The 66385-nt window shown below is 39.2% G+C and overlaps 1 long non-coding RNA gene across 1 annotated transcript; it reads left to right on the forward strand.

Moving 5' to 3' along the window:
• The first annotated feature begins 8604 nt into the window (after positions 1-8604).
• Positions 8605-40331, forward strand: LOC140598677 (uncharacterized). The gene is made up of 2 exons (XR_012001257.1): positions 8605-8973; positions 39783-40331. It is a non-coding gene; the product is annotated as an uncharacterized lncRNA (long non-coding RNA).
• The last annotated feature ends 26054 nt before the right edge of the window (positions 40332-66385 follow it).

Here is a 66385-nt window from a genome sequence, read left to right on the forward strand (position 1 = left end):
CATTATTGCATACAGACATGGCCTTTGTGTCTCAGAACGCTCTCCCAGAAGTCATTGAAAGTATGTTAATAAATTGCCATGCTATTTTAGGAAAAATTTATACATAATTCATTTCCTAAACAATGGAGTATGAAAAATTACACTTATGCTTTACCTTCCTTTGGAAGTAGTCAGTGAAGTTCGTATTATAGGCGTTCATACTTGTTCTTTAATTAAACATACTTATCTCTGAAATAAATTTATCACTTTCTCTACACCGTTCGTTTAAGCATCAGCTCAATCTCACTTGCCCTTCCAGGGTCCAATCCTACCAAAAACCGAAAGCCAGACTTCAGCAAAAGTAGGTATTTTGAAACCGTAGGGGGAGGGGCTGAGTTTTGAAGGCAGGGGAGAGAATGTGAGTAGGAGTGGGTTCTGGTTCCTGTTGGGTTTCCAACCCACCAACTCCGCGTGATTCTGAGTAATTCACTTTCCTGTCTCTGAGTCCAGCTTCCTCATCTCTGAAACCAGAGTTGCCAACAGAACATGCTATCCTGTACTGGCCAAATAAAATCATTGTTGGGAAAGGCAATATATTACCATTTGTAGAGAACAGAATGGCATGCGTGACAATAAAAATAGATGTGCTGAAGAACGACCAGGAAGACGGACCAAAATGTACCCATTTTTTAAAAAAAGAAAAATGATTTGCTACTGACTCATTGCTTTTATTATTCAGATCTATATTTCTGGAAAAGAAAAATATCTCAGAATTTTTTTAAAAAGCAGGATTTTCTCCACTCTAAGCAGTTATTTTTCTGTAGTGCTGCAATGATAGGACATGGTTTCTATTTGCTAAATAGTGAATCACAAGCTCAAACACAACAATGACCTCACTCTGGCATACCTCCACCTGCTGACAGCCATGAAGCATATTAAAAATAGGGTTTCTTGACAAGGGAGCCTGTCGTTTTTCTAATAACTACATTTCGAGTGAGTGTTTTCTCTTCCCCTAGTTATAGTGGCCCTATTCTAAGCAATCCTTTACGAAATCAAATATTTAAACAAGAAATGAGACATATGGAACTTTGCCTGCCAAGCTAAGCTTATTGTCAAGATTACTATCTCAGCTTGGGAACACTTCAGCAAACCTAGAAAATTTTGAACTTATTCACTGATTTATATTTTCAGTTTACAAGTGCATGACCAATCATACAAACCAAATGAGGAGACTTAAGCTGGATCTAAGTATTCCTTAAATAAATATGTTTAACAGAGCTTTCCATCTCTGAAGTAGTTGTGAACAAAACCATGTGAAGAAAATGAGAATTCTTATCAATCAAGATGCCCCACTAATTTTGGAGCTATGGAATGGCAATCTGCCTTCCATGAAAGGGTCAAGATAGTGAAATTTTAACCACAGTGTAAATTTTGAAAGTTATTTTGGAATTAGCATGCAAACTCCAAATAGACTGATAAAATGCAAAATAACAAATCCAAAGGTATTCCCGAGCAACTTGTTTCTTAAGCTTTCCACATTTCTCTCATTGAAACTTTATATAGACTATTATTCTAATTTGCACTGTCTACTAATAGTTAACTCAGAAAAGCTCCTGTTTGAATTATTACAAATTCCAAGATCCGATTTCTATAATGGGAATTTGCTATATATTATTTCCTATATAAAACTCCTGGAAATTGATTAGATTGTCAATATGAAGGGTGTGGAGTAATTCTACTAGAAGTTCTGAGAGGTACTAAAGAGATCCTTTGCCTCGTGGTACTTTGGAGCAAAGGGTTCTGTGCAAGGACCAGATTTTGTCAGCTTCATCAGTTTGACCATCTGCCTTAACTCGGGGTGAATCAGGTTTATGTGTCCACACCCCTGACCAAATGTGCACAGTCTGTGTGTGTGTTGACCAATAGTTAGTTTGATTGAAATTTTTAATCAGTTATTTTATGTCATGTAGATATCACCTCATTTGACCTTCCTTTAACAGCTTAATTGGCAGAAGCAGATAAACGTGGCTAAAAAATTCTTTTGCTTTTCCTATGGGTAGTGCTAGCTAATTGAGGAAATAGAGAAAGGAAAGTGATAGCGTGTGTTAAGGATCGAATGTTTGTGTCCTCTCCAAATTCATATGTTGAAAAGTTACTCCCCAATTTGATGGCAATTGGTGGTGGGTCTTTTGGGAGGTAACTAGGTTCTGAGGCTAAAGGCCCCATGATATTAGTGCCCTTACAAGAAGAGACAGGAGAGCTTACTTCCTCTCTACGGTGTGAGAACATAACAAGAAGGCCGCTGGTTGTCAACCAGGAAGGGCTTTCTTCCCAGGCACCAGATCTTCTTGTGCCTTAATCTTGGACTTTCCAGGCTCTAGAACCATAAGAAACAAATGTTTGTTGCCATCCAGTCTGTGGTGGTCTGTTACACCTGCCTGAGATGATGAAGACAGAAGGATTATTTTTTCTCTCTTGGTGATGAAGAGAAAACTTCAGTGCCGTCCCTAGTATGAAAGGGACAGTATTCTTACTAAAAAGTTCAATTCAAAAAAGAGCAATGACTTCATAAAAACTTTAAACTTCCAAACCAGATCATTAACTATGTGTCTAGGTTTATGAGGGCAAAAAAATGCTAGGGATATACGAGAAAAGAAAACACTCCATTTCTTCTGAAATGTGAACAAAAATGAGTATGGAATATATTTATAAGGAAACTACTCTGTCATAGTGATAATAGAAGCAACTGCAACATTCAATGTGGAGATAAAGACCAAATAATTATTTATGTATTTACTTGATTTTAGCACAATCTAAAATAAAATGCAATGATGTAAATAACTGAGAAAATATTTGCTTTAAATAAAATTTTGAGGAAACATAAGGATGTGTAGTTCTGCCCCCCTTGCTGACCAAATAATAATAATAATAATAATAATCTATTCTATACAGAAATATATCTTTGGTAAAGCTGCAAGTATCTCTACGAAAAGAGAAGAAATACTGCAAACTATGATGGAGCAGATAATTTTAAAAATAGACAGCTGAGAAGTAATTAGGGGTGTCCCTTGCAAAATAACAAAGGCAAAGGTTTTTTTTCTTATTTATCTAGACCAAAAAGTTACCTAAAGACTCCACTGTGGTTTATAAGTTAAAAATGGTAAGCTAAACACAAGGCATCACTTCCTCCCACCTGCGTCTCAACCTCCATCATCTCGTCCCATCCCCCAATGAAAATGCTTACTATCCTTGGAGAACTAAGGGCTAATATTGGTAGAACAGAAACTTTTCTGAATTTCTGAAAGACAGAAAGTAGATAGGAAAAGAAACCTGGGGGAACAACAGCTTAGAACTGATGCAAATGTTGACAGCAGTTTCAGGGCTACTCTAGTTTTAGAAAACAGAGACAAGACTTGGGAAATAGTTCTAGGCAGATCATCAGCATAATTGATTGGGAGACCATGATGGAAAATTTAAGACCAGAGGTTCCTAAATCTTTCCTGTTCACACCCCTCTTAGTGTCTCAGTAATTTTTTAATCCTGCTCTCAAGAAATACCTAATAGTTCAATTTATTAAGTAGGTAGGTATAAACAATTGAAGTATTTCTGTCTTAACAATAGCCACTTAAAAAGGTAACACGTACAACTGAAAGAGAAATATATTTTTATTTCGTTCTTAAGCAATCACAAATATTTACTAGTAGGATGTGTATAAACTTATTGGGCACTATACCACTTTTCAAATCTTGGAATCAGATGAGACACTGTCATCCTTCTTTCTTATCCCACATTAATTTTCACATAGCAATTGCTTTTATTCACAGCAAACTCCAAAATACCAGCTTCACAAAAATATGGTATCATCTAAAGGAATGTGGCATGATCTGAATTTGAAACTGACCTGGTAGTTCTCAAGGTGTCTGACAGTGAATATCACTATGTTTCTCTTGAAATTTCAAAATACACCATAGTGCTCCTGTGAATTTGCTGTGATGCTGGGGGCATCTGGGGACCAGGTAGCTAGACAGTCCAAAACCTTTGTGGCAAAGGGGGCAGCAACAACATTTGTCCCCAGTGCCAGAGGATGCTTGAGTCAGAGGAATAGTGCCACATCCTCTTGCAAGGTGCACCCAAAGACAACAGTGATATTTTGAGCTCATGAGATGGACTACTTACACACCACCCTACAACATAGTCTGAACCTTCCTTGCGACCACTGAAGGCAAGATATGTCCACAAAAAAAATAGGAAAATTCAAGTATGAAGACAAGCATACAGCCAAAAATCAACAAACATTTGAGCAAAGTTAAAACTTTTTAAGCAAAGGTCCTAGCTCTAAAATTAGAAGAATTACCATTAAAAAAGTTTCTAGACACAAATATAATAATCATTTCCTACTGGTTACAAGAGAGGCTATCACATCCCCTAAACAAGCATAGGCTATTATGAAAATCAAAGTCAACATATCAGAATCTGACTGGCAACATGGAGCCAGATAGAGAGGAAAGTAGCAAGCTGGACATTTGGATGGAATAATTTCTCAAATATATATTTTATGAAATACTATTGACTGGAATAATTTATTTAGCATGACTAACACAAGATTTGGTCTAGAAAAGGTGGTCAAAAGCAATAGTTTTCTTCTCCTTCCTTGGATCTTTAAGTTATGGTCTAACTTGAGTCTCTCTCTCTCTCTCTCTCTCTCTCTCTCTCTCTCTCTCTCTCTTCCTATGCACTCACATGCACACACACTGCAAAAAAGAAAGTCCTAGTGAGGAAGAAACAATTATTATCACCATTTAACAGATGAAGAAATGAACAAACCTTCGAGGTTTCATTATAGTCACACAGCAAATTGTAATGACAAAGCTTGGTCCAAATCCTCAGATTCCTGTTTTGTGACTTTTTTTATCCTTTCGCATACTTTAAATAATCTGTCAAAATTGCACTTGAGATGAAAGAAAAAAATGATGGTATAACTGAAGAACTTCTTTGCCTGGAAATTTACTGAAATTTTTGGAGAGTGTCAAAGTCATCGTAGTTCTAACAGGATGGAAAAGTAAAGTCTTAATTAAGAGGAAGCTCATAAACAAACCACCTGAATGGAATGATACTCATTCAAATATTTTTAAAAACATAATGCGAATTTGAGATATTTTATGTGACAATATATAATTTCTGATATAAATCCTTATGAGTTGCAGTTCTGAGGGATTGCTAGCACAAATGCCATTTATAAAAATTATCTAGAGAAAACTAGAGAGTTTTGTATTTAAATAGTATCTTAGCAATTAGAGACAATATATTAAAAAGCAGAGGATCAGTTTAAGAAAAAAAAAAAAACAGGCATCAGCTCTTAGAGGAAAGGCAGCATAAAATCCATAAGAAGAAATCATGACCCATTAATAGGAAAACATTTTTTAAGAGGACTGGAAAAGTATGTGAAGAAAAGGAAATTGGGAGATACAATTTAAGTAGATTTTTAAAGGGACTTTTGTAAGAGCGTTTAAAAGAAAATAGCTTAGTTACCATGGATGAATAAAGAATTAGCTTAGATTCTAGGTATCAGATGTATGTAAATTCATACCTGGTTGAAATGCAATGATCCCACAATTCTTTGATCTTCAAGTTTTCTTACAACTCCATAATTCAGAGGAGGGTAAGTAAAACTATCTATGAGCAGAGACGTGTGAAAAATGAGGTCACCAAGAGATCAATGATGGATTATACCTTATTTTAACTTTGTTTAAAATAATTTGTAAAAAGAGTTGCATAGTGCAAGTGCCAATCTCTACCGTTTACATTAAATCCCTGAGCATAAACAACTTTAACAAAATGTATTTATGGAAAAATAACTTCAAATGTATTTATAAGAGGAAGAAAGCTAAGCTCTTAGCTACAAGCAAAGAAAAAGAAACAGGTGTCAATATACTCCATCCTTTAAAAGTTTCAGCCAGAGCATTTCTATGCTAAAAATGGTAGCAACTAATGTATTTCTTAGCACTGAGGGCTAGACATTGTGCCAAATCTTTGACATGCTTTATCTGATTTAATCCCCCAATAACCCTACAGTTAAACTTTTAGAAAATTTAGATGTCTTCATCTCTAAAGTAGTGGATGCAATATTGTCTGCCACACTAGAAAAATCTAACAGAAAATGTTAAGGATGGGAAGGAAGCTTTTACAATCAAGAGATGAAGGTTTTCATGAGGATAGCTAAATAAATGTGGTAGTTTCTTTCACTGAGGAAAGACAAGGGTTAATAAAATAAGGAACAAAGTCTATAAAATAGTAAAATGCATGTGCTCACCACATAGCAGAATTTAACGTCTCAAGAATATTCAATTAAATTGTATTAAAGCATAAAAGGACACAATGCATTACAGTGGTAGATATCAAACTAAATGACTTCCAGATTTGCTGGAGACCAAAGCTATGATTAATTTTGAGAATAGTTTAGATGAATTAATTTTTTATAAAAGTAGGGGGGCTTATGGTATTTTATTTTGTTCATTTAGGAAATAATTCTTAGTCACTGATAGGTCCTAGTCACGGAGGCTAAAGGGGCAAAGTTGCTGTCTGTTGAAATCTGAGTTGACAGCCAATGAGGTGCAATTGTTACCAGGAAGATGTAACAGGCCATTGCCAAAAGGCATGGCTGGCTGCCCTTCTAGGAAAGCTCCTTATAGTCTGAAGCTGATCCTTCTCCCGTCTTGGAGGCTCGGGAATCTTATTTCTCGGCAAATTAAGAGTGACACTCTCTCTCAGAGTAGAATTACTTTGACCAAAGTTATGAAGACCAATGTTAAAACCATAATGTCCAGTGACATAAATATAAATAATAATATCTCGGAGACCTAAATATTCACATTCCCATAACTTAGCATATATATGCATATATACATATTTATATATACACACACATACACATATACAGCAAGCTAAATTATAATCAGAAAGTTCCTTCGTGAACATGGTTTTGTAATAAAGGGAGTTGGACTAGAATTTCCTTGACCGAAATCTCTTCTTACTTAACTAGTGACCGGATAAGGACAAATCATCATTTGTGCGTATCATTCTTTTGCCAGTCCTCCAATCAAAATTAGTTACAATCTCATCTTTGTCAGCTGGAAGGACTTCTCCCTCTCTTTTTTTTTTTTCTTTTCTGAGATCCATTATATACTGATTTGTAGCTTAATATTTGGAGGGCAATCATTTGTTGCTTATTTCAAATTCTGGTTATTAACTCATTTCTGCTTGATTAAGAAAAAAGACAACACTATGGAACATCAAGAGGGTTTTCTATCCATTGTTCTTTTTTACAAAGAAAGAAAAGACATCCCAGGCCACCTGTAGCATTGATCTGCCAGTGTTTATTATAATCTTAGATAAGGGAAATTTGTGTTCACTAATAATGATGAGTAGAAGATACCACCTTGAAGCCAAGGAAACAGCTGTGCTGTGAAGTAAAGTCGTTGCTTCGGGGCTTTGTTTTGTTTATCTGTGAGCAGGCTGCCCTGAGCATCTCAGATGGCATTACCACCTCACCTTACTGTCCCTTGTTACAGCTGAAAGCTGGGTGTAAAAAGACACTGCATTCAAAGTTACCTTTATAAATGATGAAGCAGATCTTAAATTTGTCTCCAAAATATATCTCATGACTACTTTCTATAAATTTCAAATGCCACAGAATCTGATAATTGGTTGAAATAGACAAAACTCTTCATACATTTTGAGATGCCAGTGTTTTGACTGGTGGGTGGACTCTGATTTTCCTCGGAGATGGACAAGTGGTCATCTGGTCCAGTTTGCCATCAGATGGCCTACGGTAGCGTTGCCCGGAAACCTGAAATTGGCAGCCAAGCACTTGCATAGGAATTTTGAGAGTCTCAGGATTTTAAGTTCCAGTGGGAGGATATCAAAGCTAAACTGAATCAGACCAAAAGATCATCATGAGGAAGCCACCATGGCCAAACACCACTTCAAAAAACGTCTTACCTTGGGAACTTTAATTAGGGCAACAATAGGATCATCCACAAACTCCACATCACTCAGCTATATTGCATCGTGATTTAATCTAGTGAAGAAATCGATAAATAAACCAGTGAGACCCAATAAGGAACCTGAGACTTAGTGGAGATCAGAATGCAGGTAGGCATCATATGGCCAGGAGAACTGAAGGGAAGACATATTCTCTGCAGAGCCGCAGAGCCGGGAGGAGTGAAACTGAGAGTATCTCCCACCGCCTAGGGATGGACAGAGGCTAGGAGGACATTAAGCACCCCACCCCTTCTTCAAACTCTATTGGGATTTTTTTTTACCCTTGTTGTTGCTGTGGTTGCTTTTTTAATCCTAGGAAGGCAGAGGGCACTTTGAGCTTCTAAGGCAGAGCCTGCAGAGGGCCGGGTCTGTCACAGCAGCCGCCTGGTAGTGCCCTAATGCGATCTGACCCTCCCTGCATCAGGTGGCTCCGCTGCACGTCCAGTCCTTTGAGTACAGGGCCATCAATTAATCCAGGAATGCAAATCCCGGAGCCTGGGCTATGAAAATACGAACTGATTTGGTAAACAAATGATATGTAAAACCTATACACCGAGAGTGGCAAGTGACAAAGGAAATTGCAAATGCCCCTACACGCTCTTTCCCATCGATTGGCAGAGAGAGTGTAACACAGACACAGAGGAGACGGAGCATAAAATTGGGCGGACTGATTCAGAGGTTTGTTTTGATTTTTAAAATCATTTATTAAAAATAAAATGAGTGTGCGTACGTGTGGGGAGGGGGAACAGGATTCCCGAACGCAAAGGGGCTGTCGGCAGACGGAGTGCAAGGGAAAGCTCGCGCTCTCCATCGCCGAAGCGCGCAGCGCAGAGAAATGCGCGCAGACCCTGGGACCCGCCCGGAGCAGGCAGCCTCGGGGGTCGAAGGCGACCCCGTCCCTGCCACGGGGACGAAAGCCAACGAGCGGACCGGGATTTCCCGCGACTGCCTGAGGTGAGCTTCAGGAGGGCACCGGCCCCGCCAAGTCGGAGACGGTGCCGCACCCGGGAACCAGCGCTTGCCCCCCGCTGGGTCAGGGGCGGGCGTCCCGGGAGGGACACCCCGGCGGGGACGCGGGGGCCCCCGAGTGACTCTGCGGCAGCAACGGGCTGAGCAACAAATGCAAACCCCAGTGAAAATAAGGCAGTGGTCTGCAGAGCCAGCTCTTCAGTGCAGGGGTGCGGGGGCGGTCCCCCCTCCCTCCACGCCCCCGGGACCCGCGACTTCTCCTGCCCAGGCGCATCCTCGGGGCCGTGGGGGGAAACAGAGGCAGAGACCCGGGACCCAGGGATCGGGAATCCGGGGCATCCCTCTCGCCCCTGGAGCCCCCCCTCCCCGCAGGAGTCCCCTTGGCCCCGCGCGCAGGAGCGATGGGTCCCCGCGGGCGGGCGGGCTGCTCCGCGGCGCAGGGTCCCGGGCTCGGCCGCGGCTCCCGCAGCCCCCGGCGCGCTGCCCCCGGCGAGTCGCCCCGCTGCCTCCGATGCTCTCACTCCGACGACATCTCGCCCCCTTTTACCAACCGGCCTTCATTTTTAGGTAGTCATCCTGGGGATGGGGGGCCGGGGGGCGACCATGCTAATAACCAGATCATCTCACGCCTGCCTTTGTAGTCCTGCCTCGGTAACTCGCGCCCCTTCTCGGCCCCTCCTCAGTCTCCCCGCAGCGTGTCCTAAGATGACTCTGGGGCCAGATCGGCTTCTCTGGTGACTCTGAGATTAAGTAAACAGAGACCACTGGGCTTTGGGTTTTGGGTCTGGGAGCCTGGTTGCTTTTGTTTGGGGCATTTGTGTTTGCTCTACGATTATTTTTCTTTTATCAGGCAGTAAAGGAAAACTCGGTGTTTGAAGAAAACTTCTTCTCCCCATCCTCAGGGACGTGAGTTCCAGTCCTAGACCCTTAACTTTCTCTCCCTGCGTTTCCTCTACCCAAGTCCAATTTCTTAACTATTGTTTGCCCTTGATCTCTTTCCAAATTGCCCGGCCCCCGGCCGCCCTAGCCCCTCCTTCCCTTTGCCCCGTTCTTTAATTTGTCTTGTGTGTTAGCGCTGGGTCAGCAAGCCTTTTGTGCTGCGGTCCTGCACCAGTGTGTGTGCGTGTGTGCGTGTGTGTGTAGTGTGTTTCTTTTGTTATTTTCTCCCCCAACACTGCAGAAATGAAACACACATGCAGCTCTGTCGCCTCATATTTTCAGATGTTTTTCACACTATTGTCTGCTCCAGCCCGTTGAAAGTGCAAAGTGAAAACAGATGCATTTGAAAAGTTTTTTTTTTTTTTTTTTTGAAAGGGGACAATCTTCGGACGGGGACTAACCCCTCAAATAAAGATAAGCAATAAATATAATATCAGATTTATAATGTGCATCGAGCACTCTTGATTAGCACCAAGGTGAGTTTGGGTGAGATTTTTATCATTTCCATGTGTCTGGACTACAAGAAGAAATCAATGTGGGAAGAGCTCTATAAATCAGCATTCATGTCAAGACAAATCAAAATAATGCCTCTATTATTTCAATCAATAAACCATTTTTATTCCCAACATCTGATATACACAGTGTGTGTCCGTCTATTTGTATTTGGAATTGGCAGCCTCGAATTATACCAAAACAAACCTTTCAAAGATGTGTCAATAAAATTAAAATTTTAAAAAGCAGAACTCCAGTGGGGCCCTCCTTTTCTTTAGATCCACTCTGTTCTCTCCATTTTGAACCCTGCATACCCTAAGTCAGTAGGAGAGCTTTGCAAACTCCGCAAAGAATAGAACAGCTCAGAGAGGGGATAGTGGAAAAGGGGTGACTCTGGCTGGTTGGTAAGAGAAACCGAAAGTGACAACAGGCAATGACTCACTCAGGCAGAGGAAAGCCTGCCCAGCTCTTGGCTCCAATATATTCCCCAAGAGGAACCCATAGGGGTCATAGTCAGGCTTGATACTGTGCCCTCGTGGATTGCTCAGAACCAACCCACCACCTCCTGCCACCCAAATCCCGATTCCTCCAGCAGGTGTATGGCCGACTTGCTGTTGGAAGGAAGCTAATTGGGGCGAGGCTAGCTGGAAGAAGATGGGAGAGAGAGATTGGGAGGAAAGGAGGGAGGGGGGAGAAAGAGAGAGAGAGAGAGGCGCTCTGGCTGACTGGTGGGCTGGCCGGTGGCTTTGTTAGTTTCAGGCAGATTTCAAGCCTTGTTCCTCAAAAACGTTCTGCAGTTTTGGCTTCCCTGGCAGCTTGTTAGATGGGACTACAATTTTTGATAGATGAAAGAAAGGTAGAGAAGGAAGAGATGGATTCATCTATGAATCAATATTGTGGCTATCTCCCCAGCAGTGGTATATGTATAGCTTCCTTGCTTATTTCCTTTCCGAATTTACACACCCAGAAACCAAATCTCAATTATCCTTTTGTTGCTTAGGGTTCATTCTTTCATTCTTTCCGGTTCCATCTGTCTGACACAAACGCACAATTTTGACCAGGCCACTCCTAATCCCTTCCTTTCCCCTGGAATGGGAAGAAGGAGATGAAAAATCCTCCCAGATGGAACCCCAAACGGCATTGGATCCCACATAGTCTTTGTTTGGATTCAACAGCTGTCTGTCCGCCCCGCCCTCAGTCCCCAAGACCAAAGCGCATTCTCGGGGGTTTCATTTGGGGCAAGTGCGGGGGGGGGGGGGGGGGCGGGGGGAGAAACGTAAAAAAAAAAATCTGTATTTTTACAAGCAGGATTCCACAACCACTGGGAACTTTTGAGACTTTAACAGTTAATCTCTCAGGCGAAATGATCACCCCAACAACTGTTTCCAAATAAGTCAATGCAAATGGAGAAAACATGTTGGTAATCTGGATCCGCAGGTTTATTTTTTACCCTGAAAAGCTTGTTGGTTTTCTCTCCCTGACTCCCTCCTTCCCTCCCCTCTCAGCCGGGGCGCATTGTCTGTGGCAGGGGCGCGGGAGGGAGATGGGGGGAAAGCTTAGGCGACGGGAAGCTCGAGGCCGAGGGATTGCAAGGAAAGCGAATAAGCCGGGCGAGGAGGTGCGGGCTCTCTCCTCGTTTCTCTAATGCGTCTCTGCTCCGGGTCAGAGCGCTAATGAGGGCCTCGTTCCTCCGATTTGGGACGCGGGTGCTCTCAGACAAAGGAGACGGGGCGCTCTCGCCTTTCCTTGTTCGCTCCCCGGCTTCCTTCTACCTTCTCCCGCCCGCCCTCCGAGGCACCCCCAGACACGCGCGCACACACGCGCGCACACACGCGCGCACTCGCCTGGAGCCCTTCCTTCCCCCGCCCTAGGTGGGCTCGGGTCCTGCGGCTTTTGCCTCTGCTCCTCTGCCGCCTACTTGCCACCCGGGATTTCTAATCCCATTATCTTGCTGCCTGAAGGGCACGCTCCGATTTCAGGAGGCCTCTTTTCTGTTCCCAGTCAGCTCTTGAATTCTGGGGTGCGCGAGCCCATCTAGGGCGGGATGGGCACCCTCCCTCGGATGGGAGGCCTCTCGAGGCCCTGCTTAGTTCAGAGCCCTTCTGCGGGTCCTGGTGTCTGGATATTTTCTATTTCCGAACGTGCCCAAGCGCACAAAGGACCCGAGATGCGACGATGGGACGGTTTTGCCGGGAGTAAACGGTGGGGCTGAGCGCGGACGTGGGGGTGCCCTCCTCACTGCGGGGTCTGCAGGGGGCAGAGGCGGCCGCACTGCCGAGGTGACCCCTTCGGCCTGCGGCGACCCGCGGCGACCCGCGGCGTGTCCCCAGTGGAGCGCCGAGGCCCGGCTCGGCCTCGGCCCGCTCCGCCCCTTCCTAAGGCTCCTTCCTGGGTGTTTTTCGGCAACCCAAGCCAGCTATCTCTGGCTCCTCGAGCCCCCCCAAAAAGAGGTTCCGAAAGCCCCCAGGATACCCGATCTCTCTGGTTTTCTACCACGAAAGACCGGAGGAACTGCAGCTCTATCCAGAGAGGAGTTTTAAGGGTCACTTGAAATTGAGCCGCCAAGGGGACGGCCCCTTAGGGAGCACAGTTAAAAGAAAAAAATCCCGAACCACCTCGGCTTTGCTCGGGTGCTAACAGGCTTGCACGACCCCCCGACTGGAGAGAGCCCGGGGCACCCGATCTTGAGAAGCAAGCCTGGTCCCAAGCCCTGAACGCCCGCCTAGGAAAAGTACAAAAAGAAAACTCTGCTCTTGCAAAAACAAAAACTCCTCCCCCCACCCCCCCCCCCCGAAAACGACTTTGGAAAACTCAACTATAAACCCCTTCCCCACAACCACCAAAATTGAGAACTTTTCTAGATTTTTAAGTGGAAAGAAGATACAAAGAATCTATTCCGTTTCTGTTTAAATAGCTGCGTTTTCAAATTGCTCCAGGCAACGATTTCTGGGGAGAAAGGGGAGGGCTGTGATTGAGATGGGGGTGGAGTTAAATTTGTTCTTGATTATTTTATTTTATTTTTGGTTTTAAATATTTGGGAGCTTTCTTTGTTATTTCGAGGTTCATTTGAAAAGCCAAGGACTCCAGTCTGAATGAAGCATTTTTTTTGTTGTTGTTGCTTCAAAATTTCAAACTGGCATTAAGTGTTGGATCATCAGTTTTCCCTTTGTCTGCCCGGGTTGTAAATAATGGCTTTGAGATTAGCTAATTAAGGGACATTAATCACTGATAGAAAGGGAATAAATCAAAGCCTTGTTCTAAATTTCAAACTTGCCTGTATAGATGTGCATAGCTACTCTATCTGGGGCAGATAGGTGCTGTTTGAATTACTGTTCTTCAGAGTAAACCAAATCCACTTCAGTTTTAAAAAATGAATATTGTATTTATATAGCCCCGTTGTGCCGTTAAATTAAGTCCCCCTCCCATTCTTATTCCATTTTATAAACAAAGTGTAGAGACGACAGCTATTACGGGTTGAAAGAGCCAAATCTTAACTTTCGCCTAGCGTGATGCTTACCTTTCGGGGGGAGGGGGGAGAAGAAGTCAGAAAGGGAAGGAATAAACCCTAAGCGGATACAGATGGAAGGAGGACAAATAGATTTGTATTGAGGTTTGTTTTTAATCAGAATACGGTTTCTGTAGAAATTCTTCAGTGCCTGCAGTATTTCAGGTATAATGCTCTAGACTGCATTCCCTTGGCCCTCTGCATAAGACATTAAACAACATTACGTTCTGGTTTGTGAAAAAGAAAAGCAAGTACTGTGTGTGCGTGTGCGTGCGTGTGTGTGTGTGTGTGTGTGTAGGGAAAGACTCGGGCTCGTCTCCCCACCGCATTTTCCCCTCCCCGGTGATGCTCATTGCATTGCGGCATTCCAAGCTCATAGCCCTGCACAGTATTTGGGAGCTTGGACCATTTCAACACCGACAAAAGAGGCTTTAAATACATGCCATAAAACAACAAGCCGGTCCCTGGGAGCGAGTAAAAATTTATTCGTTTCACGTAAAGCCCTCCGAAACAGTAAACACAGAGCAGATAATCCAGAGCCAGGCAGGGGATCTGCGCGCCCTTGGCTGCGTGTCTGTGCCGGCGTGTGCGCCCGGCTGTGCGCGCACCTTGGCCTCGGTGCGCACCGCTCTCCCTCCCCCTCCCCTGCTCCCCCTCCCCCCACACACACATACAAGTGCAAGTAAAGATTTGTGTGTTGAGATTCCCCACACTCTCCTCCTCCTTTGAGGCCCTATTTTCTTTTAGCGGCGACTCTCCGCTGGGACTCAGTCCTAGATGAATGCCTGCGAAAAGTGCGCGTCTGGAGGGCAGAGGGAGTCCTTGGGGTGGCTTCGGAGAGCTGCCCCTTCCTGCAGAAGAACGGCCAAGCATAGGTGCGGGCCCCTACAGCCACTGGTTCGAGAAAAATGCCACCTCCCGGCTCCTAGATCTTCCCACGCGTTGGGGTGGGTCCTGAACTGGACAACCCTGGCTGCCCAAGGCAGGTGCCAATTCCCCCGAGGCTGAATCCCAGTAGCCTCAGCCTGCACACGCCCCTCTCCTCCTTAGGTTGCTGCTGTTTCTCCTTTCTTCACTTTTGCATTTTAAAGAAGAAAAAAAAAAAACTTTACGATTTAAGGTACCCAGTGCGCCCTGTCATTTCAAACAAGGCTCCCGGACGGCGCGGGAACCCGCGATTGGGGAGCGGGGAGGGGGAAGGGCAGCCAGCGAGAAAGGAGGGGTGCAGTCGGGGGAGGGCTATTTGCATAAAGCTTTGTCTTTAACGGTTCTTGGGCTGCTGAGGGTTATAACGCTAATTACGCGAGATTAATACTGAGATTGCTCTCCATTGCTCACCAAGATTTATTTGAACTGTGAACTGCTCAAGATCCAAAGCCGTAAACCATCCCGCCCCGTCCGTCGCCGGGCCCGGATTTTCTCCCTGCAGGAAAGTTTTCCCAGGTCCGGAGGGAGAAGCTGCCACGGAGCCAGAAGCTCTGAAAAGCCAACTTTGGGGGTATTGCTGTTTAAGCAAATACCTGCGGGCCATCGGATATAGGAATACGTAAAGTGCAATTCTCTGTCTTTCCTACCCCACCCCCCTCCCCATCGCCTCCTCCGCGGCGCGGGCTCCGGAGTTGGGGGAGGAGGTGGCCGGGAGGAAATCCGGTGCCCGAGCGCCCCCTAGTGCGACCGGAGGGGAAGACACGCCGTGGAGGCTCGCCGCGGTTTCGTGGTCTGATGCTGTCCCTTAGCGGATTGCAGTGGCATAGGGCAGAGGCTCCTACCGAATCACCTGGCGAGTCGTAATCCTAACCCTGACCGTGCACACGCGCGCGCGCACACACACACTGTCAGGGGTTCTGATATTCTGATTCCTTGGTTTTAGGTGGGACTCGGGCATCTTTTTCTTCCCCCAGATAATATAATGTGCAGTCAGGGAAGAGAACCAATTTTTTTTTTTTTTAATGAATTTTGTTTTAAAGAGTTTAATTATTCATGAAAGACAAAGAGAGAGGCAGAGACACAGGCAGAGGGAGAAGCAGGCTCCATGCAGGGAGCCCGATGGGGGACTCGATCCCGGGACTCCAGGGTCACGCCCTGGGTGGAAGGCGGCGCTAAACCGATGACCCACCCAGGGATCCCTAATGTATATATATATATTTTTTATTGGAGTTTGGCCAACATATAATCTAATACCCAGTGCTCATCCTGTCAAGTGCCCCGCTCAGTGCCTGTCACCCAGTCACCCCATCCTCCCCCCCCCCACCTCCCCTTCCACTACCCCTTGTTCAATAGAACCAACTTTTGAGAATTTCCAGGACTTCCCAAAATAATTACTGGTTGGTTGCAAGTGAAAAAGGTAATTGGCTTAACACTGACTTTATGTATATATATGATTTGATATTTACTAAAGGTGCTTAGAAAACCATGAGCTTGTCATCATTGCAAGGCTACTTGGCAGATGTTACTTCAAAGATTTTTTTTTCAGATTATTGGGAACCTTTGCTCTGCATTTAATTTATTATTATTTTTTGTTTTTTTTTTTTGTTTTTGCTCTGCATTTTAATGTCAGATTGTATCTTGAAATAATTTAAGATATTTGAGACTCAGTTCTTGTTTTCTTCTTTCCTGGGATAAGTGAGAACTTCAGTAAAATGGTGAATATCATATTAATATGAACTTAAAATTATGAAAGGGTTAGAAACAGGAGTTGGTTCAAAGCTAGGACTGGATTATAGTTTCCGATCTGCAGGAAACTGCTATCTCACTTTGGGCAAATCTTTTAATCAAACTGTGTCTCAGTTTCCTCTTTAATAAGTGGAGTATCCCATAGGATAATCTCTTTTAAAGATTTTATTTATTTATTCATGAGAGACACACAGAGAGAGGCAGAGACATAGACAGAGGTACTGGCAGCATCCTGCAGGGAGCTTGACGCCGACCTTGATCCCAGGACCCCGGGGATTAAAGACCTGAGCTATAGGCATAGACACTCAACCACTGAGTCACTCAGGTGCCCCCCCCCCCCCCATAGGATAATCTTAAGGCTCTTTATAGACTTAGTGAATTTGTAAGCCAAAAGCACAACACCAAAAAAACACAGAATAATGTCCCTGGAAAAGTTGCAGATGTATTTGTCATTATTTGTTCTATTCAGTCTCCTAAAGGACAATTACTATTATAAATCTAGATTTTTGAAATGTGTTTTTTTTCTTTTTGTCACAGCATAGAAACTTTTACATTGTCTTAAAAAATTATATGTATATAACCGTACGTATATATAGATGTATGTATGGTAATGTATATACATATCACTAACATAACACATTCAAATAAAATTAGACAACTTATCCCTATTCACCCAATCTAACCCTTAAGCCTACAATCTAGGGATAGTTTTTTTTTTTTTTTTTTTTTTTTTTTTTTTTTTTTTTTTTACGTTTTGTAATAGTCTCCACAAATGAACTGCTATGAAGGAGGGAATAAAGACCTGAATTTTTTTTACCTCTGGCTAAGTAGTGAGCAGAGATTTATGATTGCCTTTTGAGGGACCTCTGCATGAAATCATTGAAACTTTTTCTGGATGTCAGTTCTCAAGAATCAGGTGAGATGGAGAAACTTTAGCAGGGAAGCCTGGCAATTATTAGTATCAGCAGAAGCTTGTGTTTGGAGGATGCAATTATAGATGAAATATCTCAAAGGGAAGCAGAAAAAAATTGTAAACAGCAACAGAATGTAAAGTTTTCACTGTATCCCCATCAAGAATCACAACATAATATTGCATTTAGATGACCTATAGTTACGTTAACATTCATAATTCATATTAAGATTTTTTTAGTAGTAAGGTAAAATATCAACCATATAAGATATATATTTTTTCACCATGAGATATTTTTAAAAGTTGCTTTAAAAACAAACATTTCAAAGGCATAGCACTGAAATTGTTCACACCCCATACCTCATCCATGACAGCAACTTCAGAACTGCCTTATCTGTGTTATGCTTCCCAGCCTCATGAATTTTTCCTAGTAAATAAGTACCAGTTTGATCAAGGGACTTGCTTTGAAGTCTTGCTGATATTTAAGATTTTCACAATATCTTTGGCAACGTGGTTCCAAAAATGCTATTTTTCATAGTTTCTTTTTTAAAGAACTCAACTGTAATAATGTTTAAGCAAAATAACAAGTGTCCATAAATAATTTGCTTTCATCTTGTGGTAACTTACATGGTAATATAAGAGATACAAAGAAAAAATGTGAGTGAGTATGCACGAATGTGTGTGCTGCAATAGTAGTGGTAGTAGTAGACACATTTGAGGGTAATGGTTCACTTCATGACACTCAGTCTGAGAACTCCGTCTCCAGCTATAGACCTGCAACTGGGCAGCCGTGTTTTCAGTCTGGAACCCAGTCTGACTCCAACCACCCCAACCATCCACCTCCCCACAACTGACCAGAAAGGGATAAATCTCTTTTTCAAAGACTGCGAGACGAAGCAAAGGCTCTCTTTCAGAAGTTCACTAGATAGTCTCTGTGGCTGGAAGAGAGAACTGTGACCCAGTGGGAGCTGCAGTGTGGTCATCTTTACTTCATCTGCCATGCTCTATTTGTATCTGCCCTTGGTCATACCGTGGTAATCCTCTGAGGGATTTTGTTCCATCTAAGGGCAAAATGTTACAATTAGATATTTTCCACTCTAAGGCTGTTAGCTAATTTGGAATGTTTTGGAGACATTCCTTAAAATACCTCAATATCTTTGTAAATGTTCTTGCAGAGAGAAAAGAAATAAAATGTATTAAGTAATTTATGAGGGAAGCATTGGGACACATTGTCTTATTTAATTCTCACACAGCCTGGTATTCTTATACACCCACTTTACATTCAAGAAACTGTGACTAGGGGGATCCCTGGGTGGCTAAGGGGTTTAGCGCTGCCTTCGGCTTAGGGCGTGATCCTGGAGACCCAGGATCGAGTCCCGTGTCGGGCTCCCTGCATGGAGCCTGCCTCTCTCTCTCTGCCTGTGTCTGTGCCTCTCTCTCTCTCTCTCTCTCTGTCTCTCATGAATAAATAAATAAAATCTTTTAAAAAAAACTGTGACTAGGAATTTTGTAACTTGGACAACATCAGATAGTTACTCTAGATCTGAAATGACATTGGGAATCCAGTGGGCATGATGGCATAACCTAAAATCATTCTACCATATGCCTTTCCTTTTCTCAATTATGTTAATCTTGGGAAACTCAATTCCACGCATTACTCAAGAGTCTAATTAGGCACCAACTAAAACAAATAATATCAAAGTTGAGACGTAAAGAAATAAAGTGCAGTCTTCCACAAAAACTGATCTACTAGGATCATCACTTTGGTTTTCTTGGGAACCTAGAAACTGGTCTTGATGGCGAAGTACCTCTGGTGTTTGCTTGTAAGTAGGTGCCTTGTGTTACGAATATTTACAAGTTGTCATATTTCTTCCTTTCCCACTAATCTCCACCTCTGTTAAATTAATGTACATTCTTTTCTTCATAAATTTTTCATTATTCCTATTTTTGGATGCTTTAAGAAGATCCGAGACTCTGTGCTCTTTTTTCTCATGCCATTATCACATTCTCAAGAAGCCCATCTACACCTAATGATGCTTTAATGTTTTCTTTACTTATATCATTTCTTTGAAGGATATTAATGCCCTTCCATTAATATTTCTTCTGAGCCAAGAGACAAATCATCTTCCAACTGGCATATTTCCATGCTGGTCTGAATGATAATTTTTATAATAAATATTGCATGTCATGTCTTATTACAAAAATCTCCCTTCAGCATAAATGTCCATTTCCTAAGAGGATTAGTTAGGCTTTGCTGTAGGATACTTGTATTTTCAGTAAGCTTTTGCAATCCTCTCATTTCATCAAAAGGTGATTAAAAGGACAGAAAAGCATTTAAACTTGGTTGTCACGATCAACCTTGCCAATAGCTGCCTTTCTTACATCATACGCTTTATTAGAGGTAGGAAAGCAATCACCTTGGAGTGCCTTTTCTACTTGCAGCCCATCAAAAATGGGAAGTTTTCTCAAATTCCTCCAAATGTGCTTTCGGAAGTCAGTTTCTTACAGTGTCCTTTGCTGCCACCTGCTGTTCAACCTGCATCTATGAAGGCTGTGAATGCTCTACCGGGTGGACTGTGCTTTGCCCACCTAAGGGGTGAGCGCAGGGAAACAGGATGATTCAGAGCTGCACCCTTTCCTGTGATTACACTTCAAGATGATCTATAAACCATTAACTGTATCTAACATCTGTACCAGTTCATTTCCTTTGTCATACCCTCCCTTCCAAAGTAACAACAATATCATGAGAAACACTTTTTTTTTTTTTCCTTTCCAGCATTTTGGGCTGATTATTCAGGCAATCAGTGTGTAAAAAACTTTCTGGGGGCACTTGAGTGGTGCAGTTGGTTAAACATCTGACTCGAGGTTTCGGCCCAGGTCATGACTTCAGGGTCTTGAGATCATGCCCCTCCATGGGCTCCAGGCTCAGGGAAGAGTCGACTTGGACCCTGTCTCCTTCTTCTCCCTCTGACCCTCTGCAACCCCCTAACCCCCTCCCCACTCTCTCTCTTTCTCTCTCAAACAAATAAATAAATCTTCAAAAAGATTTTTGGAATATCTACTATGTGCAAGGCACGAGCTGCAAGCTGGGACCACCATTTCTAACTGCAACACTAATTAATTGGTAGTATTTATTTCGTATCCCCTGCATCCACTGCCCTACCTCCGCTTGGTGTCCAGTGCTTGCTCCCACAACTAATTGTCATCTCTCAGACAGGAGATGGTGGGCCACAGCACGTGTGCTCTCTTCCTGTCCCTTTTGCTCCATTTGTGCTACTTTACTACTTAAGTAGTCTCCATTCTTTAGAGTTCCAAAATGGGTTGATAATAGAGACTAAATATACATCATTACCAGGTCCTTTGTGTGAATGCTAGGTGCTTAACTGTATAAAATGCTACCTTTGTCTTAAAACTATGCCCACCTAAGAGAGTCAATTTAGCAGGGAGGTCGCATCCTAACATTGTTGGAGCAACTGCTAACATTTTTAGTGCATCTTCTAGAGGTAAACAAAGCATTAGAGACAGAAGTTGCTTGGGCCGGATGACTCTCGCTCGTGACACTTTACACTTTTAACTAGAAAGAAATTTAACATGGCACTGGATTTAAAAAAAAATCGCAGCGAATGATCCCTTGTTTTCTTCTTAGACCCACCATCTGCTTTAGTCCATTCAGGCTGCTATAAAAAGTACTATAGACTGAGTGGCTTATAAACAACAGACATTTATTTCTCATAGTTCTGGAGGCTGGCAAGTAGAAGATCAAGATGCCCCATCGATTTGCTGACTAGGACTAGCTTCCCAGTCCGCAGGCGGCTGTCTTTCATGGTAAACTTGTGAAGCAAAAGGGGCAGCAGAGCTCTCTGGAATCTCTTTCATAAAGGCATTAATCTTAGGGGCACCTGAGTGGCTCAGTGTTGAGCGTCTGTCTTTGGCTCAGGTCGTGATCCTGGGTTCCTGGGATCGAGTCCCATATTGGGCTCCCCACAGGGAGCCTGCTTCTCCCTCTGCCTATGTCTCTGCCTCTCTCTGTGTCTCTCATGAATAAATAAATAAAATCCTAAAAAAAAAAAAAGGCATTAATCCCATTGGCGATGACTCTACCCTCCTGACCTAATCACCTCCAAAGGCCCACTTCCTAAAACCTTTACCTTGGAGGCTAGAATTTCAACACAAGTTTGACAGGGACACAAACATTCAGTCCATAGCACCATCCTTTTCCATCAAATTTGTTAGGAGCAGCAGGAGTATTATAGGAACTTCTGAGAACACTGGCTGATCCAGTTTGAATAAATGTTCACTTTCTTCATGGAAGAATTATTATTATTTTTTTCAAATATTAAGTTCAGGCCTAGATAAGTCACCCAGCTCAACCAAGCATTTCAAAACCACCTGGTATCCTTAAATGTTTCTGTGACCAGGCTTCCAGAATCCTGTAGGGCAAAAATTGCTAACAGAGAGAAGTCATCCGCAAAGGTCACTGCTCCCAAGCTCATCTTTGGCAGCAGACAGCTATGTGCTGACATTGAAAAATGTTCCTAAGGTACAAGATATAGTTCTCTTTCATACAAAATTTCCAAATCTGATTTGCCTTTCAAATTTATTGCAGCCTTTTAAGGAGTGGTTTTGGCAATGTTTGGGAAGTGATAACAGTCGGAAAGCTGTGGAAATGATTTAATGGTCCAGAACTTTGAAGTACCTATTAAAGACATTTAACTAACTTCATATTTCTCCCTACATTTTCCCCAAAATGTGTATGCATGGAAATTTTCCAAATGGCTTTCCTTTAAAGCACTGGGGCCATCATTTTTATGTTAGAGGGAGGAAATTTATTACCTTACAGGCTCCTTGCTTCCACGTGTTTTTCTTCAGAGCTCACTGAAGTTACTCATTTTCATCTCTTGCTAACAAATTAAAAGACTTTGTTTTCTTAATTTCTTTTTTGATACAGTATGAAGGTGACACCCCACCCCATCCCCCCGCCACCTTCTATAAATCTTCTAGTTCCTTCAAGTTCAACAGCAAGCTGTATGAATCCAATTCAGGGAGGTGGGGAAGAAGGGAGAAAGGAAGAACTAACATTTGAATCACTGATGCTAAGCACTGAGCAGGACCCTTTATCTCATCTAGATTTGCTCGTTGCAGGTATGCATTCATGCACTTGCGGGCATAAAAGCTGGACATTATTCTTGGGACTGAGCTCTATCTGTCAATTTCTTCACGGTCTTGTAGGAAAAAAAAACCAAAAACCATGCAAGTAAACGGTCAGCGTCAATGCAATACCCAGTGCTTTTTGAGAGACTGTTATAACAGAGTGGCTGAGAACATGAGCTTTTAAAGGCAGGTTGTCTGGGTTTGAATCCAAGCTCTACCACTTACAAGCTCTGTAATCACGTGTTAGTTACTTGGGCTTTCTACCTTGGTCTTCCCATGTAAAAAGTGGGAATAAGAAGAGTATCTACCTCGAGAAGTTATGAGAATAAAGTGAGTTAATACACAGAGTGTTCATAAGAGCCTGGTAAGTTTACATGGTTGGCTACTTCTCCATATTAAGATTTCAACTCAAATGTCATGTCCTTGACTAGAATATTTCCAGTATTTGTCTCCTCAAGCGTCTCTTGTTCCTCCCCTGTTCTTTGCTGCCTTAGAACCCTTATCACGGTGTGAAGTTATTTTTCCTCTTATGTGCTTGCTTGTTTATTGTCTCTTTTTGCTCCACTAGAGTGTACAAAATACAGAGATCATTCTGGCTTTATTCATTGCTGAATTTCCAGAACCTCATGAAGTACCTGGCACATAATCATTTTTCAGTTAGACTTTGTGAAGTGAATTGTTGAATGTTAAGAGCTCTGACAGAGGTACGCCCAGGGCTCTCTTTGGGAGTACCTAGGAGACATAGTGGACCTGGTTCTCCGATGTCATCACAGACAGTTTCCAAATGAACTGACATCCTCTGGGGACCTGCAGACTGTCCGGAATTAGGGGCAGAGGCAGGGGTAGGGCAGTTCAGGGAGGCAAGAGTGTTGTGGGAAGAATATGCATTTCATCATCACAGTGATGGCTGAAGATGGGCATTTTTATCTCCATTTCCTGAGATAAGTAAAAGGAGCTGAGCGAGAGCTTCAGAAACTTGCCCCAAGTCCCAGAGTTACTAAGAGCCAGAGCCGGGATTCAATCATTCCACTGTACTTTGTACTTACCTGCAGAAAAATACTACTATAAGAACTTTGAAACCAGAAATGGTATATAATGCCTGAAATTGTTCTTCATGGATCTAATTTACTCAGAAACGTTGTTGATACTTTTCCTGCTCTATAAAGAACATAACAACATGCCACTCTTCACTTCAGATAAAGAGGAGGCTTCTTTGGTTCCACTTCACTGTTTTTTCAATAATCTAACCTTTATCTGGCTGCCTTCATACAAATACAGGTCGTACATTCCAAACCGCATGGAAAATAGAAAAGCGATTTTCTACACTCAGAATTCACACACAGACAACTCCCTGCAGTACTTTACAGGAGAGCCATTTCATGTGAAGATGGGGTTGCCTAATTACATGGTCACATCACTCCTGGCCATGCTGGCTGATCAGACTCCACAGCAAAGGAGCCCCATCTCTGGGTGCTCTCTCTTGCCTAGGAGGTTAAACAGCCCATCATCCTTCAGAAATGCTGTAGAGGGACTTTCTCCTAATAGATTTAACACTGCCTTCTCTCCGTATGCAATAGGAATGGAAAAGACGGAAAAGAAAGTTGAAGAGAAGCCATTCTTAGACAATCATGCTCAATATTTAGTCCCATCATTGTTACTGTGGCAGGTTTTTTAAATGGCTGCACACTCTTTGGGCATCCTCCCATTAAGAGAAGGGGGCTCTTGTTCACCTCCCTTGAATCTGGGTGGGCTTGTGACTGCTTCTAGAAGTCACTATGTGACTTCCAAGGCTAGGTCACAAAAGGCCATGTAGCTACCGCCTGGCCACACTTGCTCTTGGGATGTTCTCTCTCAGAATCCAGTTCCCATAGTGTAGGAAGCTCAAGACACATGAGTGGGCCATGTGTAGGTGTTCGGATTGATCCCCTACCTGAGTCCAGCCTTCTTTTTTTTTTTTTATAAATTTATTTTTTATTGGTGTTCAATTTGCCAACATATAGAATAACACCCAGTGTTCATTCCCTCAAGTGCCCACCTCAGTGCCCGTTACCCAGTCACCCCCCCCCCCGCCCACCTCCCTTTCCACCACCCCTAGTTCTTTTCCCAGAATTAGGAGTCTTTCATGTTCTGTCTCCCTTTCTGATATTTCCCACTCATTTTTTCTCCTTTCCCCTTTATTCTCTTTCACTATTTTTTATATTCCCCAAATTAATGAGACCATATAATGTTTGTCCTTCTCCGATTCACTTATTTCACTCAGCATAATACCCTCCAGTTCCATCCACATGGAAGCAAATGGTGGGTATTTGTCGTTTCTAATGGCTGAGTAATATTCCATTGTATACATAGACCACATCTTCTTTATCCATTCATCTTTCGATGGACACCCATGAGCCCAGACTTCAAGTCATCCCTTCCCAGATGCCTGGCATGAGTGAAGCAGCCTCCAGATGATTGATTGCAGTGCTCTGCATGGTAAAAGTCCAGCCCAGCCATCTGCATCGCCCTATCAGCTGAGGCCCCAGACACTATGGAGCAGAGATAAGCTGTCCAAATTTTTGACCAATAGAATACATGAACATATAGAAGTTACTCATTTTGCCACCAAGTTCGGGGTAGTTGGTTACACAGAGTAATCACAATAGTTACCCTCTCTCTACATTTGCTAAGGATCTGTGTCATAAGGATCTCTCTAAGGGAGACGACTTCTTAAGTAGAGCTGTGGTAGATTCTTTTAAATTGGCTTTGTTAAGTCAACAGCTATTCCAATACTCCTCTCTTTTGTCTTCCTCTCCAAGAGACTGTAGAGTACATTTCTCAAATTTCAAGCCTATCTTGCAATTGGAGGTGACCTTGTGATACAGTTCCGGCCAATAAGATGTAGACAACAATACCTAGGTAGAGCTTCCCTTCTCTAGTAAGGGCTTAATGGGGGAAAATCCCTTATCTCCCTGCTTTCTCCTTCCTGGAATATGGACATGCTACTTAAAAGTGTGGGAGCCATCTTGAGATGGTGAGGAGGAAAGACACATACCAGGGCAAAGCACAAAAAGAGAAGCAGTCTGGTTCTTTGATGACTTCCTTGAAGGACTACACTTAGCCTGTGTTGCCTTCCTCCAAAAGTACTGTTAGATAGAAAAAATTCACTTAGGAGCACCTGGGTGGCTTAGTGTTTGAGCGTCTGCTTTTGGTTAAGGTTGTGATCCTGGGGTCCTGGGATCCAGTCCCCCATCTGGTTCTCCACAGGGAGCCTGCTTCTCCCTCCACCTATGTCTCTGCCTCTCTCTCTGTGTCTGATGAAAAAATAAATAAAATCTTTTTTTTAATTAACCTTTCTAAAACCATTGTTAGTTATTATTTAATTTATTGGTGAATGTATCCTTAAGTGATTCTACTATGCATGTTGTAATATATTACATTACATATACCCATATATTTGAACTAAGAAAGGCATTTACTTGCACCTAAACAAACAAACAAAGGAAGAGTCTATTGTTTAATTTAGGCCTTAAGCCCTGACATAGACTCACATGGGGAACATTTAATGACTGAGCTCCTTTTCCAGTACCAGCAATACTGGTGCTACCATCAAGCTCGTCCACAGGCAAAAACATTTCTGTTATGATAAAATAGAAATAATCAAGTATTTTGTGGCTTTAAATTCTCCAATTTGATTAACCTCCTTAAGCAAATCTTTATTTCTTTTTATAATCATGGATAACATTTCAGTCAACTTCTTAAGACCTTGTTTTTTTAGCCCTTATTTTTTAAGAGCAGATTTTGGTTCACAGAAAAATTGAGAAGAAGATACAGATTTCTCATGTGCTCCCTCCCCCCACATATGCATAGCCTCCCCTACCATCACCATCTCTGTCAGCGGGCTGCAGCTTTTATTTTTCTTTTAAATAAGAGCAAACACCAATTTTCCAAAGTCATTTTGTATTAAAATGTTTACGCTTGCTTGAGTTAGTTGTATTCCTCTTAAGCCTTCACAAAGGACACTTTTTATACTTGCTGTTTATATTTATATACACATATATGCACTTCTTAAATATCAATTCTCTCATCCAACGCAATTGTAACCACCACAACTGAATAGTGTGATGACTTATCTATAGTGATTAATATTAGGAAAAGTATGTCTAAAAATAAAATCTACAGTGTTCTAAAACCTGTTAATTGCTATCTCTTTTGCTTCATAAAATAGTAAATGCATATAATTATTGGTTATTTTTGTGTGACAGTTATTCATCTTGTCATACAATAAACAAGCTGAAATGTGAAGCATAAAACAATAATTCCAAAGACAAAAGAGAAGAATAATTACATATGAATGAGGGGAAGAATCAAAGAACAAAGAGCATTTTGAATCTCTCTACTCTCCCTAGAGTACCATTTCGGGTTGTAATTTATTTTAAAGGTACTGTGCTTCAAATGCATTTACTCTCTCAAAGGCATTTGTCTCATAATTCTTTAAAATCTGCAAGTAGATCTTCTAGTGTACCCATTCAGGCTTATATTAGGTAGCTTGAATTATACATTGTGCGACAAAGTGATCTTCACAAGTTAGGAACACTATAAATCTTCTCTGCATTGAGTATTCTTTATTATAAACTTTTCTAGAGAAGCTGGCCCTAAAAATCTTAACTGCTTTATGGGCACCTGCTCTTCTTTGTTACATTGTGTATTCTTCAAGATTGATACTAAGCTGTATTCATCTTTACTCCCCCCAGTGTCTTCAATGCTTGATTCATTAATTCATTCATATTAGACACCAAATGCCTTGTAAGTGCTAGGCACTATGTGAGATAATGAACAAGATATAACTTATTTGTACCCTTTATGGACCTACATTTTTATCAAAGACACAAACATGAAATGTAATTACACAAAGAAGTATTTGATTACAGGTTTGGTAAGTGCAAAAAAGAAGGATACAGGGGTAATGAGGAAATATTATGTATTAACTATTGTAACCTTCAGTGGAGTAAAGAGAAGCTGATGTGGGAAAAAAATGACATTGAATTTGAGGCCTAAGCAAAAACATTTCACCCCCGAGCTCTGGGTTGGACAAATGTGGATGCTTATTAAATACTTGATTATTCCAATAATGATGGAGATTGAGGCTGGTACCCAGTTATATATCTTGGAAAATTCAATTCCAACCTACTTTTAAAGTCCCAGTTTAAGTTTCAACCCATTCTCCATGTTACAAGATTTTATGGAATCCTTAAAACAATCTTAAATGCAAAATACGGCCTTTGTATCAGCATACTGTTTTCAACTATTTATAATTATTTCCATCAATCTTCAGATTATATGTTCTTTGAGCACAAGAGCTGTGGCTTAAATTCTTCTGTGTCCCAGTCATAGACCTAACAGTTTGCTGAGCAATATGTACTTGCAAATTGGGTCTTTCATTGATTTTTTTTTTTTTTTGCTTGTATTAGTTTCTATTTGTAGTTTCCAATTATACTAACTCAAATTTATCTCTAGAATTAAATAAATTATAAAGTTTAATCCATGAATACTATATTTAAATAAATAATAAGGTTTAATCTGTGAATACTATATTCCAAATATGAGTTGTGAAACTGTCTCATATATATAAGAAAAATGAAAACACCAACATGGAATACAAAATCAATTTAGAACCTGAGACAAAAAGAGCTAATTTATTTCCCAGTGATCTTGGTAAACAATGGGGCACAGATTAGTTCAGAGCCCTGAGTGAATTTTAACAATTCTGTTGGTAATACAATCTAAAGAAAGAACTATAATCTGGGGTGCCTTTGTGGCTCAGTCAGTTGAGTGGCTGACTCTGGATTTCAGCTCAGTTCATGATCTCCTAGGATCAAGCCCCACATGGAGCCCCACATCAAGGGCTCCCTACTACCACCCCCATGGAGCTCCATATCAACCTCCCTGCTCAGCAGGGAGTCTGCTTGAGCTTCTCTCTCTCTCTCTCTCCTCCTATCCCTTCCTCTGGTGGTGTTTTCTCTCTCTCTCTCTCCCTCAAATAAATAAATAAATCTTTAAAATAAAAAGAACAACTGTAATCATGTGCATGATGAACAAGAAGTTACTGCTTCTACTTACTATGAAAACAAGTTGAGTAGTTAGACAAAAGCAAAGATGTTTCTTGTCTCTGGCTAAAATTAACAGTGGGAGTCTATGGCTACATCATTTACCTGTGTTTGATTTAAACTCAATTTTTTTTCCTTGATAGTAGACATCTCAGTGAAATTTCTCCCAAATATAGTGATTGCTCACGTTCTCAAGCTGAGGAATAAGAATAAGATGGTCATAAAAGAGCACTTACTACTGAATGTTCAGGAACCAAACAACTTGGGCAACTATGAATTTACTTGAAATGAATCTTTCCTCAGAGGAGATAAAGTTAGCATAATCATCATTGTCATCTTAACATGCTTCTATTAACTGAGCAACTACTACATGCAGCATCTTTAATTAAATCTTGGAGATAACCTCAAGAAGCAATACAGTTTGATTCTGCCCTCAAAAAATTTACAGTCCTCTTGATTAAAATAATCTCCATAAGACAACTCCAAGAAAGGTCATTTATCTAGAATACAGCACAAATAGTGTCACCTTGAGCTTTGTAGTTTGGTAACACTTGATGGGACATGGTTGGAAAAAAAATGACAAATAAATATGTAACATATGCTAAGGGCCAAGAAATACTAATGAGGTTTGTGGCACACAGTCAAACTCAAAAATCATCAGTTGAATGAACCGTCAAGTTGGAATTTATCAAAGAGACAGGCCATCATGAGTTGGTGAGGAAAGAGAGTCTTCAGATCAAAATAGACTTTTATGTTCTTCAGCCAGGAGTGCCCTTTGACCAACAATCATGCAATGAGAGAGATTTGACTACAACTTGGGTACTGGAGCCTATGCCCAGGACACCGAGTATCTCTTGGCACTCTTATCCAGAAAAACTTTCTGCTATGGTATCCATTTCATACTTTCTCAGAATAAAGCACTTCCATTGACTCTATTAATATTGGACAGTTGTTGATCTTCACCCAGAGGGCAGTAAATAGACTTTGAAATCAAAATGTCCTACAATTGACACATGCTAAAATCAAAACGGTGGCTGCTGGAGAACACCTCTTCCTAACAGCACACTTCACTGCTCACACTGAATTCACTTGTGTATATGTGAATTTTTCCTCATAAAAAAGATCTAGTCTTTAGTGAAACGAGGACACCCCAGCAGTAGGTTCAGCTCTAAAGGTGCCACACAAGCAAAAACCTGACCTTTATTCCCCTACCTTGCCCAGAAGAGTCTCCATATCCACCATCAGACTTCACCTTGTACAGCTGCTTTTTTTTGCTTTCAATTTTCTCTCTCAGCAGGCTGGGCCTTGGCTGCCTGCCAGCCTGCACTGAGAGGCCAACATGCTGACTTGGTGTTACTACACATTTGTTTTTGTACAGCGTCGTCCATAGAAGATGGGTTTCAGTTGCTTACATAAAGGCATTCTCCTGCACAACCAGGCTCTAGGTGCATTTAAACCATTGCATACATGCTTTAGCTGCTTCTGACTGAAGTATTTTCCAAACTATACTATCTTGGAATCACATGACCTCCACATTGATTCCTTTGCATCCCTTACCAACTGAACTAAATAGATTTGTTTCCATTAAAAAAAAAAAAAATCTTATTTTGATCTAATGTGTATGGACCTGAAAAAATTAAGATCTCTATTCACGGATATATCATTTTTCTTATCCAGTATCAATACATCAAGATCTTATATTCTTTGGAGGGAGAATAGGGGTGGAATGTGACAATTTTGGCATCTGAATCTTTAAGTATCAAAACAACTATCTTTTATTATAATATGAAATAGTAATAATATTAACAATCAACTTTTGTAGTTATTTATTGTTAATTGCTTGACCATATTTCCATTATCACTGACTTATATTGAAATTCATTTTTTAAAAACATGAATATTTAATAATTTATCATTGAAGTACTTTGGATTCTTCTCTAAAGTGTCACATTAGGGGATCATTGAAGGTAACTAGTTTAGGTAAAGGAAATTGGTCTCCATGTCAGTCAGATGCTATGAGATATAACAGCCCATTATCTACAGTGCATGTATAAGACTACTTACATGCACTGATATTGAGATAACCTAAAAATACCCGGGCCTGCAATATGTAGGGCCCAGGTAACTGTCTTACTACTAGGCCACCCCAGGTGGCATACAGGCAGTAGATGGGAGATAAATCTCTTGGTAAGAAAATAGCTAAGAAGACTACTTCCCCCAGGGAAATGTAACTGCTGAAATGAAAATTAAAAAGTCTATTTTTAAAGAAAGCAAAAACTTGAGTGGTCTCTTTATTTCTTTTTATCTTTTATTTTAAAGTTTACTTATTGGTTATTTTGTTTACATTTGTCCTTGGGTCCCTGTGGATAGCTCTGACTAGACAGTAGACAGGGACAGCATATAGTTTTAATATGTCAAGGTATTATCTGGCAGCACCTCTCATCCCCAGCAATGAATTTTTATATTCCTGGAAAATACAGTTACTCATCTACATGTTTCATCTTATCAATCTTCTACGCCTAGAAATGGAGGTGAGGATTGGGAAGAAAATTGGCTCTCTCTCCTGTACTTATATCTTCCAAGTTGTTCCACAGACTATGGTACATTTGGCTGATAAAGCTGTACTTCACTGGATCTCCAAATATAGAATAAGTGGATATCAGGTGGCCTTCTTACTAATTTGGTCTAAAGGTCACTATGTTGCCCAATGTTAATGCACAAAGGGAAGTTCTCTATACTTCATCTCCTTCACCCAGTCAAAGGGAGATCCATGGCATACCTGCCCAAATTTCAAGAACCAAGGAGAAAAAGCTGCTTTATCATCTTTGGTGGCTTTATTAGGCATATACTAAGAATGCCACAACTTGACTGCTCCATCATATCTACTAATTACAATTTTTAGGAACTCTGTTAAACTTCTCTGGGAGGGGGCTCCTTGGACTTTTGCAAATGAGCTAAATGGGGTATTCTTATAGCAGGTAGCTCTCAAAATTCCATTCCAGAGTCAAGTGAATTTTCACTCAAAAGACAAATGAGATGCTCATTCTTTCAAGTACTAAACAGCAATGTTCGACTTCTGATCCCATGAATGTATTTGTACATAAGGGAAAAAAAAAACAACAAGGGTGAGTCAGGAAAAGAAACTCAGTACTTCGGATAGAATCTGTGAGTATTGTTCTTTCAAAAAAAATATATAGGTACAGCAAAAATCTGCACTTTGGAATTAGTCATCCTGAGATCAAGAAGTAGCTCTGCAAAAAACTATAATACTCAAGTAGAGATGGGACAGTTAGCTAAAAGAAGAAAAGATGAGGCAATGAAAATTATCTTTAAGCCCCCTTCTTTGACTCAAGAGAGGGAAATCGAATTCTACCAGTAAAAATTTGGGACATAAAACTGACTCTAGTAGGGACGCTGGGTTGGCTCTGTGGTTGAGCATCCGCCTTTGGCTCAGGGCATGATCCCAGAGTATCAGGATCGAGTCCAACATCAGGCTCCCCACAGAGAGACTGCTTCTCTCTCTGCTTATGTCTCTGCCTCTCTCTCTCTCTGTGTGTGTGTCTCTCATGAATAAATAAATAAAATCTTTCTTAGAAAAAAAAAACTGAGACTAGTAAAAATGTAAAGAGACTTCTTAGCCAAGCCAACAAGCCAAAAAGCCAATCCATAGTTTTCTGAAACTAGGGCCAGAACCCTGTGGTCTTGGGATAATCATCTCAGATCAACAATTTCTCTCTCATCCAGTACTAGAGGGGGAAGGGAGGCCCTGCAGGAGCTGAGAGTCAGATTTTACAGTTCATTTCACCTTCAGGCAGAGATGTCACTCACCTTCTCTATTGCTGACCCCCAACCCACAGGGGATTTCTTTCAGACTAAGCAGTTGTGCAGCTGGAAGATGAATGGTCCCAGGACTGGGAGGGGACCAAGACCCTGGGAGGTAGTGTCTCCCAAGTAGGGACAGGACTTGCTTCTGGATATCCAGGATCACCTGGTCAAATTTGGAGAACTCAGGATTAAACAGAGTTATAGATCTGATTCACAGAGACTTAACCTTCACATGCTTTGAAATGTAATGTGGGAAATGGGAAAAAGGTGAAAGTTTAATAGGAGGAGAGTGAAACAGATATAGTATTTTGAAATACCTCCAAATTTGGGCTCCCTTATGAGTAAGTAAATCTCACTTTTATGTCTACATTCAATCCACTGTTAAATTTTAGTCCTAAAACTGAAGCTCTGAATGAGGAAGATGAGATGAGGATACTAGAGAAGTGTGTCCTTCCTGATCTTGGAAGATAATAGACAGGAGTAAGCCATTCAGGTTCTGGTATCCCTTCCCCAGATTTAAGCAAAGGTAACTCGGGGGGTGTCAGGGAAATGTTCAAATACCAGTAAATTCCAAGAGAAGGCTGAGTCATTTGTACTGTTCCACAGGGAAATAACGAAACAAAGAAAAAGACCAGTCAATACCTGGACCTGAGCTGTGAGGCCAGCAGGGTACAGAAAGTCATCACCATGGAGACTAGAGAAAAGTACAAGGAAATCACATGGATTTCTGAACCTTCTTCCTTACTGTGATGAGGACGCAGTTAATTTCACCTACCCTTCATATATCTGATGCCATCCTGCAGAGCTGTAGGGGAAGACTGATGGGAATCTGAGAAACTGATTATTTTTATCTAAGGAGGCCAAGCTTTATCTAAAGTGACTGTTTAAATCGCAATGGACTAAAGGTACCGGGTTGGTTCATTAGGTTCATTTTTTCTGGCTCATAAGGGAGATCAGAACAATTTTAGAAAAGGAAAAATTCTATTTTCTCTGTGCATCTAAGAGTATGGGAAAACTCACATTAAAATTTATGGACTGCTTACTGTGGGTCAGGCAATCATAACAGCCATATAAAGTAGGCATTATCATCTTTTATTTTACAGATGAAGAGACTAGGACTTGGGATGAGAAAGCTGCTTATCTAGAGTGACATGATCAGTAAATGAAAAGGTAGGATTTTAGCCCAGGTGATTCTAATGTCAGATCTTGTGCTCATAGCCACATGCTATATTGTCTTCTAGGTGGTGTGTCCCTAGAGCGTGTCCCGTGAAGTCCCCAGAACTATTCTCAAATCATGCTGTGTATTATTAGCAAGTGGTCTATGAAGCAGACACTTTTGAAGAGAGAGTTTCCCCTTGCTATAGGGTTGGGCATTGCTTGGAAGCTGTACGGCCTCTGCCTTTTGAAGAAATATTAATAGTTAAAAAAAACTTGTTCTGAGTAAATTAGGGCACTGATAAACGTTACAGAAAGGAAAAATCAAAAGACAGACGAAGTTGCAAGTGTTGAAGACTTCCTTCTCCCTATCTCTAGAATGGTTTTAAACAAGTAACTGGGAAGGACTGCTTTGAGAGAACATATCCATCAAGGCCATTTCAAGAGCTCCAGAAGGACCTTTCCGCAATAACCTCCGGATATGACTGAGAGGGGGGCTGAGCTACCTAGCTGCCTAAGGATTTAGCTACAAATTGACAAGAAGGGAGCAAGAGATCCTGGAGCCTCTGAACAGGCTGGCAGTGAGAGTGGCGACTGGTCAGGAGCCAAGAGCAGTAAACACAGGTTTAAACAGTTCCCACTGTTCAGAACAGCAGGAAGGTGCTTCAAGTCAGGGTCATTGAATCTCACTGCTGAGAGACACTGACTCTGAGAGTAGACTACTAATTTGAGAAATCATTAAAAGCAGGGCCACCACAGCCACTGAGAGTTGTCAAGAGGCGCCTCTGGAAGTTGTGGGAGGAAAAACTCCTGAAATTCAGATGGAAAAGATACCAATGGTGGAAGGAGTCGCAGGGAGCACCCCAGAGAAAGAGGGGAGACAAGTCATCCTCTTTGTTACTTTGGCTCCAGTTTCTTAAAGAGCAGCTGCCAATGGGCCAAAGGGGACTGGATGCCATCTGCGATGTCTGCTTGCTGCTCATGGAGCCAGTACAGACTATGATGCTACAGCATCACCGGGAGGAAAGACAGAGGAGTCATTTCTGTATAAGGGCACCTGACTGTGTTGGAAATCCAAAAATTCCAGGAGTCGTTTGAAGCACCCATGGAGACAGCAGTTAAAATCCAACCATCTGATAAACTGAGAGGAAGGCCCCCTGGACAAGAGAATTATAGCTGATTGCATTTTCAGAAAGAGTTGCATTGTTGTAGTAATTTGTATCTGGCCATCACTGATATAACTACATAGGTGGAACTTTGTCTGGAGATCTGTTCTAGTAACACATTTTATAGGCAGGGAAATTACAACACAGACCATGGTGGGAGCCATAGAGCGGATCAGACTGAATCAGTTACAGAGCTAAGAATAGACCCCAGCTGCCTTTTAGCCATATGAAACAATCTCTGACAACATCCTAAAGGCTATTAGGATTTTCCCAGCTTTAGATAAATTTACCACCAGGAAAGGATCTTACACTTCTGAAGAACTGCAATTTAGTACGGTGGCGAGAATTTGATATGTCCCATTGATTTCCCGGTTAAGAAAAAAATGAAGATGTTTAAAATGGGCCCTGAGATTACAATTGTCAAGTACAACACTGTGTGAATTGCTGTGGAGAGGAAGGTCAGGAGGCAGTCGAGCTGAAGTGATTTTTATTAAGACAAAAAGGAAAGATACAGATATTTTCACTTTGACCATCATATTTGAAAAGTTACAAATGTTATTACACACATTTGCAGTGTATTTTTTCAATGAATAATTATTGTCCCAAATTTAGAAAACATTTTTGAGGAACAGATGAAGCAACGACTTTGTTATAAAATAACTTAGAGGCGCAGCCCGGGTGGCTCAGCAGTTTAGCGCTGCCTTCGGCCCGGGGTGTGACCCTGGAGACCCCAGATCGAGGCCCACGTCAGGCTCCCCTCATGGGGCCTGCTTCTCCCTCTGCCTGTGTCTCTGCCTCTCTCTCTCTCTCCTCTCTGTGCTTCTCATGAATAGATAAATAAAATCTTTTTAAAAATGAAATAACTTCGAAGTGTGTTGTTCCATGACAAAAATTTGAAGACTTTTAGAGCTGAAAGGAGCCTGAGAGTTTATCTCATTCAGCAATTTGTCTCATATGTGAATCCTCGCTCCCGACCCCCACGGTCATAAATGGGCTACCTGTCACCAAACCAAATACCAAACTCAATGTAACAGTATAGAGGGGATCCCTGGGTGGCGCAGTGGTTTGGCGCCTGCCTTGGGCCCAGGACGTGATCCTGGAGACCAGGGATCGAATCCCACGTCGGGCTCCTTGTGCATTGAGCCTGCTTTTCCCTCTGCCTGTGTCTCTGCCTCTCTCTCTCTCTCTGTGTGACTATCATAAATAAATAAAAAAAATATTTAAAAAAAAAGTAACAGTATTGAGTCTTAACTCCTTAGACGCATTTGACATTGTTGTTTCTTGATACTTCTTAAAATATTTTTTTCTCTTGGTTTCTGGTAAGTAACAAGTTTCCCCATATGTCCTTAGATTTTTAGATTTCTTTGCAAGTTTATCCTCTCACCGAGCCATGAAACAGTGCAGCTTTTCAAGACTTGGGCCTCTTCTCTTTTCACTCCACAGACTGTATCATTCATTCCCACTGCTATGATTACAAGCCTTATAATTGGATTCACAAATGTTATCTTTGGTCTGTATTAGTCCCCTGAGTTCCAGATAAGTATAAATAAATGCCTGTCCCCACCCTCAGATGCCATCAACCACTCCTCTCTCTCTCTCTGAATCATAAGCACTTCAGAGTTCACCCTGAAGTCCTCTCACATCAACACCAGAGCCTACTGATGTGCCTTTGAAGTATTTTTCAAATTTATCCTCTCTGCATCTCCAGTGTCATCAGCCTAATCCAAGCAGGCAACATCTCCTTCCTCGATTATTATATTATTCAAAATACAATATCCACTCTCCGTATCTTTGCTCCCTTCCAATGAATTCTCTCCTTGGCATCAGGAGAGTGATCTTTTCAAAATACAAATCTGATCATAATACTCCCCATACAGGAAAAAAAAAAAAAAAAAAAGAGTGTCTCAGTGTTCCTAAGACAAAAAAAAAAAAAAATGGAAACAAACAAATACCAAATGATCCTTAACATAGTCTGTGAGGTCATACAAAGTCTCACCACCAATTGCATTTCTCACTTCACACTACTCTCCCCCTCACTCTCCTTGCCCCAACATTAGCTTCTTCCAGTTTCTTGAATGCACTGTGCTTGCTCCTACTTCAGTTATTTTGCCTCTGTTACTGCTTCTGTACCTAGTTAACTCTTTCTTAGCCTTCAGATCTCAACTGTCTCTTTCTTTCCCGACAGTACAGATTAAGACAGACTCATGTTTTATCTGCCCACCTAACCCCAGCTCTTGCCATGACCACAATGTGTTCATTCCTAGGGTAGATAGAACATCTATTCAATTTGTGCCTGTCTCCTCCACTAGATTTGAAGTGCCACGAGATCAGTTAGTTATCCCAATTTGCTCATCATTTTATGCTCAGTGCCTACACAGTGTCTAAGGACAAGCAATTAACATTTGTTGAGTGAATGAATGAATTCCTTCTTGTCCTTGAATATTCCCAGTGAGAAAGAAATCATAGCTCCTGAGTCAATTCATCTTTTTTTTTTTTTTTCCTTTTGGGGAAATTTTGATGGAAAATTCTTCCCTGTATTTAGGCTTCATCTATCTCTTCATAACTTGCCAATTTATTCTTGCCTTTGTGAACTATAAAATTAATCTATTTCTTTCTCCATGTGATAGTTTCTTTTAAATAAATGAATTCAAAATCATGATGATTTTACTCTTAGTCTCATCCTCATTTTTTTTCTTCGAGTTTGCCATCCTGTTTATGCCTTTTAATATATGACAACCCTAGTCTATTGAGATGAATAAACAAGCAATTTTATTAAACAATCCAAGAAGGGATGTCTGGGTGGCTGAGCGGTTGAGTGTCTGCTTTTGGCTCAGGGCATGATCCTGGGATCCAGAGATCCGGCTCCCTGCAAGGATCCTGCTTCTCCCTCTGCCTGTGTCTCTGCCTCTCTCTCTGTGTCTCTCATGAATAAATAAATAAAATCTTAAAATAAATAAACAAACAAACAGACATCCAAGATATTACTCATTTTTATGTGGACTGCTTATTTCAATATTCAGAGGTAGAATTGTAATAATAATTATAATAATTATTATAGTTATCATGGTCCTGATCATAGTGCTTATAATCAAGTCTCTTTTCCCCTCTCTAATTTTCTCTTTCCTTCAGAAAAGCACCTTCGCTCCCTGGCTTTCTAAACCCTGTCAGTATCAAGAGTGTTTCATAGACTCAAAGATAATTTTGAAGCTAATTGTCATTTTAACATGGATATTTTCTATTTGAATTCAGAAAACTTAGATATATAGATCAAAATGTACCTCTGAAAAAGTTCTGTCAACTGACCATGTCAACATCTATTTAAATGAACTCTTCCACTTTTTAGGCTCTAGCAATGAAATGAGCATTATTGACAAAATTATTTGTTTTGAAAAAATTCAGTGTGTTTGTTTTGGTTTATACATATTTTCTATTTTAAAAATGTAGGGTTTTCATCCACTGCCATATAGCCTGGTCTGCTGTCTCCTAGAAATCAGCATATCAATGCTTGATAAATATCTGTTCCAGGGAGAGATGCACAATTTATAGATGAAATGGCTTCTTATCACAGGGAAATTTGGTATATTTGATGAATTGACCTGAGAAGATGAGAGGACCATCTTCTCATTTATGAGTTTCATTAATAAATAATATTTAGAAAATAATTGAGAAATAGTCATATTAGTAATGACTCATACAGTTTATTTACAAGGTACTCCTCCATTATCAATTCCAGAGAATTCCATTTCTCAAGTTAAAAAAAAAAAGTGGCACTGAAGATTTATAAAACTCTACCTGAAAAACTCCTTCTTTGCACCAAAACTTATCCTAACCTCTAGAGGAGTTTACCCCTTTACATTATAAATTTACTCCCAACATAAAGTAGAATTTGACCAGATCCAGAAATTACATATTTAGGATTAAAACATTTAAATGGGCTTTTACAGGATCACTCATTTGCATTTCTAAAATAATACCCCCAGATCATATACTTGTAAAGAAAATTATAGAAGGAAAATTTAGTTTTACTGACTCCAATCTCTCTCTTAACTGACTTTCAAGTTGAAGCCCCTTCTTTACCTTGCTCCCCTCACAAGAGACCTTGGACCAGAAAAGAATTAGTAGAAACAAGTATTAGGGGAAAAAATGCTATTTTTGTATGTTTCCTGTTTTGGTTTAAACTGGAGTTAAGAGCATTCTCCATTTATGAAATTATGGTATTCCTGAATAGAGAACGGGTTGAAAGAAAGACTTCTGGGCGGTGTGCCTACCTGAAATAACTTCTAATGGTACATTAAGCATCAACTTCTTAAGAAGATACACTTTATTTATCTTAACTTTTAAGTTTATACTATTTTGGCATATAATTTCCCCCAATATATTTTATCATCATCTATAACCTTTAGAAAATATATGCATTAATATTCTCATGTACTATATATCCTCTTAAAAAATATTCAGGGACACCTGGGAGGCTCAGCAGTTGAGCATCTGCCTTCTGCTCAGGGTGTGAACCCAGGATCCAGGATCGAGTCCCACACCAGGCTCCCTATGGGGAGCCTGCTTCTCCCTCTGCCTGTGTCTCTGCCTCTCTCTCTCTCTCTCTCTCTCTCTGTCTCTCATGAATAAATAAATAATCTTAGAAAAATAAAAAATATTATTCAACACCTTTAAATTGCTGGGTCTCTAGGGAGGCTAGATTTCGACTGAGCAAAGATTACTACTTCTAAGGATAGTCAAAGCTGCATCTGCCATGTTCACTGATGTCTGTTTTAAAAAAAAAAAAAAGACCCAAAGTCTTTAATGCTTCAGTTTGAACTATAGTTATCATGGTCCTAATCATAGTGCTTATAATCAAGTCTCTTTTCCCCTCTCTAATTTTCTCTTTCCTTCAGAAAAGCACCTTCGCTACAAGCCAGGTTCATTCCACAATCTCATATTGCAGATGCCTTGGTTGGAGGACGTGTCATGTTGTGTTGGAGCTGAGGAGAGGCGTGCTCATCAATCAGCACTTTCCCGTGGGCTACTCCTCACCCCAGTTAGCTGATTCGGTCCTCTGGATTCTGACCACTGCCATGGTCAATCACACAGCTGCTCCAGTCTGCCTCATCATCTCCCTATTCTTACAGATTATTGCCTCATGGCCACCAAGACAAAAAGAAAGAGAAAGAGGACCAAATCATCAAAATAATGTGTCCTGAAAGAAATATTCAACGTGTTCAGAATTTTTCATTTAATTGACATGATGAAAAAGACAATTTTTACCAAATACTCGGCAATCAAATGCATACGATGATAACAAATCAGAAGTCGGATGTTACTGTGTGCTGGTGATTTTTGTTGTTTGCCTTGGTTTCCTTTCATAATGTTTCCCGACCTTGCCTTTTTTTATGGTGAAGCTATTTCTCCTATCCTCAATAAATCCATTATTTACTTAAACTTTATACTCAGAGCAATGACTTCAGAAACAATCAGTGTCACTTTACTCATAATATGTCCAACACAGTTTTCTACTTGGAGGCTGACATTGATTCAATCATTTTGTAAAAATTATTTATCACCTGCCAATTGATTTCTCCAGTAACGGGAATCATCTGACATTTTGCTACACATATCAAATTGCAAAGGAATATAATGAGAAATCACTTATTATAATCATCTTCATTACATTTATGAAATATTTGTTAAACATGTTAACATTTGTGACAGTGTCAGGAGTAATTACTCAAACGTTGTACTGAACTGAGCTGGTGCAATCGATTTTTATTACATAAGAAGATGTGAAACAGTATTTTCCATAAAAGAATTCAAAAGAATTTCTTTTGAAATAAGTGTCTATAAAGAATTTACTTTTCTATCTCCTTATATTGATAAAATCCAGAGCTAAGTAGAAATATTTGCTAATTTTTTTCTCCTTAGTGATAAGCTGATAGGTATAAAGATGATTTTCAAACAAAAACAAAATTTCATTTTCCATCTCAACTTCTCAGTGGTGCATTTCAAAGAATTGTAAATCTACGGAAAAGAGCTAGGGAAACTCTTTCTTTTTTAAAGATTTTGTTTATTTATTTGAGAGAGAGCAGAAATGGCAGGGGCAGGGGAGGTGGGTAGGGGCAGAGGGAGAGGGGAAAAACTGGCTCTCTGCTGAGCAGGGAGCCAGATATAGGGCCTCATCCCCAGGACCCATGATCTGAGCCAAAAGGCAGACACTTAACCAACTGAGCCACCCAGGCACCTGGGGGGAAACTCATATGTGAAGAGATAATTTCTGAAATTTCTCTGTCTATATCATTTGCTCCAACATTATGTAGGCTGACCTTTTAAAAGTCATGTTTGTTCTCCATGTTTCTCTAGTTTCTTTCACCTATTCAGTAAAATGCTATTTTAGTAAGGAGCAATAGAAGAAAAAAGAGTATTTTGTTTTGTTGAACATTTTTGACAGTTGAATCCTATTGAAAGAAAGGATTATAAAGTGATTTATTCTAATAGGTACATACACTAAATATCTTAGCTTCTTAAAAATAGTTCATATTGAAATCATTTAGATAATAGGCATTGTGCATTGTGTGAGTTCAGTATTTATTCAGAGTCCTTTTGTGCTTCTCTCCATGATATAAGTTCTCACAAAGTTTCAGACATCAGGTCACAGTTTCTGAGCCATTTCTCTGTAGCTCCATTTATTTCCTTTGCATCCACAAATTCCCAAGTCTGTTTATTTTGTCATTAGGAGCCATAAGAAGCATTGACTGTGGAAGTGTGACAGTATGGGAAAAGCATGGATTTGGGCATCAGACTTCGGCTTAACTATCATTTCTGTTGTGTATTGGCCATGTAAGTTTCATGAAGTTCAATCTAAAAAGTTTTAATTTTCTTACATGTTAAAAGAAGGGGGGGGGAAGCCTATTCAAAAAGGATTGGTAGATTTATTTATAGATTCTACTTATGAAGCCACCAGCACATTGTCCTCTATGTGATAACAATTCAACATACAAGAATCCATTTGGAATTACTTTTATTGATATGTATATATAATTAATGTGTAAAAAATGCACAGATTTTCAGATTTTGATAATTCTATACATCCATGAAACCACCACCCAAAAAAATGCAGAGCATTTTGTACCTTGCAAAGTTCTCTTCAAACCTCTTTCTAGTAATCTCACCCTCTCCACTCCCTCCCTCCATTTAGACAAACCACTTCCTAATTTCTGTCATCATACACTTGTCTGATTTTGGACTTCATATGAATTGAATCATAGACTATGGACTCTTCTATGCCTGGCATTGTTTTCCTAACACAATATCTTTTGAAATTTATTCATGATGTATGCCATAGTGCTTTTTCATTGCTGTATAATATTCCACTATGTGACTATACCCAATTTTTTGTATCTTCTCACATGTTAATAGATATCTGAATTGTCAATTTTTGGTTATTATGAATAAAGTTGCTGTGAGTATTCTTGCACAAGTTTTGTTGCAGTCTTATGTTTTCATTTATCCTGAGTGAATACCTAGAAGGAGAATTGCTGGACCAAAGGGTAGATGGATATTTGTTTATAGTACAGTACCAAATGGCTCTCTAAAATGGTTGAACCAGCAATGTATGAGAGCATTAGCTGCCCTATAGCCTTGCCAATATTTAGAGGTATCAATCTTTTCGATTGTAGCCATTCTAATGGGTCTGAAATGGAATCTCATTGTAGTTTTTATTTTGCATTGCCTTGGTAACTGATGATGTTAAGCACCTTCCTGTGTGCTTATTGGCCTTTTGTACAGTCTATTTTCAAAGTATGTATTTTGTTATCTTTGTATCATACTTTTGTTGTTGACTTTATATATTTTCAACACGAGTCCTTTGTCATGTATATACTGCAAATATTTTCCCCAATATGTGCCTTGTCTATTTTCTTTGTAGTGACTTCTGAGGAGCACATTTCATTCTGATGAAATCCAACTTATATATATTTTTTCTTTTCTAGTTGTTGCGTTTAGTGTTCTGTCCAAGAAATCTCTACCCAAAGTTTTCTTCTAAATGCATTATGGTTCTGGATTTTATATTTGTATCTATGATCCATCGTCAATTAACTTTTAGATGTGGAGTGAAATAGAGATCAAGTTTTATTTTTTCCACACAAATAAGGATGATAAAGACTTAATGCTGGACTTAGAAGCTTGGATCTTTTGTGTTTTGATACAGCAAGAAAAATTACTGTCTTCAGAGTCCCTAAGGTAATGTTAAAAGATTTCAACAATTTTTAAAGCAAGTTTAATAGTTTATTAGCAAAATCTCTTCTCAAAAATGTTATAAAATATCCATGTTTAAGAAAAATTGTCAAGTCAGTGATGATTTCCATGGAACCTGTACAATTACCCTCGCCCCCAGCCCCCAATTTGCCTTTCCATTCCCAACCTTTAGCATCTGTCTTGAAAAAAATGTACCAGAACACTCTTACCCTGTGTGATAGTCCATGGCTCAGTTCTCCATAGAGAGGTTCTTATTCCAGATATTTCATACAGCGTGTCCCTATCTCTCCCTGGCTCCCCTGTGTAGTAGTTGACAACAAATGTATCTGATAACTAACAGAAGCAACTGTGTTGATGTTTATTACTCCATTTAGTTAATTTATCTCAAGTTCAACAAATCTATCTTCTGGACATGATGTCAACTCAAAAATATGAATTTAATGGTAGGAATTCCAGACACTGTATACATTGATGAGAAGGTAAGTTTGGGATCAGCCAGCTCTGTTATAGTCTTTAACACTCTCTTTTTTTTGGGAAATATCCATTATTTGACTTTGCTTCAGACTGGTCCTGGTGTTCTAATATAATAGAATCACCTCTACTTTGCCTGTACATTCACCATCAAAGGTACTTATTCCTAATTTGATCAGAATGATACTAGTTTGATTACATATTACATAATTTACAGTCACTTTCCAAAAAGCCACAGGCCTCCAAAATGAAATAGCTATTACTTCAGCTGAGTCTGTAAAGTTTAAAGTGAATTCAGGGACAGTTAATTATCTCCTGATTGCTTATTATGCGGTGAATGTGAATACATACAAAGTCAATCTGGATAATTTTGTACCTGTGCCAAAAAAAGGAATTTCCAAGGTTAGTCAGCCTCAAAAGACAGTACTTTTTCTAAAATGCTCACGTCTATTGTCTATATAATCTTGATTCACCACATTGCTAATGACCCTACATATATTTGGTGCTAATTAACAGTCACTAAAATCAACAGTCAATGCAAATTGTGATATTTTAATATTTAATATCCCTTTGCTAAATTTCCAATTCCATCTTTCATTTCAGTTCACAAATGATTTTATAATGTAGTAACTTTTATGCTGATAACATTTTTTTCATAAGCCTAAACTTTTCCAATTTTTTCTTTTCATGCACATTTTCTATTGCATTTTTATTACTCAAAGACTAATCAGGCAGTCATTTCTTATCAACAACCTCTTTTCCCATTATGGAAGTTTCAATCGAATGCATCCATTTGTTTCATTCTTTCTGAGGGAGACATCCTACTATCAGTTTTCCTCCTACGGCATTCTGAGGAAATTTTTTATAAATCACATTTAGCTACTAATTTCCTACCCAAACCTTTCCGGAACCATGTTTGCTCCAGAAATTAGGAATTAGAACAGAAGTTTCAATATTTTCAGTCCCTGGGATAATGAACTACTCAAACTTTAACTTTTACTGCCTACAGATCCTACTCTACCACTCTGGGAATCCCACTGCTCCTCAATTTTACCATGGTCTTGCTACCAAGAACATAAACGACCTGATAAATTGACCTATGTTATAATTTACCTTGGGCATTATTAGTCCTCAAATAAAGATATATACTTATTTTAAGCTCCCTTTTTAAGGGAGATCCACTGGAGAAGGGACTTCTAAACTCAGTCTCATGGTGAGTTAAATTAAAATATAACAGACTACTCACTAAAATTACACTACTACTACTATACAAAGAAAGCTAACCACACTTAATGTATACCAATTATAAATGAATGCAGCTAGAATCTCACTATACTACTACTATCATATTAATAAATAATGCTGCTGATTACATTAATACTACTGAAGATGATCATCATCATTATAATGACAACTTGCATTTATTGCCCACTTAGTATGTGTATGGGACACCTGGATGGCTCAGTCAGTTGAGCATTTGACTCTTGATTTCAGCTCAGGTCATCATCTTAGGGTTGTGAGATTGAGTTTCAGGTCAGGCTCCACGCTCAACATGGAGCCTACTTTCTCCTCTCCCTCTGCCCCCTACCTCACTCGGGTGAGCACTCCCTCAGGTGCTCAGTCTCTATCTAAAAAGAAAAACACTATTCTCAGCACTTTTGAAATATTCTTCTTTTAGCCTTACAACAGCTCCATGAATCAGATCATATCATTATCGCCTTTTTATAAGTAAGGAAACTGAGGTATGGGGTAGTTAAGTAACTTGTCTAAGACGGTACGGATAATATTGGAAAATTTTTGCTAATACTATCCACTTGCTACAGGAACTAATGGCAGTACTTTCGAAGCATTATGTCCTTTATTTTCATGAACGCAATCAGCAAGCGCTGGAGGAAGCTGGGGCTTAGAGAGAGTCAGTTGTTTGCCCGCATCACCTTGCAGAGCAAAGACTGAATCCAGAAACCAGCTCCGTCTGGCACCTCAGTTTATCCTCCTAATTACTATGCCATTTCACAAGAGTGTGTGAAACCATTGCAGACGATGTTGATAATACAAGAACAGGAAATAGCAGTTTCATTCTTGGGTTCACAGAGGAATATGTTACGGAGCCAATGGAGGGAGCCCAGTCTTTCTATTTCTCAACATGAATAAGCTTTGCAGATACCACTGCAGTATGTTCCCTAAAATGTCAGCTGCCGCAGTAAGCAGTGTGCTGTGGGATAAGACAGCAAAGGAAGGAATTGGATAGAAATGAAGGGGACTGGAGGTGAGAAAAATTAACCACTACTCTTTCCAGCTGCCTGACCTTTGTCCTTCCCCCAGTCTGCCGAAAAGATAAAGATCCCTTCCTTGGACAACACAGAACGAAATTCAACTAGATTATGGTCAAGAGCTCAGCCATATGAGGCCAGTATAAACAGGACATTTTGAAAAATGGATAATAGGGAAATTTATTCATAAAAGCTGGAGACTTATCCAATCGAGGGTTATTTTTCAAAAATACGTTATTTCATTAAGCATTGATACAGGTAAGATACATAAGAGACTGTAAAATATCAATAATCTAGGTACTAAAGCATAGATACAGATATATGGTACTGATATGTAGCCAAAAATACTTCCCCTGATTTTTCCACTTATGATTTAACAGAATATTTTCTCATGTAATTATTTTTTTTTCCATTTTCTTCAAAACACAAGCCTCTGAATAACCAAAAGTCAGAGTGCATATTATCTCTCCTTCATGTTTTGTGGTGTAATCATTTCTAAGTTTTCTATTTGATAAGTGTGTTAAAAAACATGCTCTCAGCCTACCCATTTTTCATAGTTTTTGTTCATTCATTCTGATTTTGACACATTTTACATTTGACACATTTTACATTATAGTAAAGAACTCTGTCAAGTTTTCGTTTTCATTACATTCTTTCTTTCTTTGGGATATGGGCAAATTATTTTTATTCATTTGGGCACCTTTCCCAAAATTACAGTATCTGGTATGTTTCTTTAATTCATACCTTTAGAGGCACATAAGTAACTTTTTTCACATTAGTATCTGTTCACACAAGCCATGCACAATGAGCCACTTGCTTAATGGCTTTATCAGTTGAATCTCTTTATCTTGGAATATATAAAATGGGAAGCAGAAGATCTTGTGTGTTAAAAAAATGAAGTGCTAGGAAATCATGAACACACAGAAAGCCACATATTCTTTTCATGTTTCATAACTTTTCCCCATGTTATTTTCTCTTGTAGTTTAATGGAAGGCAGGCATATAAGAGTGAGAAACAGGGGGCGTGTGGGTGGCGCAGTTGCTTGAGTGGTGGACTTGATTTCTGCTCAGGTCATGATCTCAGGCTCTTGGGATAGAGCCCTGCATTGGCTCAGCACTCAGCACAGAGTCTGCCTCAGATTCTCTCTCTCCCTCTGCCCCTCCCCCACTCATTAGTGCATGCAGGCACACTCTCACTCTCTAAAATAAATAAATAAAGTCTTAAAAAATAAAAAGGAGTAAGAAAGGGCTGAGGCCCAACAGAATTCTGTCTCATTGACTATTGTTAACTCTGGTAAGCTTCTGACTCCTCCTCTGGAAAATGGGGGCTATAATCCCTCTGTTGCAGATAGGCTACTTTGAAGAGCTGGGATAATGTGAAGTGTCACATAGTTGACGCTTAATAATTGCATCTAATAATATGGTAATACTATAGGACTCTTCATTAATATAGTCATTCACCCCAATTGCTACATTTTTGTTTCCGTTTTTGATTTCAAGATGGAACCCAAACTCTATGCAAGACTTAAAATGTTATTTTCCTGTATTTGGGAATAAACAGTGTATTTGTTTAAGGCTACTATAACAAAGCACCACAAACTGGGTGGGTGGGTGGATGGGTGGCTGAAAGCAACAGAAATGTATTGTCTCATAGTACCAGAAGCTAGGAGTCCAAAATTAAGAAGTCAGCAGAGCCATGTTCCCTCTGGACTCTGTAGCAAGACTCCTTCCTCACCTCTTCCTAGGGTCTACTGGTTGCCAACAATCCCTGGTGTTCTTCAGCTTATAGCTGCAGTACCTCTATCCCTGCCTCGGTTGTCACAGGGCATTCTCCCCTTGTGTGTCTGTGTCTCTGTCTCCTAGCCTCTTTGAAGCACATCAGTTATTTTGGGTTAAGGGCCCACCCACTCCCATATGATTTCATCTTAATTACATCTGCAACAATCTTATTTCCAAATAAGATCACGTTCTGGAATACAAGGAGTTAAGACTTCAACGTTATCTTTTTGGAATATATAATTCAATCCCTAATAGATAGTAATAAACCCATCATATAAAATATTTAAGTTTTATGACAGCCATCTCTTACTTCAAAAATGCTTCTTCACAAAGAATAAGGATTCATAATACACATGCCCTTTGTCCAATTTCTGCCAGAAAAACTTGCCTCCCATAAAGGGGTCTTTTCCCTCTAAAGTCCTAATTCCAATTTAAGTCAAAATCACATTATGACTTTGCAATCTGTTGCCACCTCCCTTATACAATGACCTATGGCTAGTTGACTTTCTTATAAACTGTGTAGAAAATCACTTGACCTTTTTTTTGTTTTGTTTTTAACCCTTTTTTAAAATATATATATATTTTTAAATTTATTTGACAGAGAGAGACAGAGCACAAGCCAGGGGAACAGCAGAGGGAGAGGGAGAAGCAGGCTCCAGCTAAGCAGGGAGCCTGATATGGGGCTGGATCCCAGGACCTGAACCGAAAGCAGACGCTTAACTAACTGAACTACCCAAGCACCCCTTCTCAGAGTTCATAACACAACTGTAAAAATCATGCTCACTGGTCAGGTGAGCCTCTTAGGTGTGAAATCTCTTCAGTAATTGTCTCCCATTTTCTATATCCTCATCAAACTATTTGAGTTCTTATTTTTTATTTTTTTAATTAACAATAATACTATGAATTGTATGAGATGCTGTAATGAAAATGATATAAGTGGTTCAAAAACATACTTTTCAAATATTAATATTATTTATATTTATTTATTTTTATAGTTATATTTTATATCTTTGCTTCATTTCCATCTCCTGCTACCATTCTCTCTCTCCTTCCCTTTCTGACAAAACTCCTTGGAGAATTGTTTACACTAAATGTCTACAATTTCTCTTTCCCTCCACTCTTTTAAACCACTCTTTGCTAGTTTTTATCCCCATCAAGTGGCCTTATTCCATCTCATGGCATTAATTATCCTTTTTTTTTTAAATTATCCTTTATATGATAATGATGCTCAACTATTTTATGAATCTGAATCTCTCACCATATATTCTGTCTGCATTTAAATGTCCAAAGGCATCTCAAATTTAATACACACAAAACCGAATTGCTAAATTTATGCCACTCCTGGGGTAGGTTTGGGAAGGGAAACCTTCACTGCTGTCATTTTCATTTCAATTAAATGGCAAACTCCTACTTTAACACAATTAGCCCAAGATTTTGGCATCACATTTTGACTCCCAACTTTCACACGCCATAGAAAGACCTTGGCTCCAACTTCAAGATACACTCAGGTGTTCATCACCTCTTTACCATGATCAAAGCCACATCATATCTGAACTCAGTTGTTGAGATGGCCTCTCAACTAGCCTCCTTGCTTTTTTTCTTGCCATTCTGCAAGATATTTTAAAGACAACAAAGTGTTTCAGCAAAGTGATCTTGTTGAAATAGAAGTCAAGTTGTAGCATTTTGCTGCTCAAAAAACTCTGAAGACTTCATTCCTCTGAGTGTAAAAGTCTATAAGGCCATTTACAATCCATTACAAAAGTAATTGATTCCTCATTGCCCCTTGACCTCATCTCTTATTCACTCCCCCTTGTTTTCTACTTGACCACATTGACCTCCTTGCTATTCCTGGAACACTACAGACACAATCCTATTTCAGGGCCTTTGCATTTCTATTGCCGTCACCTAGGATTCACATTGCCTAACTATCAGGTATCCCCCAGAGACAGCTCTGCCTGCTTCCTTCAGGTGTTTACTAAAACTTCATGATCTCAGTTAATTTTACCCTAGTATTCTATCTAAGAGTTCACACATACTCCCTGATGTATCATACCGCCAGTTTCACTTTATATAGATTTCCTCTTAGCAAGTATCACTGTCAAACATAATATATACTTTACTTATTTATCTTTCATATTTCTGTCTTTATCAGCTAGGATATAAGCCCCATGAGGACAAGGAATGTTTCCTATTTAATTCATAATGTCTGGAACATCAGGGTGCTCAAAAATTGTTTTGAGTAGTTTAGTTTATTCACCAACATATCCTCAGAATGTAGAATAGAGCCAGATACATAGTAGATGCCCAGTAAATATGTTTGAATAAATGAATACTAAAATGCCTATTACATTGCCTTATACTTAGTATTAGCTTGATAGATGTTTGTTGAATTAAGTGAATATTTTTAAGATTTTCAAAATAATTTATGATTTTGTAAAATTAAATAATAATCATTTCCTTTAAAAGTTGTCTGGATGTTTTTTGAAAACTATGTCAGATGGTTTTCCTCGTATTATTCTGATTCGCCTCCAAAATTAGAATGATGATATTTCTTTTTTATAATCAATCAATACATTTAACTACCAAAGAAAATTATTATAAAAGCTAAAAACTGTTCTGCTAAAATCACTTGGTAATAGCAATGTTGTTATGACATTAAAAGAAAAAAAAAAGCTACTTTAGCTGAAAAAAAAAAATCAGAGGTTTTAAGGCTGTCATCTAAAACAAATTAAATGAGTTTTCTAACCTGAAGAATGTCCCTGATATAATATCTCCATTTCTTTAGCAGCATTCACTTTTAGACTTTTATTTGGCATGATGGTATTTCAGACATAAATTTATAGCCACTGATTTAAAGGCATGCCATGACAAAAACGAAGATTAAATTAATGAAATAAGAAATCACATGTTTTCTCCCTTAATTAAAAATCCTATTTATACAGAGTAATGAGTGCCTCAGAACATTCATACTCTATTTTATTGTATTTTTTATTATGAGAATAATAAAAAGTGAAATAAGCATTGATTGGATTTGTCATTCCCTATACAAAACATGAATGCTCAATCTATCCCACTCCTGAAATGCCTATTCTGGAAATATATTGCTCTAAACATTTACCAAATCAAATCCACTCACTCTACTAAAATAAGTTTATTTGAAGATGGTACATAGACAAGATACACAATCTGTGATTAATACATGCCCCTGAACATCTATCTGGAGAATTTAGTGCCATTGCTGATTTTTATTTAACCTCAGTGTTCTTCTAGTGATCTCATTTTACAAACCTTTGCTGTAGAAAAAAGAAGAAAAAAACAAAACATTTTATAGTCTAGTCACAGAATTATCTCTTTTGTTGTGTTTTATATGCAAAGCAGGGAAAAGGGATGACCTAGAAAAGGAGAAAATGCATTCTAAAATGCAAAGTGAAGAATGTGAAATCAGAGCCTGGTGAGTTTCTCAAGGCACAGAGACATTTTTTTCAATCACAAAGTTAATATCAGGTCATAGTTTAAAAACCAAAAAGAGCACTATAGAATTATACATTAAAAAAATTAATATTCTCCTTCTCAACCCCTGCAGGCATTCCTGTTTCTACCTTTTACCTTTCTTCTCCAGAGCTATTGTATATATTTTATTCTATACCTTTCTAGAATTTTCTCTATGTATATATTTATAAGTTTTTTCACAAATGACTTCATTGCTATTTCACATGAAAGCTATTCCCAAACAATTCCTAAGCCAAAAAAGAAAATATTTTGGCAGACCTTAGGAGCCAAGTCAGCCAAATAATTAAACAACTTATGCATCATACCCATCACTTTTCAAAAGAAGGCAGCAGTAAAATATGAGCAATGTTACCTGATGGCATTAAATTGTCAAAAATAACATTCAGTTTTTTACTATTACATAAACAAAAATGTTCAAACTCTACATGTTGAAGAATTGCATAGAGCAAGTTAGCACCACAAGAATCCATTCCAAGGGCTCATTACTCCACTAACAGAGGGCATGCCTCAGCAATGCACGTTTAGAACACATCAGGAACTCTCATTGCCCTGACAGTTTGGGGACATCATGAGTCAAAAAAGACCTACTTTTGTCACTTGTCAAGTGAACTATCCACATAGTGTTATAAGATACACATACAATAGAATATACAAAAAGTATTTAAAGGTAATTGGTATGGATTTCCAAAATCAGATCGGTCTTACAAATTGGTTGATAATTTGACTTAATAAGAAAGAAAGATGTGATCATCCCCAATTGTTAATTTTATCCAGCAATGATAACCCCATTCCTTTGTCTCCTTTAATATATCTGCACTGGCCCATGCCTGAGATTCTCTTTTAATTTAAAAAGAAGAAATTGTACATTTTGGTAGGGATGAGCTCTTCTTCCCATTTCAAGTTTACATGTAGAAGTTTTTCTCATTAGTTATGATCTAACATCAGAGACTACTTGCAAATAAAGCCTACTTTCCTTGGACGATTATCTGATCACCTTCATCAGAGTTTAGTATTCCAAGATAAGTACAACTTCTATTTCTTGAGCTTTTACTGTGAACCAGGCCTTCTGATTTAATTTTAACAATCTCAAAAGATAAAAATTGTTATTAACCCTGCTTTAAAAATGATGAAATTGAAACTAAGAAGTTGAATAGCTTACTCAAAGCAAAACAACACATAAGTGGAAAAGCTGAGACTCAAAGCCAGGTCTTTCTCCTTCTGAAGTCCATTCTTTTACTAGAGTATCCTTCAGTCACTGAGCTACCCAGGTGCCCATAAATAAAACCTTTTCTTAAAAAGTCCAACTTGGGATGCCTGGGTGGCTCAGTGGATAAGTGTCTGCCTTTGGCTCAGGGTGTGATCCTGGAGTCCTGGGATCAAGTCCTACATCGGGCTCCCTGCATGCAGCCTGCTTCTCTCTCTGCCTGTGTCTGCCTCTCTCTGTGTGTGTCTCTAATGAATAAATAAATAAATAAAATATTTTTAAAAAATTAAAAATTAAAAAAATTAAAAGTCCAACTTTCCTAAATATCTTCAAACAGTTAATTTCAATAACTTTGTTGATGCTTCCTTTTTTTGTGTGTGTGTGTGTGGTTTTTTTTGTGGGTTTTTTTTTGTTTTTTTGTTTTTTTTGTGTTGATGCTTCCTATGTTTTGACCCCATATATCAATATAGAACCAGTTTAAAAATTTCCAAGAATATATAAATGATCTTACAAAGAGAGAAATGAGTTCACATACTGTGTGCTTAGTGTAGATCTCACCCTATTTCTGATTAGTCTTACTCAAGTATAGATTATATGTGGAGGCAGGAGTTAGGAGAATGAGATTTTCCAAACTACCAGGTCTATAGAGATCTAAAGCTCTCAATGGTAGCTGCTAAAAAACTGTCATGTATTAGCTGTATGGATATCTCGAAAGAAAGAAAGAAAGAAAGAAAGAAAGAAAGAAAGAAAGAAGAAAGAAAAGGAAGAAAGGAAGAAAGGAAGAAAGAAAGAAAGAAAGAAAGAAAGAAAGAAAGAAAGAAAGAAAACATGTTCACACAAAAACAAGTACAAAATGTTCATAGCATCAATATTTATAAGAGCCAAAAAGTGGAAACAACCCAAGAATCCATCAACTGATGAACTAAATGGATTTTCATGCTATGGGATATCATTCTGTCATAAAAGGAAATGAAGTACTGATAAATGCTAGAGTACTGACTTTCTCTCTTGTGAAAGAAGCAAGTCAGAAAAGATCACGTACTATATGACATCATTTCTATGAAATGTCCAGAATAGACAAATCTATAGAGACTGACAGTAGATTGGTAGTTGCCTAGGTCTGGGAGGAAGGATCGCTAATGGGTACAAAGTTTCCTTTGGAGTACATAAAAATGTCCTGATAGCTGATTATGGTGATGGTTTCATAACTCTGCAAGTATATTAATTGCCATAACTTTGAGTTTTATATTTTGAGTTGTATATGTTGTTGTCACTCTTATAAGACAATCAACCAACCATATGCTGGAAGCTAAAGATGAGATGACTTGTCAGAGTAGCTACGAGAAGGTATTCCTTGCACAATGTTCAGTGTATCCTTGAATAACCACTGAATGATCTACAAGCTGATTTGACTCCTTGTGGGCTTCCTAATATTGGCAAAGATGGTACTTGCTGTGATAGCAGTTAAGCAGCCTCCTAGAGCTGATGGGGGAACTTTGGTTCTGTTCATTTATTATTCTCCTATGATATAAACTTCAGACTTTTGGTACTCAAAATATTCAGGTTCATTTATTTCAAAGCTATAGATTCTGTTGTACTTGTCACAACTTTTTTATTTTGACACTCATGCTGAGCAATTACGCAGCAGTTTTGCTATATCAACCATATCCTGAGGGCAAAGCATATAGAAAAATCCAAAGTTCGGGGGAAAATAGAAGCATAGGAGAGTAAATATTGAATTTATCCTATTGAAGTGAAAAAGTATGACTGCTAAGATTCACTTAACATATAAAGTTTGCTAATCAGTGTACAAATGACTTCCATGACTTTCTTAAAATCATGTCATGTAGCATGGGTAGAGCCTAATGGGTGGTGATGACAGACTCTTGGCTCTAGCACTTATATGTTATCAGAAGGAAAGAAAAAAACATTGCATAGACTCCTAAGGACAAGAATTAATTTTAAAAGTGGGATTTAATGACACTGCAGGAAATAGAAATTCCCCTTCAATTTCTCTTCCCATTGCTATTCCATATACCTTCCAGTACTTTATTCATCTGCTCATCCATTAGAGTTTGAGCTCCTGGTGAGTAGCAATCCTGCCTTTCAGAGCCTAAATAATTATCACAGATGTTTAGACAGTATTCAGAAGACAGGGGTGCTATTAAAGGTACTGCCTTGTTAATTGATTAACCCAGGTCATAAACCAACTATAACAACAAACACTAAACTCTGAATGAGCTCTTGTATTTGTATACTTATTGCAAAAACTTCTTTGGAATTATTTATAATTCAAATTTAAGCGAGAATACTAAAGAAAAATAATAAAAGGAAAAGAATAGCTCTAAAGTCTTAGAAGCTTTTGCTGTTAAATAGAAACGTCATTTTCCATTGGACAGATAGTCACATTAGGTAATAAAAGCACAGCAGTAATGAGTGACTAAATAGTCCACCCCTTTGCTGAATCTTTCCCTTGTATTTAAATCTTTCCTATTTTTAAGCAAACAAGCAACAAACAAACAGAAAGTCTCTTTGACCTCCTTTCTTCTCTCTCCATCCTCCTTTTCAGGAATTTTCCAAAATGCTATTCATATTACACCATTACCATTTCTTCATAGTTCTAATTATCTCACCCAAGTATTTCTTTGTAAAGGTTTAGAGTACAACGGACCTCATGTCATTTGACTTTTCAGTATTTTTTTTTTGACTTTTCAGTATTTTTTGATCCCGTAGACCATTCCCTCCTTTTCAAAATTCTTTTTTTCAAAATATTGTCTTGGGTTCCTTGACACACTTTCTTACTTCTTGTATCTTTGGCTACTAAAAGTGTTCTTTGCAGTGTTCTTTGCAATGTTATCTTGCAGAAACAAAATGTTGAAAAATCTGGTACCTTTACTGGTTTCAGACATGCCCTTGGCTTCAATTGCCTTCTATGGGACAATGGGTATTTCTCCCTATAGACCTATCTTTTTAGTTTCAAATCAGTACATGTAACACTCTACCTGATATCTCCATGTGGTTGTCTCCAAGGCTTTTCCTAAATATTTTTCAGTGTTTTTCACTTCTGGCCTCTACTACTTATACTTAACTGTGTACTGCCCACCACTTTCTCCAGGACTACAATATTGCATTCCTAACTGGTTTCCACATTCACCATTACCCTCTCTAAACCCAGCATCCAAACTTCAGATTGAATCATTCTTCCAAAAAAGCAAATCTGATCATGTAGTCATCTTTCCTTCTTCTCTACCCTACAACACACATTAAAAACTCTTTCTGAGGTCTCAATGCTCTTACCAAAAAGACAAAACTCTTATGAGGCCTGGTTCTCTCTCCAGGCTCATCTCAATTCATTTTCCATGTGAATAGCTATGCCCCAGCAAATGGCATTCTTTCAGTTCTTGAATGTTCCACATTCCCTTCCACCACCAGCCATTTGAGCAGGCTACTTCCTCTATCAACAACGTTCTCCTCTCCTATTATCTCTTTGGTAGACTCTGACTCTTTTTTATATCACTTCCTCAAGAGGGTATTTCTTGACCTTCACTGGGTAACAAATTATCATAAATATAGAGGCTTAAAACAACACAGATTTATTATCCCACAGATCCCATGAGTCAAGAGTCTGGCAGCAAGTTAGCTGAGTCCTCTGCTTAGGGTTTCACCGGACTGAAATCATAATGTTGATATGTTCAACCTCATTGAAGTTTCAAGATCCTATTCCAAGCTCAATCACATTGTTGGCAGAATTAATTTCCTTGTGATCATAAGGCTGAGGTGCTCATTTTCTTGCTGGTTATCATGTATAAGTGAATGAATACACAAATCATGGTATATTCATATAGTTGAATACAACTTAGCAATAATAGTAATAACTGATTAGTATACACAGTAATATGAGTAAAATTCAAAATAACTCTTCTGAGTGAAAAAGCCAAACCAGAAAAATAATAAACACTGTATGAATCTACTTACATAAACATCTAGAAAATGCAGTCTGTCTAGAAAGCAAATTGGTGGTTGCCTAGGAATAGAGCAAATGAAAGTGCGAAGGAGAAGTACAGCCGGGCATGAGAAAACTTTTGGGGAGTAATGGAGGGTTCATTATTATCTGTAAACTTTAAATATGTGTAATTTATTATATTCAGTTATTCCCAAAAAAAGAGTTATAAAGAAAAGAATCAGCACTGCCACCATTTTCTGGTATCTTTTTTGCTTTAAATCACTTTGCTTTCTCTTACCTGACTTTGGCCAGAGCCTAGGACTTCCTTTGAGTGTCTGGTGTTTCTCGGCTCCAGAGACATGTTTTTGGGGTACCCAAGGCTGCCAGATGACCGATCTTTATATTAAATACCAATTAGAGCACTGGCAAGTGTGTATGGTGTGTGAAGATAATTTGGAGAATTGATGCACATGTTTTAAACATGGTGGATAAACTTTCATCTCTACCAAAGAGACCTTTTTGTTATAGGCCTGTAAATCAAATGGTGCCCTGAGCCAAAAATAAAGTATGTTACAAAACTTTGCTAAGGGTAGCTGCAAGATCAAATTCAATTTGTAAAATTTATTTTACCATGACCAATAAATCAGTTCAAACCAAGCTAAGGGTTTTCCAAGAATATAACAAATAAATTAACTGTAATTGAAATCAAAGTTATACATTTTCTGAAATCATTAAGAAGAGCAGAACTAGACATGGTAATATGTTACCCTGTACTGAACTTGAATCTGAATTTGCTTGATTCAAATGGTTCAAGTCCCTAGCCATAACCTTGTTCCCCATGTTGCAGGTAAAACAATGACACAGTTGTGGACACCTCAGTGGAGCTCTCGGATGATATCTTGGCAGAGAAAAATTAATATAATTCCATAAGGTACATGGAATATTTCCTAATGACTACAACTGATTAAATTCCAGTTAGAGCCATTCTGGGCTTCCAAGCACCACAATTAGTGGAGTGTGTTTTCACCTCCCAAATTTGAAGTAAAATACCTAGATCGAAGAAAAGTCTAGTTACTGTCAACTACATAAATGAAAGTACTTATATACCACAGCATGTATACAATTAGCTAATAAATTTCAACTCGATAATTACCTGAAATTAGGAAAGCAGAAAAGAAAGAAAGGAATGTGCCACATACCAACTCCACATTTTCCCCTAAAAGCATTGGTCTCCAGTGGTGACAGTCACAACATGTTTGGGAAAATGTTATTGGACCTTGTGGAGTTAACGATATAGTGTGGCTTTCAGCTAGGAGGAGAGCTTTAAAGCAGAGTCATAAGAATATTGTGGTAATTGTACTCAACACCAGGGAAAAGAAGTAAAACAGCGAGATGTTGAAAATAATACATTTTAATGGAAAGAAACATAAAACAAACTTCACAATGGTGCCCTTTTAATGTGCTCATGATAGCTGTTAATTTTGAAAAGGTAAGTGGACTGTTTATAGCATATAGAGAAGTAGAAGGTAAATGTTAAGAAGGACTATTTTGGGATAATAGAAAGCATGGTACTAAATCTTAAAGTAGTAGCTGCTTAAAATCTTGCCATTTTCCCAAATTTAGTCTATGACCTAGAAAATTTTAACAGCTCAAAGCCTTAGGCAGATTGAAGAATCAGTCCCACATTTGGACTTTTTAATCAGGATAATGGATTCTGATCAAGTTAAAGATATCAAACAGTAGAAACAAAGAATTATTAAAATATTAAATGAGCAGAATCATAAAAGTCATAGAAGTTGAGAGCTGTGAAGACCTTTACAGGTGATAGAGTACAACTCCCTTTTCACACAAATAGAAAAAAAACAAGCCTTGGGAGATCATGTCCCTGGCTGAAAAGCACATATCAGAAAATCTTTACAATCATGACTTTCTTCAAATGATGCAAATGTCTGTATCACAGGAAACCCTCAATAAGTATTTGCTGAATGAATATATTAACAAGTGCTTCAGCCTTTTCAAAACCTATTTATTAGACATTTAGTTATGCATAACCATATAGAATGTGATAATGGCAGTCTGAATACTAAATATTAAAAATTTTAAATACATAATACCATTTAATTATTGATTTCATAACACAATTTGTAACCTGTATGGTAAGATTAGGAGTTTCGTCGGAGAGCAGCTACCTACTACCTCTATGGTCACCTAGGGAAATATGCCTTGAAGATATGCAGTCTCCCTGTGATGTGTGCTGGACCATGTCCAAGTCCTTGCTCTCTATTCCCTGTCCTCGTCTTGATCTCCACCAGGAAAATGAGAGAAGCCGAAATCGGAATTCACAAAGCAAAGACATCAAGGAGAGCATGTTAGATGGACAAGGAAAATATAAGGACAAAAAATGGAAAGGCTTTGGAGCACATAGGATTAATAAACATGTATTAGTAAATTGACAAATCTGGTTTTTCTAAAAGGGGGTGGAGCCAGAAAAATGTAGATATTGTATCTTAAAATTCTTAGCACATTGGTGATATGGCCTGGAAAACATGACCAGTTTGCTAGGACTGCTGTAGCAAAGTACTATAAGTGGAGTGATTCACACAACAGAAATTTATCATCTCACAATTTGGAAGCTGGAAGCCGGAACTCAGAATGCTTGTTCCTTCTGTTCCCAGCCTCTCTCTTTGGCTTGTAGATGGCCATCTTCTCCCTATGTCTCTAGGCATTGTCTTCTTTCTACATGTGTTTGTCTCTGTGACCAAATTTGCCCTTTTTATAAGGTCATCAGTCATATTGCATTAAGCCTACACTAATAATTCATTTTAGCTTAATCACATTGGCAATGACACTATTACGTGTCCAAAGGCCACATTCTGAGATATTTAGGGTTTAGACTACAACACATCATGGGTGTTGTGGTGGGAGACATGATTCAACCCGTAACAAACACAAGGGTTACATAAAAAGAAAAGTTTCATTTTTACTTTTTTTACTTGAAAAGTACAAATGAAAGTGTCAAGGGGCTATAAGATAACATCTTTATTTTTGGAACTAGTTATTACATTGTATTAATGGTTTAAGGAGGGAAGTTGTGCCTCTTGAAAACTTGCTCATCTCTAACTTGCCATTGACTTTATGTCTGTACATAAGGAAGTAGCTATATGTGGTCCGTGAAAAATCAATCTTCAAATAGACAATTTGAGAGAGTCTTGTTTTTAGTTTTCTGCTTGTTTCACAAGATCTTGGATTTATGGGTAGGAGGTATCTTTCTTCTATTGTTAATACTTTTATTTATGTATCAATGGCAGAGCTTTTTTTTTTTTATTTTCTTGTAATGGTCAGAATCTTACTGGGCAAAAAAAAAAAAAAAAAAAAAAAACCCACTTTCCAACATTTTACAGAGTGACTAGAAATTGGAGAAAGCTGTAGCACATTTATTTGCTAAAATATTTATGAAGAATTATAAACAGAGTAGTATGGTGGTTAAGAGAGTAACTTTGGAGTCTGATGGATCCAAGTTGAAAATCTGTCATTTGCTAATTGTATGACCTTGAACAATTAGCCAACCTCACTATGCCTCAGTTTCTGGCTCAAATTCATTTATGATAGTAGTAACTAACCTCCTATGCATTCTATGACAATTAAATTTAAAAATGTTCATAAAATGCTCATAATAAATGCCTGGCTCATAATAAGCCTCTGTCTGTGATAGCTCTCGTTATTAAATGAAGAATGAGAATTGGAAGATGAAATCACTATGTAAGTTTGAGCCCAATACTATGATATTAATAAGAACAGTAAGATTCAAAACTTGTGATGATACTCGAAAACAATTTGGAACTAAATCCCTTTTGTTTCACATTTCTTTCTTAACCACAATAATTTGTTGAAGCAATACGTAAATCACTTTAACCTCTATTATCAATTTTAACACAGTCATTTGCATTAATTTTCAAGTAAAAATTATTAACTTGTATTTCCTCATTTTTATTGGTAATTTTCCATCACAAGATAGTATTTACAAAATCATATTGCTAGAAATTGGTCTTAGAGATAATTTTGTCCAAATTTTTCACTTTACTGACAGAAAATTGATATCCAGAAAGTGTAAATGGTTTTCTTAATGTTAAATATTTAGGTCATAACCAACCAAGGCTTTTTAAATCCCAGGCCAGTGATCATTGAAGGTCATAACTCTTCAAAATAATACTAACACGTATTATATTGAGCCATACAGTGTTGAACTTCCAAACTTTTTTACTTAATTTTCTACCAAAGAAGATGTCATTAAACTTGCCAATTGGAAATTAATTATAGCACTACCACCTGATACTATTTAAAGTGTCCCCATACAACAAAAACTTATAAACACCTACCTTTGGAGCACATAAGCAGGTATAAATTATCTTATCCAATTGAAATTTAAAATTAAACTATACTAACCTTAATTTATTTAAAAAGTAAAGACACTCCTAAACTGACAGGGTAACAAAATGAAATTAAGTTGATTCTGCAGCCCTTGGCTAAATTCATCTGATTGATCGACATGACAAACTCACTAAAAGATAAAGTAAGAAAAAAGGATGGTTTTTAAGATAATCAGATCTGTCCACATTAACTCATCTTGGAGACAGCCAAGCCCACAATGCCTTGCATTATTTGTTTTTTTTTTTCCACTGATCAAGAGATTAAAAAGAAACTGATGTAATTTCTATTGACAAGATTTCTAATCACTCTTACATCTCTGTTTTTCCCAAGGGTTTTGAGAACAATAGCTAGAAAAACTCCTGAAATGATGAAAAATTAAGTAGTGGGCAGCCCCGTCGGGACCCCTCTCACTTCCGAGAGCTTTCTCTGTATCTTTACTTAATAAACTTCTATCCCTTTACCCACCCCCCCAAAAATTAAGTAGTGATACCAGTATTGTGAGGTCTTTGTCTTCTTTGGGAAGGGGAGGGGGCTTAGGAAAGAATAGCCTGGTTCTTGTCAAAGATATGCTCCTAGGATGGATATGTTGTTGGCTTTCCAGAACCTTTCCCAGTGTTGTTAGAGGAATTACAGAGGGCAGATATTAACAGAGGGAGAAGTCAGTGGACACTGCTAAGCGGAGCAGGAGAGAATCAGAGAAATTATCTCAGTTGAGGGATATTATAAGTAGGTGCCCAAGGCACATAGGGATCATGTCACAGCATCAACTATGGTTTTACAAATGTGGAAAGGATACATAGGGGAACTGTTTGTGGACATGAACAAACTAAAAGTTCATGTTGAATTAAGAAAAACAACTTGGATTTGTATAACTGGAGCTTGATTTGGGCTATAGTATCACCAAACTAACTATTTGTGTGTGTGTGTGTGTGTGTGTGTGTGTGTGTGTGTGTGTGTTTTGAATTTGTCATTTGTCACACATCATCTATAGAGGTCTACATAGTGAATGTGTAAATCTAGTTTAGTTTACCAAGCAATAGAAATAGAAACTGGTACTAGCTGTATGCATTTTGCCTTTAAAAATACATAACCAGATACATACTGGTCTCTAAATTTAAGATTTTCCTAGGTAACTTCCTTATTAATTTGGCCTGTTTGCCCTGAAGGCCTGCTGGACTGCAGCTGTCATCTGAGACATTATTCCAGGTTTCTTGCCTCTGTTTTTATCTCATTTTGGTTTATTTTCTTATTTTATTAAAGGAAATCTTCTAATAGCTACCCATAAGAAAAGATACATGGGATGTTTTGTTTTTTTTTCAGACCATTTATGTCCTAAAATTTATTTCTTTAACTTTATACTTGCCTGCCAACTTGCCTTATTACAGAATTTTAGGTTGGAATTCCTTTCAAAATTTCCTATCTTTTGCCCCATTATATTCTAGCTTCTAGCATGACTGCTAAGTCTACTGTCACTTCAATTCTTTATCCTTTCTATGGGACATATTTTTGTTCTCTTTGGATGCGTTTTAGAATTTTTTTTAACTCTCATTATCTGAAATGTCACCACAACATGAGTTGGTGTAGTCTTTCTCACTTATGAAACTGGGCTCTCAGAGGGTTCATTTGAGCTGGAAACTCATGCCTTCCAAATAAGAAGCATTTATTAAGATTTTTATGATTATCCTTATTAAATTTCTTTTATCCTCTTTTCTCCTGGAACTCCTATTATTTGAATGTTGGATATTTCATATTGATCCATCATGGGATGATCAAGTTTTCATTTATTTGGACTCTTTACTTTCGATCTCTGTTTTTGGTTTCACTTTTCGAAAAATATCTTCAACATTATATTTCAAAATTTTATTCAGTTTGCTTTAACGGGTATCACATTTTCTATCCTTCAAAAGTTTATTATTGTTGTTTGCTTTTTTTTTTAATAACTTTCCATTTTTCAACAAATATAATACCTTCTTTTGTCTCCTAAGAAACTGACCATAATTCTGATATTCCCTTATATTTCCAGCATTAGCTCAGTCTCCTTCAGATACCTTTTCCTCTCTACAGTTGTTTTCATCTCTGTCTTTCAAGAAGGGACTTCCTGAAAATTAATAAAACCAGAATTCAAAACCATTTGTGCTTGGATAGGACTTTGCAACTGGTGAGCTTCACCACAGAGGAAATGGTAGAGATCTGGTCATTCATCAGGGGATTTTTCCAAATACTAGTAGCAATCAATTTTTTTTTCCTTTGAGGTTATTTGGCTTCTCCAAAGAAGAAACTTGCAGTCCTCTGGCTGGGATATGTGCCTGGGTCACAGCATTCTTTGAAACCAAGGAATCTACAAGGTTGCCAAAACTTCATTTCAATGGGTAGAATTTCAATTCATCCTCCTCTTTTCAAAATACTACCTCGTTCTTCCCTTCAACGTGTCAGGTGTCCCCTGGTCCTGAGCCCCTCATTCGATTTTTCTGCAGAACCCCCAGGATCCACCGGGGCAGGGGAGGAATTGCCTGGCTACCCAGCATGGGACCTGCCCTGAGGTCCAGGCAAATGTCCAAACAATGTCTGGGTCCTCTGCCTCCTGCCTCTCCCAGACTTGAGCAGGAAGGGAGGCGACATGTGGGTGAGCCTTCTCCTGGGTCTGTGATCCCAACCGGCTGGCTTCTCGTGATCCCCTTAACGGTATGTTTCCCTTCACTGCTTAGGTGGCTTTAACACATCTCATAAGGCTTCATATGCAACGTGGGTCTTTTCTTTAAAGATTATTTATTTATTTATTCATGAGAGGCAGAGAGAGAAAGGCAGAGACGGAGGCAAGGAGCAGGATTCAATCCCAGGACCCCAGGATCAGGACCTGAGCCTAAGGCAGACACTCAACCACTGAGCCACCCAGGCATCCCTACAGTGTGGGTCTTTAGCAAGAGAGAAACCTAAGTTCAAAACTTTAAAAAAAAATGGAATAAAGGAAAGAGAGCTCTGCACGGAGAGAAGTATCACAAACAGAGTCTGTGCAGCTGCAATGAACGTGGATTACATGTTTGTATGGGGCCTGTGGGGGGCAGAGGCAATGGGAAAACCAAAGGAAAAAAAAAAAAGTCCCTTTGAAGAACAGCAGTGGAAGGTTCTGTGGGAGCCAGTCAGTTGAGGACTTGAAGTCTGAGCTGCAGAAATGGAAATAGTTACAAAAGGCAGGGGGGAGCCATTAATAGCAGATTTGTGGGGAAGGTTCCATGAGATCAGATAGGGAGGCAGGAGCATCCTGCAGTGTCTTTTCCATAAGCCAGATAGATGCGGGTGGTGAGAGCCACAGCAGCACTGGAAAATCTCCAGTGAACTAGATATGAAAGATGAAAGAATGATACTGGGAGAAGTTCTCAGAAATCTCAGATTCTAAGGGCTACGTGCTAGAGATCCCACTCTCCACTATTATCATAAGGTCCCTTTAAAATGGAGCCTAATATTGGGGCCCCTGCTAGGCTCAGTGGTTGAGTGTCTGCCTTTGGCTTAGGGTGTGATCCCTGGGTCCTGGGATCAAGTCCCTCATGAGGCTCCTCGCAGGGAGCCTGCTTCTCCCTCTGCCTGTGTCTCTGCCTCTCTCTGTGTCTCTCTGTCTCTCATGAATAAATAAATAAAATATTTTAAAAAGATAAAAAAAGTAAAATGAAGAGTAATATTAAAGCATTTAAACTGTGTCTTTATGAATGTCTGCATGAAAAGTAAACTGTTATTCGATTGTTCCAATATTTCTGTGGAAGGATGGACGCAAAATCACACACAATAATAGCAGGTTTGTAAATATTTATGTTAAATGCCACCAGAATAAAGAATACCTCAAGACTTTTTTACTTTTTAAAATATTTTTTTCATTCATTTGACAGAGAGAAAGAGAGCACAAGCAGGGGGAAGAGCAGGCAGAGGGAGAGGGAGAGAAGCAGATTCCCCTCGGAGTGGGGACCTGCATATGGGGCTGAATCTCAGGACCCCAGGATCATGATCTGAATTGAAGGCAGGTGCTTAGCTGACTGAGCCACCCAAGCGTCCCACCTCTGGACTTTAGCAAAGAAAGTTTTATAACCTAAAGGTCATCCTTTCACATGCAGAAAGAATTCCCAAATATATCCCTAGTACCCGGCACAAAAGTGATGCTGAAATAATCTCATTAGAAAAGAAGGTTTTGCGTAAACAAAGTTAATTCTTAAGATGCCATCAAGTATAAGAGGATTGATTGCTAGGAGAGTTTTAGACGTATGGCTATTATTCAATACTGCTTATTTAATTACGACTGAAATTTGATAAGATTATGACAGAAATATAACATATATAAATATAATAACTACAGACCCATACTGGTTTCACAACAAAACAGATTTGAGAATAGGCACATTCAAGTACAAAAAAAAGATGAGCAACTATAGGAAGATTCTTTCTCTTGGGTGTGGTGCATTTGGAGATGTTCAGCCAAAAGTCTCAGGTCAGGTATAAACCTGTGCTTCTTAAAATATGTTTTTTTTTGCTTTGTCCGAAGCAAAAAAGCATAGCTTTTTCCCTGAAATTTTGCGGGTAATTTAGACAGCTGTGGTGTGATCGCTAAGGTAGCATCTGGTGGGAACACTGGGGCCAGCAACTCTGTCCCCGGGGCAAAACTGCCAGTTATTTCTGGACCCGGCTGGAGGTGCTCAAAGTTTTCCGTCCTCTGCACGGCAGCTGTCACAGCAATTTAGTGTCTCTGGCCACCACAGCAGGAAAACTGATTAGTTTGATTGTAGGAAAGAAAATGCCACCCACAGAATAATCAGTTCAATTTTCTCAGTGGCGAGCAAAAGGGTATCTGCTCCTGGTCCAGCTGTGTGAAGGGAGCACCTCACCATCTGCTCTCTCTACTTGCCTCGTGCCACACTCTCCTCCCTGCCCCAAGAGACCCAGAGAGGGGTCTAGGTTAGCTGTTGTCTGTTGCCCCCAGGGAGACTTTATTTACCTCAGATGCAGAGTCAGGTGATATTTTGTAGATGGAAGGGACCTGGGGTCAGCTACAGTGAAGGCCGGTTCTGGGCAGATGCATGAGGTAGATGAAGTCAGGTGTCAACAGTGGCTCCTTTGTTCAAGGAAATAGCTAGTTTGCTTTTGATGCCACCCCAAAAGCATTCCTTCGGGGGTTCATCTTTTTGAAAAAGTCAATATATCATTTCACAGCTTAGAGCTTCTCATGGATGTCACCTCACTTTTCAGATCAAAACTCAAAATTATTATCGTGACCTAAAAGCCCTGCACGAAAGCCCCCAGGTGGCCTCCCCCCGTCACTCCCTGCCCTGGTCAGTCAGCTTCTCTGTCACTCCAATCCTCGTGCTCCTTCCCACCTCACAGGAGTGGCTCGCTTACTGGTCCGTGGTTATCTGGTATTTGGTTACTTGTTGACTGTTCAAGTCTCCCACCTAATGTAAGCTCCATGAGAACAGGGACAGCATCTTCTTTGTTACCACTCTCCCTGCAGAGCTTGGCAGGGTGCCTCACCCGTAATCATGTAATCAAAGCTCACTAAGTATTTGGTGAATGAAGGATGCCACCCTTCTCCACCAGGTCCTGAAAGGGTAGAAATATTGTTAATACCTAAACATTCCCCCCAACCTAAGACCTGAGTTCCCTAGAGCCC

Source organism: Vulpes vulpes, chromosome 4 (genome assembly GCF_048418805.1).
Source record: "Vulpes vulpes isolate BD-2025 chromosome 4, VulVul3, whole genome shotgun sequence".
Classification (NCBI taxonomy): domain Eukaryota; kingdom Metazoa; phylum Chordata; class Mammalia; order Carnivora; family Canidae; genus Vulpes; species Vulpes vulpes.